The sequence below is a fragment of the Hoplias malabaricus genome, chromosome Y (genome assembly GCF_029633855.1).
Source record: "Hoplias malabaricus isolate fHopMal1 chromosome Y, fHopMal1.hap1, whole genome shotgun sequence".
Classification (NCBI taxonomy): Eukaryota; Metazoa; Chordata; class Actinopteri; order Characiformes; family Erythrinidae; genus Hoplias; species Hoplias malabaricus.
This window is the reverse complement of record NC_089820.1, coordinates 24,229,615-24,301,703: the sequence shown is the minus strand read 5'-3', so window position 1 is coordinate 24,301,703 and position 72,089 is coordinate 24,229,615. Positions and strand designations below refer to the sequence as shown.

The following is a 72,089-nucleotide window of genomic DNA, read 5'->3' as shown; positions in this document are numbered from 1 at the left end:
CTGCACTATAAAGCCGTATGGAGATGGGTAGGAAACACACCTTGCACCCTCCCCCTTCCCACTGAATGTGAATTACACTCTCCAAGTGTAGGGTGAGGCCAGGAGTAAAAATCCTATGTGATGTTACTTTAAAGTGTGCAATTAAAATTGGATATTAGGAATTATGTTCCTTTTTATATACCACCACAGTGAGAGTTACATGTACCACCACGGTGACAGATATTTGAAGAGTGTTGGAAAGATATGACACCTAATTTATGTTCTAGATTTCAGATGAAATGCTGGATGAGCGTCAGGTAAATACCTCTTTTATTTTGGTATGTTCTTATGTTTCAGTTTGGCCCGAGGAATGGTTTTCCAAGAATAACACAACCTTCCAACCAAGTAAAGTTTACTGTGTTTGTGATGCTGACACTTCAAAGTCCTGTGTTGCTGTTTTTGCCTGTGTGTGTGTGTGTGTGTGTCTGTAGAAACTCTGCTTCGGGCCGTAGCCTGGGGCAAGGCCTCACCCTGGGGACGAAACGAGCGAAAGACAACGGGCAGCATCACATTTAATCGCCCCTGACACATCATCACCCTCATTGTGCCTCTCAATCTGAGCGGGGCTGAGGTGGGGAGGGTCAGTTCGCCAGGCTCCAGCCCAGGCCCCGGCGCTGCCGGCCGCTCAGGAACACCAGCTGTCACTCTGGTGTCAAGTGGCTCTAGTCTCCGCTGATTAGCATGGCTGCCTCAGGTGGGCCATGACCAAGGCAGCCATATGGTCGGTGGCTCAGTGTGGTGAGGTGTCCATGTGCCTCTTGTCCTGGCCACATGATGGAGGAAGACACTGGAAGTCACAGAGACGGTAAACTTTCCAGCGTGAGATTGCGCGGACGAGAAGAGTGCTGACAAGGTCGTCTGGAAAGACTGCAGCAGAAAAACACTGATGTCCTACAATATGTCCTTCACCGCAGTTCACTGGGCGCTTGTCACCCATTAAGTCAGTAACAGTATCTGCTCTTTAAGGAAGGCTTTGGAACATTGCTGTGAGGATCTTACTGCATTCAGCCACAACCACAAACACCACTCTCTCACATCCCAAACCTTGACTGTGGCTCCTGGCACTGAGCATGGTGACCTTAGGCTCAAGTGCTGTGCTCTAGAGAGTTCTATTCTATTGGTAATCCATGTCTATGGAGATTATACAAGCTGTTTGTCTGCTGTTGAAGGCCTGTGTGAACAGTGGCTGCATCCAAACTCGTGCTGCCCAGTAGAGGCGAAGTTCACAGGGGAGCTCCCATTGTGCTTGTCGGGTTATAATAAGGGTTATAATGTTGCTGTTTTTAGGATGTGTTGTCTAGTGCTGTTGTCGATTTGTGTTGTGTGGGCTGGGGTGCATGGAGGGATGGGCGGGTGGCGGGGGAGTATCCTCACTCCTTGTAAAGGGTAGGAGGGTGCAGGAGGTTCCATCAGCTCAGGTTAGGGTTCAACACAACTGAAAACCCTGGAGCTTGAATCTCAAATTACCGCTGGTTCCCTTGCTTCCTTTTCCCTTGTGCCCTTTTAAGGGTTCAGTAAAGGTGGCTTAAAACACAGTGATGGCTCAGCTTTGTTACCCCACCTCCAGTGATGTCACAGTATTACACACGACTGTTTATACTACTACTAAAGACCCTAGACTCTTCCGCAAAAGGCTACACCTCCTCAGGCCGCAGCATGTGTTTGTTTGTGCTAATTAAAGTGGACTGATTAGTATCGGCTAATGACCCCAGACACTGTGAACCCTGTTTGTCTTGGCTTAGGTGTTAGGCTGAAAGGCATAATTATTGAAACAACAAGTCTATAATCTCCTGCTGTGAAAATAAATAAGTGACTAAACACAAGTACCTGCGTTTAACACTGACACCTCAGTGGAGTATAAAACTCCACTTAAAGAAACATTTGGTGAGATTTTGTATTTTTGCCCCTGAGCGAGTTGCAGAGTAGCAGAGTTCATTTGAAGAGCTTTGTTTTGAAATTGAGGGGGAGGGTTGGGTGTGGTTTCTGACACTCCTCCTAAAGTTACATAGTGCTGTGTCTGCAGTACTGAGCCCAGAGTAGCAAAGACAGATGCTCTGTTCTCCCTATCACAGCTCAGTGGAGTATCATAATGATTTTAAAGCTGTAATTTTAGGCTAAAATGCTACCTAGTGCTCCGTTAACCCTTCAGTGGAATAAGGAAATTAACCTGTTTTAAAATCATTAAACAACTAACAATAGCTTCAAATTTGTCATCTACAGGTCCTATTGTAGTTGAGGTAGTAGTATATGTTGTATTATAGGTGGTGTATTTTGTAATTGAGGTAGTATACAATGTATTATAGGCTGTGTACATTGTACTTGAGGTAGTATATGTTGTATTATAGGCGGTGTACGTTGTAGTTGAGGTAGTATATGTTGTAATATAGGCGGTGTACTTTGTAGTTGAGGTAGTATATGTTGTATTATAGGCAGTGTACATTGTAGTTGAGGTAGTATATGTTGTAATATAGGCGGTGTATGTTGTAGTTGAGGTATTATACGTTGTAATATAGGCAGTGTACGTTGTAGTTGAGGTAGTATACAGTGTATTATAGGCGGTGTATGTTGTAGTTGAGGTAGTATACGTTGTAATATAGGCAGTGTACGTTGTAGTTGAGGTAGTATACGTTGTAATATAGGCGGTGTACGTTGTAGCTGAGGTAGTATATGTTGTATTATAGGCGGTGTATGTTGTAGTTGAGGTAGTATATGTTGTAATATAGGCGGTGTACGTTGTAGCTGAGGTAGTATATGTTGTATTATAGGCAGTGTACGTTGTAGTTGAGGTAGTATATGTTGTAATATAGGCGGTGTACGTTGTAGCTGAGGTAGTATATGTTGTATTATAGGCAGTGTACGTTGTAGTTGAGGTAGTATATGTTGTAATATAGGCGGTGTATGTTGTAGTTGAGGTATTATACGTTGTAATATAGGCAGTGTACGTTGTAGTTGAGGTAGTATATGTTGTATTATAGGCGGTGTATGTTGTAGTTGAGGTAGTATACGTTGTAATATAGGCAGTGTACGTTGTAGTTGAGGTAGTATACATTGTAATATAGGCGGTGTACGTTGTAGCTGAGGTAGTATATGTTGTATTATAGGCAGTGTACGTTGTGGTTGAGGTAGTATATGTTGTAATATAGGCGGTGTATGTTGTAGTTGAGGTACTATACGTTGTAATATAGGCAGTGTACGTTGTAGTTGAGGTAGTATACGTTGTATTATAGGCGGTGTATGTTGTAGTTGAGGTAGTATACGTTGTAATAAAGGCAGTGTACATTGTAGTTGAGGTAGTATATGTTGTATTATAGGCGGTGTATGTTGTAATTGAGGTAGTATACGTTGTATTATAGGCGTTGTATGTTGTAGTTGAGGTAGTATACGTTGTAATATAGGCAGTGTACGTTGTAGTTGAGGTAGTATACGTTGTATTATAGGCGTTGTACGTTGTAGTTGAGGTAGTATACGTTGTAATATAGGCAGTGTACGTTGTAGTTGAGGTAGTATATGTTGTATTATAGGCGTTGTACGTTGTAGTTGAGGTAGTATATGTTGTATTATAGGCGGTGTATGTTGTAGCTGAGGTAGTATACGTTGTATTATAGGCGGTGTATGTTGTAGTTGAGGTAGTATATGTTGTATTATAGGCGTTGTATGTTGTAGTTGAGGTAGTATACGTTGTAATATAGGCAGTGTACGTTGTAGTTGAGGTAGTATATGTTGTATTATAGGCGTTGTACGTTGTAGTTGAGGTAGCATATGTTGTATTATAGGCGGTGTATGTTGTAGTTGAGGTAGTATATGTTGTATTATAGGCGGTGTATGTTGTAGTTGAGGTAGTATATGTTGTATTATAGGCAGTGTATGTTGGAGCATGTGCAGAAGAAGGCCGACATTTTTAAGCTGAAATAACCATGGGCTTCCCAGCAAAAGACATCACATTGATATCAACATATTCCTCTCTCAAATTCCCAAATTCTCCTCCCCCAGCTGAACCTTCTCAAACACACATGCACTTGATCTTGAACTCAGAAATCTCTTTTTTCTTTTTTAATATTTTGTAACAGTTTTTTAAAACCTTTTGAATATTCACAATATTTAGCACAAGGGCCTGTGCCACATCCCTTTTTTGATCCAAAGACTAAGCTTTTGGTGTGTGGCCCTTGATTCCTTTTATATACATCTGCTTACAGTGGAGCGTTCTATATAGCTTTACCATAGACAATATTAATGCAAGTGTCAATATCTGTATTATTATTACAAAACTGTGATGTGTTATAGTAATCGTTAAAAAAAAACCACATAACAGTGATGCTTACACACAATGCCACTCAGCTTCTACAAATAGTAAAGAATAACAAATAAATAAAATCATTGTTTGGCTAACAGTGATGCACAGTTATTATGAATTGAATGATCAGAGCTGTAAATAAACATCAGAATTCTGGCAAACTCACTGCTGGTCAATTACCTACTGTCATTTTACAGGTAGATTTTTCCAGCGCACAGATTTCCCAGTGTCCCGTAAAATGGGTTTCCAGATATTTTCCACTGTGAACTAATTGAAGGAGGTGGGCTTTTGGCTGGAAGCAGTGCACAGTCCAGCGCTTTTTCACCATCAGGTTCCCGATCAATGATGTGAAAAATGGAGATAGACAGCAGATACAGTACAGAGCAATGAGTCACTGGAGACACTGTCATTCTGATGCAGAAAGCCATCTATTTGAGGCTCTGCGAAATGTGAAGTGCGTGTTTTTTAGCACCGTTCCTTTCGGTTCATGCCAAGCTGTAATCATAATGAGACATTGTTACGGAAAGAGCAAAACTGGCAAGGAGAACTCACAAACACACCCTTTTACACACACACACACACACACACACACACACACACACACAAGCTGCTTAGTGCAAAGAGCTCTCAGGCAGACAGGAGAGCATTAGGGCTACAGAAATGGCAGGCTACGTACACGCACACACACACACAGTCTCAAACGCTGCTCATGCCACTCAACTTAGGGGACTCCTGCTGAGCTGTAAAAACTGCCTGCTGCAGCCGATAGTGGCCTGGGCCTGGAAGCTAACAGCCAGGATTCAGCCGCACATTGAGATCTCAGACCTTCCTCAAATTGGTGGAGAAAGCTCACTCAAGTCGGCCACGGTTCCCGCTCACTTTACACCACTTGCAAATAAAACATACCACCCCAATCGCCTCATTTACGAGCTATGACATGCACGCTAATGCTAAACTGCAGTCAAATGAGCTGCAGAGCAGCAAACGATGAGCCAGCTTCCCTTTTAACTGAGAATTTCATTCAGCGAGTCACTGGCTACACACACTCAAGGACTTTCCTGCATTCTCCTGAACCAGGCCGTAATTCAGCCCTGCGCACATACTGCTCATTTCACCCACATCACAATGAGGACAGCCAGGACTTTTTCAGCAGCTCTGAATGCACGTTATTGAGCAGCCTTACATAAACCTGCGCTGTGTCAATAGCACGCGTCCTTCATATGGGATTCCCATTCCTTTTAACGGCAGCTCCAAATGCAGCCAAGCATCAGCTCCAAAGGCCTGATTAATGGGGGTTAATGAGAGTTCATTACAGGCAATAAAAGAGCTCAGTCATATCTGAAATAGATATTATTTTAATATATAATACAATATTTCGTGACTGATCTATCTACGCATCTGGCTGTCTGTGTGTGTATATATATATTCACCTACATCTCGGTCTCTCTCTGTGAATCATGAAACATACTGTGATTGTAGTTGTAGAGCAGTGCCCTCCTCAAAGCTACTTTCAGCTGTGGATGTTGAGGAAGCAAAAGTGCTATTCCTTCACTCCCTCCACCCCCATGTTCCTGTCCTTTGAGGGGATTGAATGAGCAAACTTTCAGCCCAAAGCCTGCATCGGTAACCTACGTGTATGTATGTATATAATGGTAAGTCACCTAGCTTGATTGGGCTATAGATACCCACAGACTGCTACGAGATTCATAGATTGAGAAGAGGTGGTGCAGTGCAGTGAATGTCTTGTTCGATGTGTGGAAAATGTCTTGAAAAACACAACAACAAAGACGTGAATACATCAATGTGCTGTTTGGAGCATTTTGAGAGTCAGTACTAAGAAACACCTGTTGTTTAATGTCTAGCTTTCTCTAGTCACAGTGTTCATGGTAGAGTTGTAGAAGCCATTTTCTTTCCAGCTTCAGTCTTTTAACAGTTGATTTAACATTGCCTCCAGGATTGGCTTGTCTTTTGTGGAATCAATTCTTTCCGCTTCCTGCACAATATTGTGAGTTTCACTGGCAGAAACTCAACCCCAAATCATGATACATTCACCCCCATGCTTCACAATTAGCAAGGGGTTCTTTCATGAAATTTAATCTCTATTTTTTCATCTCTATTCTATGTTTTGACTCGGCATTCGTCAAAGGCAAGATTTCCTTCTTCTGACTGTTCCATGAAGACAGTGCAGGTCCTTGGCTGTAATTAGGAGGTGCCTATTTGCCTTTCTTACAAGCCACTAGCTCCTGGAGCTTTCTGGGTCTTCCAGTGACATGCCTCAGCCCTGATTTACATATCAACGTCAGAGCACTTGCCAATAAATGAATACAAATCTGAACCTTTGCAATGCTTGGGATGTTCAAACAGCGCCATGATAATAAGTTCTGTCAGGAGCAAAACATATCTTGTGTTTTTTGTTGATGTTCTCGTTTCAGGATCTAGATTTATAATGTGTTTTTGTGGTTTAGGGGATGTTTTGAGTACAAATGCAGTGGTTTAAAGGCTTGTTTGAGTGCCTATTGTCTTCGCACTAATTGTGACCTCGCCTCGGGTTTGTGCGTTTGGACATGCACCGGGTGGGGCATTATCCACAGTCTTAATAAACACTGAGTAAGGCTGTTAAATAAAGAACATTGAAAGGTTCACAACGATTAATTATTTGCTTCCTACTCACCCTCAGCTCCAGCTCCCTACAGTGGATTTGTGACTGGGATCACTGAGAGTTCACAGATATTCGTTCACTGTCATACAAACTCAATCAATCACTCACATTTAGGAAATGCTCAGAGTGACCAACTGACCAATGTTCAGTTGGTCATTCTTTGTTAAATATAAATACATGTGTGTGTGTGTGTATGCATGTGTATATATACAGTGTGGTAGTGTGTGTTAGTGTGTGTAGGCACTGACAGTGTTATTGACATAGTCTTATCTCTGTGGTATTGAGAGAAGCTCCTCCTTTACACTGTCCTCCGCTCATTACCATACAGAGGAATTTGGCTCTAACCCGAGAGAAAAGCTAATTACGCTCTTTGCATTATCCCCAGTGTCTGACCATTGGTTTCAAGTCAGAGGGAAATCTAATGTGAGACGTTCATACTTCTTTAGAACAGATGAATGTCAAATCGGACATCGATTGTCCAACGTGGACGTGTGTTCACGATGTTGTGAACTGTGAAGGAGAAATGCGGGAATCATAAATATGTCTGTGGTTGGAATTTTTAAAATAAAGGTACCAATATAGTGAGGCCATAGAAGAGTCATTTTTGGTTCTCTGAGGAGCTCTACCTTGGGGGTTCTGGAACAAAAAAAGGTCTTAAGGAGCTTTCCGCTGCATGGAACCCAGACTCAGCACGGCTCTACTCTCTCTTTTTTTTGGCTTTTCCAATAGGCGAATTTGGTTCCTGGTAGCTGGAACTATGTACCTTTTTAGCACCTGCTCACCAATGGTCTCAAGAGAGCTGAGTAGGGAGTAAAGCTTGCAGAGTACTGATTGGCCTAAGAGAATTGTTTACATGACAAAATGCAGACGTCCAGCACAAACGCACCATCTGTAAAATGTCCAGCTACAGACACATTTGTTTTTATCCGACTCACAACGGCAGCTCGTACAATTACGCCGTGGTCTTTTGAGGTTCTAGGACATCACCAGCTAACCAGGTTCCATTAATGTGGAAAACACCATCGCTCTAAGAGTGTCATGTGACTGAAAAAGAGGAGAAGAATGACCGGAGGGAGGGACTGGTCTGATTTAACTGAAGGGGCTGTGACTGCCATCTCATGCAGTCAGAAGTATGCATCATTAGACATCTGTTGTTCCTCTAAATGCTATTATGTTGACCACTGTTTTTTAAAATGTCCTGACATGCAGCGATATTTCCACGCAAAGAACAAAGGCATCACTGCAGTTGACTGATGAATGCAGCCAGTGGTCAGCAGCATTTGTAAAGAATTTAATGTAAATCCTGATGGAAATTAATTTATTCATTCATTTTCTGTAACCGCTCTATTCCAAACGACCTGGAGTCCCTCACACATGCATCCAGTAACTCACACACTCTCACCCAGTCATTCACACACTCTCACCCAGTCACTCACACACTCTCACCCAGTCACTCACACACTCTCACCCAGTCATTCACACACTCTCACCCAGTCATTCACACACTCTCACCCAGTCACTCACACACTCTCACCCAGTCACTCACACACTCTCACCCAGTCACTCACACACTCTCACCCAGTCATTCACACACTCTCACCCAGTCACTCAAACACTCTCACCCAGTCACTCAAACACTCTCATACTCTCACCCAGTCACTCACACACTCTCGCCCAGTCACTCACACACTCTCGCCCAGTCACTCACACACTCTCACCCAGTCACTCACACACTCTCACCCAGTCACTCACACACTCTCACCCAGTCACTCAAACACTCACACACTCTCGCCCAGTCACTCACACTCTCACCCAGTCACTCACACACTCTCACCCAGTCACTCACACACTCTCATACTCTCACCCAGTCACTCACACACTCTCATACTCTTGCCCAGTTACTCACACACTCTCACCTGTGGAAAATTTCACACACTCACCCAGTCACTCATTCACTCTTACCCAGTCTCACACACACTCTCGCCCAGTCACACACACACACTCTCACCCAGTCACACACACACACTCTCACCCAGTCACACACACACACACTCTCGCCCCGTCACACACACACACACACTCTCGCCCAGTCACACACACACACACTCTCGCCCAGTCATACACACACACTCTCGCCTGTGGACAATTTCACACCCTCACCCAGTCACTCACTCACTTTCACCCAGTCACACACACACTCTCACACAGTCAATCACACACTCTCACCCAGTCACTCATTCACTCTTACCCAGTCACACACACACTCTCGCCCAGTCACACAAACACTCTCACCTGTGGACAATTACACACACTCACCCAGTCACTCACTCACTCTCATCCAGTCACATACACACTCTCACCCAGCCACTCACACACTCTCATCTGTGGACAATTTCACACATTCACCCAGTCACTCACTCACTCTTACCCAATCTCACACACACTCTCACCCAGTCACACACACACTCTCGCCCAGTAACACACACACTCTCGCCCAGTCACACACACACTCTCACCTGTGGACAATTTCACACACTCACCCAGTCACTCACTCACTCTCACCCAGTCACACACACACACTCTCACGCAGTCAATCACACACTCTCACGCAGTCAATCACACACTCTTACCCAGTCACTCACTCACTCTTACCCAGTCTCACACTCACTCTTATCCAGTCTCACACACACTCTCGCCCAGTCACACACACACTCTCACCTGTGGACAATTTCACACACTCACCCAGTCACTCACTCACTCTCACCCAGTCACACACACACACTCTCATCCAGTCACATACACACTCTCACCCAGTCACTCACACACTCTCATCCAGTCACTCACACACTCTCATCCAGTCACATACACACTCTCACCCAGTCACTCACACACTCTCATCTGTGGACAATTTCACACACTCACCCAGTCACTCACTCACTCTTACCCAATCTCACACACACTCTCACCTGTGGACAATTTCACACACTCACCCAGTCACTCACTCACTCTCACCCAGTCACACACACACTCTCACGCAGTCAATCACACACTCTCACGCAGTCAATCACACACTCTTACCCAGTCTCACACACACTCTCGCCCAGTCACACACACACTCTCGCCCAGTCACACACACACTCTCACCTCTGGACAATTTCACACACTCACCCAGTCACTCACTCACTCTCACCCAGTCACACACACACACACTCATCTGTGGACTATTTCACACACTCACCCAGTCGCTCACACACTCTCACCCAGTCACACACACACACTCTCACCCAATCAATCACACACTCTCATCTGTGGACAATTTCACACACTCACCCACTCTCACCCAGTCACACACACACACACACACTCTCACCCAGTCACTCACACACTCTCACCTGTGAACAATTTCACACTCTCAGCCAGTCACTCACACACACTCACCCAGTCACTCACACACTCTCATCTGTGGACAATTTCACACACTCACCTAGTCACTCACACACTCTCACCCAGTCACACACACACTCTCATCTGTGGACAATTTCACACACTCACACAGTCACACACACACTCTCATCTGTGGACAATTTCACACACTCACACAGTCACACACACACTCTCATCTGTGGACAATTTCACACACTCACCCAGTCACTCACACACTCTCATCTGTGGACAGTTTCACACACTCACCCAGTCACTCACACATTCTCACCCAGTCACACACACACTCTCGCCCAGTCTCACACACACTCTCGCCCAGTCTCACACACACTCTCGCCCAGTCTCACACACACTCTCGCCCAGTCTCACACACACTCTCGCCCAATCTCACACACACTCTCGCCCAGTCTCACACACACTCTCGCCCAGTCTCACACACACTCTCGCCCAATCTCACACACACTCTCTCCCAGTCACTCACACACTCTCGCCCAGTCACTCACACACTCTCGCCCAGTCACTCACACACTCTCGCCCAGTCACTCACACACTCTCGCTCACACTCTCTCACCCAGTCACTCACACACTCTCACCCAGTCTCACACACACACACACACTCTCGCCCAGTCACTCACACACTCTCGCCCAGTCACTCACACACTCTCGCCCAATCTCACACACACTCTCGCCCAGTCTCACACACACTCTCGCCCAGTCTCACACACACTCTCGCCCAGTCTCACACACACTCTCGCCCAGTCACTCACACACTCTCGCCCAGTCACTCACACACTCTCTCACCCAGTCTCACACACACTCTCACCCAGTCTCACACACACACTCTCGCCCAGTCACTCACACACTCTCGCCCAGTCACTCACACACTCTCGCCCAGTCACTCACACACTCTCGCCCAGTCACTCACACACTCTCGCCCAGTCACTCACACACTCTGGCCCAGTCACACACACTCTCTCGCCCAGTCACTCACACACTCTCGCCCAGTCACTCACACACTCTCTCACCCAGTCACTCACACACTCTCTCACCCAGTCACTCACACACTCTCTCACCCAGTCACTCACACACTCTCTCACCCAGTCATACACACACTCTCTCACCCAGTCACTCACACACTCTCACCCAGTCACTCACACACTCTCACCCAGTCTCACACACACTCTCACCCAGTCTCACACACACACACACACACACTCTCACCCAGTCATTTACACACACTCACCCAGTCACTCACACACTCTCGCCCAGTCACTCACACACTTTTCTCTGGAGAAGGAAATAAACCTATTCTCAACTTTGAATAGAATTCAGATTTGGATCAGTTCTGTTGGTCACAAAAAAATATTTAAAAACCTTTTCAAAAGTGGAGATACAAGGTTATGTTTCATCAGTGAAATCAGAGTTTAGAACGTGGCCAATCCCTTTGTGTAAGGTCAGTGCTCACTGATGAATGTCCTTTTCCTCCCTCGACACTCTTCCTTTAGGAAGTCCTAAAGAACCAGCGTGTGTTTGTGAGCGTGAAAAATATTCCCCCAAGCCAGAAATCTTTCCTACCCTGAGGGGTGAATAATTTATACCCTGTGGGCAGTGGCGTGGAAAGCCATCATAAACAAGTTCTCTCCTCCACACGGCACAGGCTTTAAACAGCTGCATAATGCTGCAGCACGGGGTCCACCATCACACACCTAACCCTCTTCTTCTGTAAAGTCAGGTCACCTCTCACATGTGATAATCACACGGGACATACCTTCCTCTGAGAGCCTTTCAGAGGCGCTAAACAACTTCAGACATTCGGTTCCCATCACCGCCGCACTGCTCAGTCTCTCAACAACTGTGTGACGTCACACCAGATCAATCAGGACCATTGATCAGTTCATAAACATTTAGATATGAAGGAATTTCAGAATTTCACTGGATTTGCCCTTCATCACCTGGTTGAGTGGAGAACATCTGTGGAGAGAGGGAAGGAGGCAGGGGCGGAGGGAGAGAGAAATGAAAAAAAGGAAGGAGGGAGGCTTGAAAAATGGCAGGAAGGATGTGTGAAATAAAAATGCAAAGAGAAGGAAGGATGAAGAGATGGAAAGTGGCTGGATGGATGGGCAAATTAAATGAAAGTAAGATGAACGAAGAAATGATGGATGCACAAAGGAAGAAAGGAAAGAAGAATAGATGAAATGATGGAAAAGATAAAGTCATTTCAGAAGAAAGAAAAGAATAAACATAGGAAAGAATTAGGATGGAAGGATGAAAAAAGGGTAATAGGAAAGAAATATGGATGATGGATGGAATAGGGAAAAAAGAAAGGAACGAAGGATGGATAAATGGGTAGAAGTGAAGTGAAGATTGACGGACGGATGGCTGGATTAAAGGAACGTCAGATGGAGAGACGTCCCTGTTCCTGAAAGGTTCTCGCCTGTTCCTCCGATGAGCAGAACCCTTTCATCGAAAACGGTGAGGGCTTTAAAGTCACAGTCCCTGCTTCTGTAGGTGGCTTCTTCTGGAAGATTCTTGGTGAAAAGACTTCTCACTCTAAAGAAGCCCCTTTTTCTTCTGCCTTTTTTTTTCTAGAGCTTCTTTCCTCCAAGATTTGGTGCAAACACAACACGATGAATTAAATATGTACCAAGCGCATGTTTTATTCGTGAGGTCATGTGAGGCTCGTCCTCACAGCTGCAGCAGTAAAACCTGTCCCTCCCTGAGCTCCACGTCCATATGTCCATATCCCCCAGGCCTCGGCTAGCGCTGTCCCTCTGAGCACGGGTGGAGGTGAGAGGACCCGGGCGTCTACAGCAAACACAGACGTTTCACTCAGTCTCCACCGCCACACTTCCTCTGAGCTCCTATGGAATGAAGATAATATAAAATAAGCTGCTCTTCTAAGTGTGCTCCAAATGTTCCAAGATCAAAGGTCATTGTTGTTGTTGAAATACTTATTTTCCGTCCAATTGTTCCAAATGTTACAAATCTGAGTGAATGCAAGGTTCTGACCACTTTAAAAGGACTTCCAGTATTTTTTAATTGAGTGTTTCTTGAAGGCACCAAGATTGAGGCCTTCTTTGTTACGCTGTCATTCATTACTCCACGCCCCCCTCAACTGATGCCACCCCCCACCAACTCCTGATCTTGGCCAAAAGTCTGAAACTGAAGGGGGAAATAAATACAAACATCTGAAAGTAAAAAAAAAATGTCACTGATTTGAAACTGTAAAAAAATTATTTTAGAACATTTATTTATTTATAAATTATTATTTAAATTTAATTGGACAAACCCTGGGCAGTAAACAACATTAAGGAAAAACGGAAATGTAATAGGCTTCAGCAAACTGTCTATTCTACCATCAACCTCCACCTCTAGAGTCCTCCCAAATCAAGTCTTCAGAACAGAACCCAGCGGCAGTGGGCAGTGAATGGGACACCGATCTGAGAGCTGCTGTGGAGCTCTTTGTTTGGAGTCTGGACTCACTGTGCTCATGTGTCAGACACAAGAGGGCGTGTGTGTGTCTCTCAGCTTCAGCTTTTACGGCTTCAACCCCAGTCAGAAGCACGTACACACGCGAGACAGTGAAATAAGTGCGCACACACCAACCAAACAGTAGTGATCAGCACTTACCGGTTCTTCCCCTTTCAGCGGTGTGGGGCGTTTTTGGGGACCACTGGATCCCAAAGAACTGCTTCAACTGCAGGATACGACTCAGGATTAAGACACGACACTGTCACACACAACAGTACGCAGTTAGTGGATTAACACCTACAGTCTCCATTTCAGTCGCGTTGGACAGAGTAAGGGTGTTTCTCAATCACTAATATGCTGCCTCGCTCCCTATTCACTACATAGGCATCTCGTTAAATCTTGTTAAACAGTGTATATCCCCAGCAAACACTAAAAAAAAGACAACAGTCGTTTCCACCTCCTGATAAAATTGTTTATAAAGCAAAAAAGACGGATTTTTAGCTAAGTAAGCTAGTATGCTAATTTACGTAAACAGCAGCCTGATGCAGCAGAGCTAGCATGCTAACACTCAAGATCTACAAAAACAAAAGAATAAAATGACATAAGTACATGGAATAACAAGAAAGAATACATTATTTAGTACATTAAATAACGTTTGCGGACATACTCATCCAACATTACTTCTGAAATCAATACTATATTCCAGCCTTCTGTAGAAGATTTACAGGAGATGCTAGAACATTTCTGTGAGGATTTATATGGCACTGAGAGCATTAGAAAGGAGTTGGGATGGGGTGATTTCTTTTTGAACTCCATTCGCAGTTCCACGGTGCCACTGCCCAATTCTGGTGGACTGTACACCCCTCCAGCAGTGTCCCATTTCACTCCAAGCCTAACTCTGGAGATTATAGGCCTACACACTGTATGTCCACAGTGGATACACCTTAAAGCCTTATTGTAAAGGGTCTTCCAACATTTAGACGTATAGTGTATTTAGAGAGAATCTATCGATATCATCACAGTGTATTCAGGAGGTCATAGCATATCTACAGTGTGGTGGTGTTGTGTTCTGAGTGCAATCTGGCCACTGCCCTGCTCTCTTTTCCAGCTGTGTGTCCACCCTTCACACTGAGATCATTTAACCACGTGGATCGTACACTTCAGAACGGCGGTTATGAGGTTTAATTTCACTTTGGTTTAAAGAGCCATTGTTTAAAATTCACAGTCTTACGTTTATTAAAAATGAACATGCAGTGGATGATACTGAGAAAGATACAGAAACACAGAGGCTTCAGATAGACTACAGAAACTGTCGTTTTAATGGGACCCCACATGGTACAGGGGTTGTGATATTTCAAACCATCACTTCAGCTGTGATTATTGTTCATATATGTTGTTTCTATTTATATGCATTGCTTATAATAAAATTTTAAAATAAATTTTGAATTTTATAAATTCAAGATCTTTTCTTTGGGTTGTGGTTGTGGTTGTGATGTCACACCACAGTTATTTAGCTGCTTCTGACTGGTCTGCAGGCACCAGCTGTGTGTTATTCGGTTCGGTTTCCCAAATTAAAGGAACAATCAGTTATTTGTGCCAGCCACAAATGGAGAACAATATACACAAAAGTGAGTTTTCTTTTTGTTTTCCTTTTTTATGGCCTTGTTTTCACCAGGTATGACTTGGGTGACATGAAGTATCAAACTGCTGTTTTATATCGTGAAGGAGAACCAGTGCAGAAAAGAGAACACTGTTGCTGTAGGCTGTAAAGAAAAATATTTGGATGGTGTTCAATGCCATTTGTTGTTCCATTGCTGTTTAATATATTGTTTATAATGCACTGACCCCATGCACATTGTCCTAGCTCCTTTTTATAAAAAGTAATGCAAGTGCAAACATGCCTCTTCATTCTGATAAAGTTAAAATAGGGCACAATTTACACAATATTTGAAGGTATACAACTAGAGTTTACAGACCATGAGAACACTGTTTGTATCTTGATACGCAAAATATAATATAAAATAATAAAGGCATTTTATCATTTATGTTTCACTATTATTAATATTATTAGCATTGCATTGTTTTTATTATTAACATAATTATTTCAATCAAACTTGAGTAAAATATTGATTTAAAATTAATGTATTGAACGCTAACTGAAGCTAAAACACCGTTTTTATTTTTCCCACACGTTTTCAGCCAAGCCCCGCCCTTCTGCGCTGGGATTGGTTACTGTTTCCACGCAACCTGAACTACTATTGGCTTGAACGTTTCCCACTTCGACGTTCCAAGCCAATCCTATCTCAAGTGGGCGGGGTCTGTCCTGTAAACGAGTGGGTTAATGCCTGAATACGGGTGTGAAATAAGACAACATCAACAACAACCCAGTTTTAACGCTTCCTCCTCGACCAATGAGCGCCTCGCACTGGGGACGCGTCGCCACTCTACGTCAGGACAGAGAGAGAAGGAGTGGAAGCAGATAGAGTTTGAGAGAGAGAGAGGGAGAGTAAGAGAGTTAGAGAAAGAGAGAGAGAGAGAGAGAGAGAGAGAGAGAGAGAGAGCAATGCGGTGACCGAGCAAAGGAGCTCAACACACACACACATACACACTCATACACTCACTCTCTCTCTCACACACACACACACATACACACTAATACACTCACTCACACTCACACTCTCTCTCTCTCTCGCACACACACACACACGCATACACACTCTCTCATACACTTACACACACTCTCACACACACGCACGCGCCGTAATCCTGATTTGTGGACGTCGCGCGACCACCGCGGAGCCTCGCTGCCGGACACTAAGCGCCTTCACCTCGCTGCTAAAGTGGACCTAACACCGCCTTACTTTCTGGACATGGGAGACATGGGGGACCCTCCGAAAAGTAAGTTTAATTTCTCTCTCCCTCTCTCTCTCATCCTCTTGCTCTCTCATTCTTTTCTCTCTTGCTCTCTTTCTCTCTCTCTTTCTTTAGTAGAAGCGTTTTGGAAAAAAAGATGAGAAAATAATCAAGATTTAAAGAAAATTGAAAGGTTTTGTAAATCATTCCCACATTTTAAACCGAATTCTAATGCCTTTAAAAATATAGCCCGGGATTTCCACGTTTTTTTAAGGGATTTCTCGGATTTGAAATGTTTACCACGTTTTACTCACAACGACCCGGGTTTAAAGAGCGGAACGTTGTCGCAGAAACACGAACCGGATCAAAACAAAACGTAATAAAGCAGCAAATTCGACGTTGATTGTCTTTCTTTAAAGCCACGCAGTTCCAGTTCAGCAGTGTGTTATTGCTGTCAATAAGAAAGAGTGGCTATGTTCATTATCCGCTCCAAATATATTTAGTTATGAAGTAATAATAATAATAATAATATCATCCCGAACATCACGAGCATCACGAGCCATTTTAGAGTGGTTCTTTACTAAAGGCTTCTGTGCAGAGCCATGAAAAATAATAAATATGTACAAATCAATGAATAAATAAATAAATCTGAGCGTGTAAATGCTTATATCTCATTCATTTATCTAACTAACCACACACACACACACACATTAACTTCATTTATTAACTGCAGATATTTTATCGGTTCCTAACACGTAAAATCGTTATAAATCTAAATCTAAAAAACTATTCCAAATGACACTTCTGTCGTTGCTAAGATCCTTTATGAAATTATTTAAATATATTTTTAAAGGGGTTTTAATTGGACTGCATTATTTTTACAGTGAGCTCATATCAATTTTTGGAATTAATAATAATAATAATAATAATAATAACGATTGTAAAAATAAGTAGCCACTTCACGTTATTGATCCCTCTCTCCGCTTTTTTCCCAAAGAAATAGCTCAGAAAGTGTGTAAACATGTGTATGTTGTATGTATTAAATGTGACATTCTCCAGCGTGTGACTGCTTTGTTACTGAATGAAGAGCAGGGCACGAGGGCTCTTTCTGGAGCTTTGACATTTTTATTTTACAGCAAATAAATACAGTATCAAAGAGGGTGTGAATATATATATATATATTTTATAAAACAATGCCTTTATTATTGTGTGATTTTATTAATGTTAACTCTTTAATTGTACAATATTATTGTATTATATATTTCATATCATTATTTTTATGTTTATTATGATCACAGCTGTTGATGTTAATATCATAGTATTTCCAATCACTTTAGAGTTCAACTCTGAATAATGTTAAAGGAATGAATTCACAATAAAAGAAACAGGCGTTATTGCGCTATTAAGGTTGTTATAAGACTATTATAAAACTATTATTATCACTAAAACTATAGTGTAACTATAGTATAACTATAACTATTGTATTGACTTATTGGCAACGTTTATCTAAGGCTGATATAAAGCTGTTATAAGGCTTGTGTAAAGCTGTTATAACGATATAAGGCTGTTTTAATGTTGCTGTATCACCATTATTATACTATTATAACACAAAAAAATACAACAGTGTTATAAGAGTAGTATATGGCTTGTATAAATGTGTTATAAAAAGATTATAACATTTTTTATAAGAATGCTATAACACATTTTTTCAGATTGCTATAACACTAAGCCTATTATTACTATGTAATAAGTGTTTTAGTATTAGACTACTATGTTGCAAGTATAAAGCTGTATAATATTGTTATAAGGCTGTTATAGGCTAGTATAAAGGTGTTATAAGGCTAGTGTAATGCCACTGTGACTGCTGCTGTGAGTGACCGCCGCGCGCTCCTGCTCGTGTTGCAGAGAAGCGGCTGATGTCTCTGTGTGTGGGCTGCGGGAATCAGATCCACGATCAGTACATCCTGCGCGTGTCCCCGGACCTGGAGTGGCACGCGGCGTGTCTTAAATGCGCAGAGTGTCATCAGTACCTGGACGAGTCGTGCACGTGCTTCGTGCGGGACGGAAAGACCTACTGCAAGCGGGACTACATCAGGTGAGCGGCGAGAGCCCAGAATCACATATCAGTGAACACGCGAGAGCGGGATGCTGCGGACAGGGGCGCGCGCTGGGTCTCGGAGAGGCAAACCCCTCGTTAATGAACAGCCGGGCACGCGCCACGCGCTGGCATTAAAGCTCGCGCCCTGGTGCACCTATATGCTAATACAGGCCTATTTAAGGTGCGGTGGATTGGGGGCTCGTGCTCAACCCACACGCGAGGGCGCGAGCGGAGAGGCGCTGGATTTTTAAAAATGTTCTATTTTCTTTGGCATTAACTTTAGACCAAACAATGACTGATGATTCAATTATTAATAACCGATGATGTTTAAGAAAGTGATTTTTAAACAAATGCTAATATTTTGTACATCAAATAAGTCTGTTTTTATTGAAGCTGCAAGCAATGACCTTACAATAATAATAATAATAATAATAATAATAATAATAATAATAATAATAATAATAGTACACTATATAATATATAACTATAATAATATACATTGTTATTGTTGTTGTTGTTGTTATTGTACATTTCGTTTTAGTTTAGTGTCCTTATACTAATAGTGTAATAGAGGAAACTTGCACGCGAGGGAAAATGTCAATGAGTCGGATGGCCTTTTAACAAACGGTATATTATTATTTTTTATATATTATTATTATCGCTATTGTTGTTGCTGTTGTTGTTGTTATTGTTTGGCAGTGGTAGTGTAGTAGTAGAGCTAGCATGCACGCGAAGAGAAATTTCGATGTGTAAAGTGGGCTTTTAAGATACAACAAATTGTGTTATTATTATTATTATTATTATTATTATTATTATTATTATTATTATTATTATTATCATTGTTGTTGTTGCTGTTAATATTATAATTATTATGAATAATACTGTTATAATACTGTTATTGTATTTCGCGGGGAAAACCTTAAACAGATCAGATTCTAATAGAAAATATTTGTATTATTTTTAGCATTTTTATTATTATTAATCTTTATAGTGGACCGTCCTGGACCTGTTAAAGAGTACGTTTTGACAACAATGATGATGATGATGATAATAATAATAATAATAATAATAATAATAATAATAATAATAATAATAATAATACAATAACGCAGTAGAAACATCGTTATACGGTTGTACTCTAAATAATGTAAAGTAATAAGTGAATTATTTTAAATATTTTTTTATTAAAAGAAAATGTACACACTGAGAGCACCAGCGGTAATCAGCGCGTGCAGCGGTAATGACCGCAGTAATAACGGACTCACGAGCTGTGGTTGGATGTGGTCATACACTCGCGTGCCCTGACGACCCTGAGCTGATTGTTATCCGCGCGCTACTCACAGTGTACACCTTCACTTCTTTAAAAATCACACGCGCTGATTCCTCTCACGTGACTCTGACCCTGTGTGTGTGTGTGTCTGTGTGTGTTTGTGTGTGTGTATGCGCGCGCTCCGCAGACTTTACGGGATAAAGTGCGCCAAGTGTAAAGTGGGCTTCAGCAAGAACGACTTCGTGATGCGCGCGCGCTCCAAGGTCTACCACCTGGAGTGTTTCCGCTGCGTCGCGTGCAGCCGGCAGCTGATTCCCGGTGACGAGTTCTCCCTGCGCGAGGACGAGCTCTTCTGCCGGGCCGACCATGACGTGCTGGAGCGCGCGAGCGGCGGGAGTGCGGATCCGCTCAGTCCCATACACCCCCCCACCACACTGCACATGGCAGGTATACACACACACACACACACGACCTTACATGGGTTCTATAACAGTCTACAACTTTGTATTGTGAAGATAAATAAAGGGGTCCTATGTGCCAAACCCTTACACACCACTGTATCTAGAACATGACCCTGAGCATGATCCCTCAAGTAAAAGCATGGTTCTAGATAAGAGTGTGGTCCTAAGGCATGTTCTGTTGTTATTTAAGGAAATATTAAAAAATATATTTATATTCCTTAAACAAATTCATCAGTCCAAACACACACACACACACACACACACACACACACACACACACACACACACACACACACTTCAGTAACGTCATAGGTTCTAGATAGGTTGTGCAGAAGTTCTGGCACCCAGGTTTGCTTGAGTGTGCAGGAAACGCTACGCAGGGGGCGTGTCTTTTTCAGGCCGCTAATCTGAATATGTAAATGAGGCTGTGCAGGTGAGTGTGAAGGAAGGGGCAGCAGGGTGGGCTCTCTGTGCAGCGCGTGCCAAGGCTGTACATTCGGAGGTTAACACGTTTTATTTTTTATTTTATTTCAATTTATTTTTTTTTAATTGCTCAGAAAAAAAATCAACAGAATGACCATCTGTAAGGAGGCCTGCTGGAGACATCCTTACACAATAATATAAAGACGCGAGAAAGACTTAATAACGACCGAGATTCCGGATTAATTAATATAATGTGCAAACGAGGTTTTAAATAACGTAATAATGTCAACGAGATGTATTATGACGTCATATTCCATTCAACGATATTTCTTATTACTCAATAAGGAGTAGGAGAAAGAATTTTAATTACGTAACAATACGCATAATTAATGTATTTACCAGCCTTCGTTTTATTATGTTGGGCTGTCAGCAGCAGGGCTCCGTTTGTTGTTGTTTTTGTTTATTGTTGTTGTTGCGATTGTCGGTGAGTTGTGGACCGAAGCGCGGTCCGTTCAGAGCAGGGCAGTGTTTACAGTGAAGGTGCACATGTGTCTCTTGTTGTTGTTGTTGTTGTTTATTTATTCATTATTAGGCCCGTGTTATTATCTCTGAACCCTGGTTCTGAGGCTCCAGCGCTGACTGGACCTGATCAGATAAACAGGCCGTGCGCCTGCCTCCGCGGATTGAAATGTCACTAATAGCACACCCCCCAACACACACACACACACACACCCCAGACTGTTGTCCGGGGGTCTGCCAGCGCCACACGTTTTATTTCCGCTGCAGTTTGTCTGTTATTGAGCTCCTCCATTCAGGCATGAAATTGCTGTTCTCCGCCGCCTCGGAGCCCACCAGCCCACGGGCACGCGCACGGCCTGGACTCGCCTCGCGCATTTTCCGCGGGGGAACGGCCTCAGCTCGGACGCGTGCCAAAGTTTTGGGAACTTATTATTTTTATTATTATTATTTTTTAAAATCAAGAGATCATTAAAGTGTCAGTGAAAATGTAAACATTAAACAGTAAATATTGAATTTATTTAATAACAAAATTATTGAACTAATAACAAATGAGAAAATATTGAACCTATTCGTAACAAAACAAAATTTTACAGTATGTAATAACTATATTTTATTTTAGCACAGGCTATATTATTATTATTATTATTATTATTATTATTATTATTATTGATTCCCCCTCATTTTAATTTTGCTAAGATCACCAAACATTTGCTCACAGATTTTCCAGCTGTGTAGAAATCATTGAAAACATCTGGACCTTCAGGAACAGCTCCTTGTTCTGGAGGGAACCCTGGTCCGTGACGGGGCCTGGTGGTGCTGTGCAGTTTGCTTGTGTTTGTTGGTGTTTGTGTCTCTCGGCTGAGATTTCAAGGACAGTGTTGGGGGAAATGGGTCTGTCTGGGCTGAAGCAGCAGCTCCTGGGGTTGTTACCGAAACACCATGGCATGAATATGAATATGAATATTAGGAGGTTATACTGGCTGTGTTTAATGGAGGTTGGGCAGGGGGATGGACTCCAAATGCTTGGACCCCTAAAATTGCTACTTATGCCTTTTGACAGATTTGAATTATGAGTGATGGTAACTCAGTAACAATAATCCTATTCTTCACGGCACACACCGACCACTGGTGTATATTTATTATACATCACTGTGGGACGAGAGGGGAAACTAATTGTGGCTTAAAAGGTGAGGAAGGAAAAGTAAATGTGTGAAAAGGAACATGTACCCAATCCCGTGTTTCGTACACCATTCCTGACCCGGCACTGCTGTTTCCTTCAGATTTACACAGTCAAATCTCACATAGCTTTATTAGCATTGACTCCAAACAGCAACCATTGCCAAAAATGTAAGTTAAAGTGCACGACACAATAAAGAAATCAAAGAAATCAACACGTAAAGCCAAATAAAATATATAAACATATACAACGTATACAGGAAGTATACACATAACTGATGAAGTATTAAAATTCACATACATCCATCAAATAATATGTATTTTGCTGTCTCAGAGAGAGAGAGAGAGAGAGAGAGAGGGGAGAACCCTCTGTTTATTTCCTCCATCTCTTGAAAGCATTGTTCTGTGGTGGACTGGTATTTTGGGTTTTGGAGGGTGAAGGGGACCTCGTCCTCTCTCTGCAGTGGACCGCAGTGTGGGCAGGTCATGTCTTCTCTCGGTCCCTAGGATCGGCGAAGTCTCCTCTCTCCACCTCCAGCCTGTGTTCTCTAGATCTATTCGTTGCGAGGATTATATTGTTTCTTCCTGTGTTTGCTCTGTGTTGTTGTAAACACAGCAGTGTTGATAAAAATGATGGTAATTAAGATGTAATAACTGTTCCATTAACCAAACCCTGAGTCCAAGCCAGGGCTTCTTTTTAATCTTTGGTTGTGGCTGATCATAACTAAACACAGTAATCTACTCCCGAGAGCGTTACGATGTGATTGACGGCTCAGCTCTGTTTCATATCTGATATCTGCAAATATCTGTAAATAGAAAACGTGCCGTGACTGAGCAGTGAATCACTCCACAGTTTTCACAACAACTCACTGCTTTCACTAGGGTATGGAGTCAGACACCCATTCTCAACAGCAATTCATTTAAATCTATATTTACTTAACTGTAGTTATTTAATATTTCTCTGAGTCAGTGGATCACAGCATCTACAGAGTACATTAGAATACAGTAAATTAATATGTATTTGATGGTGTTTACATAAGAGGAGGGGTCAGTGCATCAATGGGTTGAACTATAATTACAGTATCAATGGAAGCTATAGAAGCAATAGAGCTATAGCTCCAGTGTCTATAGAGTGAAGTAGAGGTGTGTGTTTCTGGTGGTGTTTATATAAGAGGCGGAGTCAGTGGATCCTGTAAGGATTGTGGGCGGAGCTATAGCTTCAGTGTCTATAGAGTGAAGTAGAGGTGTGTGTCTCTGGTGGTGTTTATATAAGAGGCGGAGTCAGTGGATCCTGTAAGGATTGTGGGCGGAGCTATAGCTTCAGTGTAGAGTGAAGTAGAGGTGTGTGTCTGGTGGTGTTTATATAAGAGGCGGAGTCAGTGGATCCTGTAAGGATTGTGGGCGGAGCTATAGCTCCAGTGTAGAGTGAAGTAGAGGTGTGTGTCTCTGGTGGTGTTTTTATAAGAGGCGGAGTCAGTGGATCCTGTAAGGATTGTGGGCGGAGCTATAGCTCCAGTGTAGAGTGAAGTAGAGGTGTGTGTCTCTGGAGGTGTTTATATAAGAGGCGGAGTCAGTGGATCCTTTAAGGATTGTGGGCGGAGCTATAGCTCCAGTGTCTGTAGAGTGAAGTAGAGGTGTGTCTCTCTGGTGATGTTTATATAAGAGGCGGAGTCAGTGGATCCTGTAAGAATTGTGGGCAGAGCTATAGCTCCAGTGTAGAGTGAAGTAGAGGTGTGTCTCTCTGGTGATGTTTATATAAGAGGCGGAGTCAGTGGATAATGTAAGGATTGTGGGCGGAGCTATAGCTTCAGTGTAGTGTGAAGTAGAGGTGTGTGTCTCTGGTGGAAGATGTCCAATGTTCCCCCGATGTTCTAGTGTGAGTCCTCCAGGCCTTTGAGCCTGCTGATCTCTCAAGAACCAATTATAATCAGAATTTAGCAATCAAATCTACCAACCAAACGGAAACTTCCCTGAACACGGGGCTGTGGTGTGTCCTGGGGTCTCTTGCTGCTGGTTGAACCGTCAGCGTGAATCTGAATTCTGTTTTTTATTCTCTATTCTAGAAAGTAAGAGCACGGCTGCTATGTTTCTGACTCGTAAGGCTTTGAGTGTGTGCTGAGTTAGTGGCAGGACCTCAGGGCCGTGCACTACCTCTACACCACTGTGTACACTGGCTCAGGTGAAGCAGAGTAACAGCTGTAGACTGTTCTTCTACATATTACTTCATGCTATGTGTGTTATATAAACACTGCTGGTTTATGTTAGAATTAGACTGTTATTAAAGTGATATGGTATCAGGGAGGAACTATAGGCCTCAGAGCTGAACCCAGTCTGTAAACATATTCCTTAAAGAAACTGTGATAACCAACGGTGGCTCTATTTTAATCTGGCCCTAATAATAATACAGGGGTGATGTAGATGTGCTGTAGCAATGCGGTACACTTCCACATTCACTGCAGCAGCCTCTGCGCTCTGATCTCTCCAGCACAGCCCTGCTTCACTGGCCTTCAGAGAGGACGGGTGGCAGCTGGAACAGAACTAAATAATCTGCGTGTACAGCGACCGTTCGGAGACATACGTCTTCCCCGTCTCACCCTGCACACGCTGGGGCTTTCTGAGACCACTCGGATATTTTTTACTCTCACAAAAACAGTGCTAGTTTTAGGACCTGCCCTCCTCTGCCCGCCGCATCAGAAGGGTTCCCTACTTTGTTTTTCTCTTCCTTTGAAAAATGATTCACACATATCTTGGTTCTTGAGAGACAGTGGAGTTCTAGCCCTTCCTCCTTTCCACCTACAAGCTTTTCACATGTCGCATTAGGAGCTTCCCCATGTGTCTTTATCTGTTTCTTTTAAATAAATGAAATAGATGAAACACATTGAAATAAATGTGTTTATTTATTTATTTATCTGGTTTTAACTGCCACCATTCCCCGATGATGGAGTCCTACTCTTTTCACCCATCCACAAACTGCCTTTAAGGGTTTCTGGTTTGTTTGTTTTCTTGTTTATTTGTTTATCCGTTGGTTTTGTTTGTTTATTTTAGTATTTATCACGACAGGAACATGGCGAGTTTAAGTTTCAGGACCCGTCTTTCTCTCTGTTGGTGTCTGGGAGGCTCTTAGTTTGTTTACCATTCCATTTGTTTATCTGTTTGTTTCAATTGTTTGAAAGGAATTGACATATGCCTTTATTTTGCTACAACAACTTGACGAAGGTGTTTTAGGTTTTTATTCACTCACCCACTGCATGGGGGGGGGGTGTCGCTTGTTTGTTTACCCGTTTGTTTATGTGTTTATTTGTTTTGTTTGAAGATATTTGACACATATCTTGATGATGGAGTTGTAGCCGTCTCGCCCTCTGCATGTGGGAGTGTTCCCCTGTTTGTTTATGATTTAGTTTGTTTATTATTTAAGTTGTTTACATGTTTGTTTACTATTTAGTTTGTTTATTATTTAGTTTATTTGCCATTTAGTTTGTTTGTTTACATGTTTGTTTATTCTTTAGTTTGTTTACTATTTAGGTTGTTTACATGTTTTTTACTATTTAGTTTGTTTGTTTACCTGTTTGTTTATTATTTAGTTTTTTGTTTACGATTTAGTTTGTTTGTTTATATGTTTGTTTATTATTTTGTTTGTTTGCATGTTTGTTTAGTATTTAGTTAGTTTGTTTACCTGTTTGTTTCAGATGTGTGTTGGGATTCCTCCTCCTGTGGAGCCCCAATAATCTTCTCCCTCGTTTGTTTCTGTTTATTTGACGTTTGTTTGTTTGCCTCCCCCCCCCCGCAGCCGAGCCCATCTCCGCGCGGCAGCCGGCGCTGCGGCCGCACGTGCACAAGCAGGCGGAGAAGACGACGCGCGTGCGCACGGTGCTGAACGAGAAGCAGCTGCACACGCTGCGGACGTGCTACAACGCGAACCCGCGGCCGGACGCGCTGATGAAGGAGCAGCTGGTGGAGATGACGGGGCTGAGCCCGCGCGTGATCCGCGTGTGGTTCCAGAACAAGCGCTGCAAGGACAAGAAGCGCAGCATCCTGATGAAGCAGCTGCAGCAGCAGCAGCCCAACGACAAGACGGTGAGCGCTCTCTCTCTCTCTCTCTCTCTCTCTCTCTCTCTCTCTCTCTCTCTCTCACACACACACACACACACACACACCTTAAACTGCACGTGCATTATATATAGATTAAAACCAGTGGCGGCTGGTGAATAATATTCTACACTCTTTCAAATGAAGGTTCTACAAAGGTCCTTTAATAAAGGAAATGGTTCTATATAGAACCCTCAACATTTGAATGATTAAAGGGTTTTTTGCATCGTGAAGGGGTTCTTCATATTGATGGAGAATGTGCTATAGATGGAACCCTCCTTGGTGCCATACAGAGCCCTTCTCTAAAAGGTTCTGTATAAAATCATCTATAGCACATTCATCAATCTGAGGAACCTCTTCACGATGGACACAGCCCTTTAATTATGCTATAGGTTCATAATAAGTCTTCAGGGTTCTATAGGTGGAGTGTAGGTGGCGCTGTTTGTGCCTCAGAGTTTCAACAACCATCCCAATACAATGTAAAACACTTTGCAGGGCAACAAAGATCCATGGCAGTCAGTCATTTTTAATTGAAGTCAGCAGACTAACAGTTATTGTAATAATAATAAATTGCAGGTCTATTGCACTCAGATAAATATATGAAGTGATAGGAGTCATTACAGAACGGTTCTGAGAGATATTTGCAAAGACACTAATAAGACAACATTAGTCATTTCTAGAGTATGAAAAAAAAAGAAAACTGTGCTGTGTGTGTGTGTGTGTGTGTGTGTGTACAGCTTCTTGTCCGTACATGCTTTACCAAAGTTCTCTCAGATAGATTTTGGAGTAGAGAGAGATCTCACTGAATTTGGAAGCTGCTGGAATCCTTTGCCCTGAATAACCAGCAATAGCCATCAGGCCTGTGACAGACTCTGTGTGGGGCGACAGGATAAACACCCCTCAGGCTGCTGATTCAAGGACGCTGATTGGCTAAATTTATATCACTATGGTTTCTGATTGGCTGTGCTTTAAAGGCATTAAAAGGCATTAAAGGACGCCTGAAATATCGCCCACTGCAGCAGCTACATCAAGAAAAGCCCTTTTTCTTGATGTATTTTATATGTTACGTATAATTTTACATTTGTAACATACTCACATCTCAATTAAGTTGTTAGTTATTATATAAAATTGTTTTGTTAATAAAGATAAAAAGTTATATTTCCTCCAGAGAGGCGTAGCGCCCTCTATGGACCATGCAGACTGATTTAGATAGTGTACAACTGAATGTTGGGATGAAGGAATTTAAGAATTTAAGCCGTTAGAACAAACACAAATAAATAAACAAATACAGTAAACATCAGTCAGACGTTTTCGAAATACAACTTCTACACAATGGTGCATGTTCTGCAAGATAGTAGTGAACAGCCGGGTCTGTTCCACAACACAGGATTTCTCCCTTACGTGATAACTAAAGCCCAAGCTGAAGTCAGGCTTAATCAGAAGGACTTCTATTGATTGTGATGAGCTCAGGTCCAGTCCCTGAGTGCTCCTCCGCGGCTCCAGACGACTCACCCGGTGCCGCAGTAGTGTGCCGTATGATGACAGTGTGTGCCGTGCTCTGTGTACAGAACATCCAGGGGATGACGGGGACCCCGATGGTGGCGACCAGTCCTGAGAGGCATGACGGTGGTCTGCAGGCCAGTCAGGTGGAGGTGCAGACCTACCAGCCGCCCTGGAAAGTGCTGAGCGACTTCACACTGCAGAGCGACCTGGAGCAGCCCGCCTTCCAACAACTGGTGGGTGCAGACAACAACGCACATGCCTTTCCATACTTTACACACACACACACACACATACACACACACACACACACACACACACACACACACAATTTTAAATCTCTCTCTCTCTTTGTCTCTCTCTCTCTCTCTCTCTCTCTCTCACACACACACACACACACACACACATATATATTTAAATACCTTAACTACAAACACACAAGCACCTTTAAATTATAATAATAGCACTACTATTAAATGTTTTTTTTTATTAAACATTATTATTATTATTATTATTATTATTATTATTATTATTATTAATAATAACTATAATAATAATAATAATAATAATAACAATAACAACAATAATAGAAATATAATAAACCTACTATTACTGTTTATTACTGTTACTGTTCCCACTTTGATCCACCCAATGTTTATAATAAACATATTGCTTTTTAATAAAAATTATTGTACACCAAGTGTAATGTAATAATTTATAGCCTCTCTTTAATGATACAATTAATTTACTCTAGTGCTAGGACTTAAAGACCTACTGCTAATAAACATGATCATTAATATTGTTAAAATAATAAAAATCATTTTCATCATGACACTAATATTATGATCACAGCTATCACTAATGATCACTAACGACGTCTAATGACGAGTGACAGTAGTGATGTCATTACTAACCTGAGCTAAGGCCAGACACATCTTCACACCTGGAACACAACAGTCTCTTATTCTGTTTCAATTGTATTTAATTGTGTTTAGTGACAATTTAATGACAATAATGTCCCTCTACTGCACCTTTTTTCCTGAGAGTGTACCATCTGTTCCCTGATTAACGCCGTACGTGTCCCAGGGCCAGAGCTGGGTGTGTAACGCTCTGTCTGTGTTTGTCTCGCAGGTGAATTTTTCCGAAGGAGGCCCAGGCTCCAACTCGACGGGGAGTGAGGTGGCGTCCATGTCGTCCCAGCTGCCGGACACTCCCAACAGCATGGTGGCCAGTCCTATAGAGGCCTAGGCCAGGGTGGATTACATTGTGTTCCAGCAGCTGAAGGACAAGAGGAGTGGAGATAGGGGGGCTGGGGGTTTGATGTCGGTGTGTGCTGGGGTGTGCGGAGGGGTCCCTACTCTCCCCCCCACCCAGCTACGGCCTCTCTCTCTCTCACTCTCTCTTTCCACACAAGCCCTCGGCTGTGTCTTCATACACTGTGATGACAATCATGGGAACTGGACGCTGCTGGAGGGGACCGGCCGCTCGGCCCACTTTGGCCCGCTCTCCTGGAGCAGGACTTTGACGTCGTGGAGGAAATAGCTGGACGAAACTCATCACTGCGCTGGACATGTTTTTTTTTTTGTTTGTTTTTTTGCCAAAACACCCTGTTTTTTTTTGGACAAATCTGTGACACTCTCAGAAAATGACCCTTAAGAGGACCCCCCCAGAGGTGGTGATAATATAAACAAACGGCGCAGTCCGAGCAGCCCGTAAACAAACTGACAAACCAAGGACCGCTGGGTTGCTCTGAAACTGTGATCTGAGACCCGAGGACTACTGCTTTCACGGCTTGCTTTCTATTATTTTATTTTACGTTTTGCTGTTCTATGGTCGTTATCTCTCTCTTTCTCTCTCTCTCTCACTCACACTCTCTCTCTATTTTTGAAAGCCCGAGTACTAAAGCATCGCAACAAGGTATACCTCTATTTTACCACGAAGCTGCGTGGGAACTTCGTGTTTTCGTGTATGTCCAAGAAGATCTCTCTCTCTCTCTCTCTCTCTCTCTCTCTCTCTCTCTCTCTCTCTCTCTTCTTTCCCAAAGATGTGTATAGTTTTAAGTTAACACGGCTAGCAGTGGAGAAGGCTTCTCTCTTTATTTTGTTTCGTTTTGTTTGTTTGTTCCTGTATTACAGAATAATTTATTATTTATTGTCGAAAGACCTGCCACTTTTTTGTGTATCTTTAATTGCTGAACTATAAAAAAGAAAAAAGAAAAAAAAAGAGAAACACACACACACACACACACACACACACACACACACAAAAAGAGGAAGAGTATCGTGGACTAGGGATGATCTATCAGAATTTACGTGTCCTGTCGTTTGACTTCAAAATGATGTAAGAGCAACGCCATATGTGGTTATATCTTCAGGAATTATTTGAACAATAATAAAAGTTTGACGTACTGTACGTAAAAGCATGGGACACATTTTGGACGCCTTTCTTAAATCTGTCTGTGGCTGGGTGTGCTCTGCCTCTGCAGACTGTAGCGTCGAGCTGGGAGTTATATCTGATGCGGGCCGGAATATCAATAGAGATACAGCTTCAGAACTCGAGACGCTGTGTTTGGAGTGAGTATAATTGTGGGAATTATGGGCCAATCTGTAGCCTATTCTCTACAGACGGCTGGTGCTGATACACACACACACACACATGAATTACTAATCAGGAATATCTGGATTAGCATTAAAGAAAAAGAAAAATATAGGTAACACTACACCGAGGTCATTATTCAGTGGGTTACATGAGCTCTGAGTCTTTCATAACAACGGACATTACCTCCATAAACATCTGTAGAGGCCGATTCCAGCATCAGCTCCCACTACACAGTCCCACGGACCACAGCAGCCTTCAGAAATATTACCGTAGCAATTCATAACATTTCCTCAGTGACATTTCCTTTGAGTATTTTCTAATCCTTTTGATTTTTTATCTGTTCACGTTTAGTCCCTAATACTTTTGTGACGGTGTGTTTTTCGCTGTTCTGCTTTCTGATTGGCTCACTCAGGGTGGTACATACACACTTCGCATCCTGTGCTGAGAGATGCTGGAGGTTTCCCTGAGCACAGCACACTCACTCAGGACTCTTTGAATACTACACCTACACACACACGAGCATTTATATTCAAGCAAACGTCAGCCAACACCAATGTGATTCCAACAGCGTGGTGCATCTTTATTCGGGAAAAATAACAGCTGCCATGTTTGAAAAACATTTCATTCATTGTACGTCAGTGAAGGAGCTGGGTCTGTGGAGCCTTTATTTGGCCTGGTCTTAAGGTGGTATGGATGAAAGGGCTGAGAGACTATCCGTGCTCTCGGAGTTTATATGGGACTACATACTGCCGCTGTGAAATATTTAAAAAAAAAAGAGGTGACTTTCGGTTTCTGGGTTTGTCAGAGATTATATTAAGACCTTTCCGACGTTCTGGGAATAATCAGGTCAAGCTTTAAAGCAATTTGAAGGTGGGGTGGTTTCAGGACAGAAACAATGGAGGATTCCTCCTCCTCCTGTAAATGTGTAGGAGGTGGAGGTGGTGATTTTGATGACACTGGACACTGTTTAAGGCCCCAGATGAATTCTCTATTAGGTTTTTAAATGTAGGGTTGTTCACTTTGGGTGTCCTCTGTTCATAACACATCACACTAGAATTTATAAGGTGACACATGGCAGACGTTACATCTGGACTGAGTCTGTGTGACTGAGTCTAAGTTGTAACTACCTGCACACATTCATTCATTCACTCCTGTTCAGGGTTGTGGTGGATTTGACAATTTCACACATTCACTCAGTTCCATACACTCATCCAATCACTGTGGAAGGAAATTGGTACACCCGGAGGAAACCCACGCAGACACAGAGAGAACACACCACACTCCCCACAGACAGTCACCCGGAGGAAACCCACGCAGACACAGAGAGAACACACCACACTCCCCACAGACAGTCACCCGGAGGAAACCCACGCAGACACAGAGAGAACACACCACACTCCCCACAGACAGTCACCCGGAGGAAACCCATGCAGACACAGAGAGAACACACCACACTCCTCACAGACAGTCACCCGGAGGAAACCCACACAGACACAGAGAGAACACACCACACTCCTCACAGACAGTCACCCGGAGGAAACCCACGCAGACACAGGGAGAACACACCACACTCCTCACAGACAGTCACCCAAGACAGGGTTTGACCCCAGAACCCTGGAGCTCTGTGACAGTAACACTCCAGTCAAATCGGTTTAAAATGAAATGCTGCTTTATGTGGATTTGTTTTTGGCCTGTTTTAATTTTTTTTAACTCTTTCTTGAGCCCTGTTCATCCAGCTTTCTGTAATGATCTGCTTTAAACAGCGTGTAGCATTCTTCTGGGAAAAGGTGGTGCACTGTGCATGACTAAGTCAATTATTTGAGGGTTTGTCCCTCTATTAGACGATGGTACTCCAGATGTTGGGACATTTCTGTGAGGATTTCATGGCATCAGGTCATGAGAACATTACGGAGGTCCGGTTCTGTATTTGGTTGATTAGTTTTCAATCCCAAATACCACTGCAACTCATCCCTAAAGTATGGCATGGAGAGCATATGAGACTCCACAGTCGAGTGCTGATGGGGTACAAAAGGAAGTATGGTGACCTTAGGCTCATGTGCAGTTGCTCCAGAGTCCCACTGAACGCATAATTCCCCAAATGACTCACCTTAAAAGACACTTCTCTGATTAATTAGTGTCCTACTGGACATTTAATGTATAAAGCAAGGAATTAAGACCCATTTATGAATGTATAGATGTTTAATTCATGGAGGACATGGAGGTATTTGGCGGTACGTTTCTTGCTGCACAAAATAAACATCATCTTTCCCAAACATCCCCGTTCATAAAGCAGAAAGCAAAGCCCAGGAGGGTGTCTGGCCTCCTGCTGTGGCGCTTTGTTGAGCCACCCACTGAGTGATGCTGAACGTCTGGGGGTCTCCTGTTTAAAATGCCTGCTGTATTCTCCAGAGCTCCTCAGGGCAGAAGAGGGGCACCACAAAGCCCCCTGGTAGAATAGTCTCGTCCAGCACCCCCCCCCCGGCTACCCCCTACCCCACCCCCCTATGTCTTTCAGCTCACAGACTTGTCCGAACAAAAGCTCCACTGTACCTGGACGGGGCTGGGCCGAACAATCACACTCTCCTGGATGAGACCTGATTACATTGTGAGCCAGGCAAGCAATCCCTCCCCAAGGCCCAGCTCCTGACCACAGAGTCACAACACCAGGGCGGCCGGCAAGGTCCAGCCCACAGCGCTTCATCACTCCGGGCTAACGAGAGCTCACAGCACTGGGGGGACGTCCCGGGTATTATTTTTCAGAGTATGGCTCCACAACAGGAGGCCTGGTGTTTAAATGGAGGTCAGCAGAACAGTAATTGGTCCTGTGTTCTCTGGCCATACGTCACAGCTGGACTTCACGTCCCGGTTAGTCTTCTTTATTCCCCAGACTCATGCACGGTACAGGTACATTTTTGTGCATTAAAGTCACAATCAGTAAAATCGTACATTCAATGTACAACAGTCTTTTTAAAGTGGGACTGTGTACGCTGAAAGGGACCTTAGAAATATGTCATATTCAATAATGTTACTGTTTTATATAAAAAAATAATCCAAAAGCTTGGAGTCACAAAAAACAATTTTATGAAATGAAGGCAACTTTAATATGTGCTTTTTAAAAAAAAAATATAATATGTTACAGTTCCCCCCCCCCAAACAAAAGGTATAAAAGACTCAAGAGTACACCACTGTGACAGCGGACCACAGAGGAGATCCTCTCAAAGCTACACCCACTGAACTGGTTCTTTCTTTTTGTTTGTTTTAATTAAAGGTACATTCAGTGAAAACCTCTCTATTTCTTTTCAAAATGTACAACAGTGATCTCAAAGACTGATCCTGGTAGACTAAAGGGAACATGAATATTAATGTTCAAAAAACCTACTGTAACAAAGCACTTGTGACTGATATTCATTCATTCATTCATTCATTATCTGAAACCCTTATCCACTTCAGGGTCGCGGTGGGTCCAGAGCCTACCTGGAAACATTGGGTGCAAGGCGGGAATACATCCTGGAGGGGGCGCCAGTCCTTCACAGGGCAACACAGACACACTCACACATTCACACATACAGACACTTTTGAGTCACCAATCCACCTACCAACATATGTTTTTGGACTGTAGGAGGAAACCGGAGCACCTGGAGGAAACCCACGCAGACACAGGGAGAACACACCACACTCCTCACAGACAGTCACCCGGAGGAAACCCACAAAGACACAAGGAGAACACACCACACTCCTCACAGTCAGTCACCCGGAGCGGGAATCGAACCCACAACTTCCAGGTTCCTGGAGCTGTGTGACTGCGACACTAACCTGCTGCCCCCTTGTGACTGATATGAATATGTAAATTCATGAGTGTGAACGATCAGATTTAACCCCGCCCCCCTCCCCCTTTACCCTACCATCAGCTGTAAACCTAACTGCAAACTCCAAAAGATTAGAAACATCAGTGTTATGTGTTGCATGAAGCTCTTACAGCAGTTTACAGTGCTGTGTCTGTAGCTCTTCTTTGGGTACCTAACAGAGTTTTTAGTGGATTTAGTACAAACAGTGCTACCGGTGGACAGGAGACCACATTGTGGTTATAAAATATATATGAATTTTAAACTCTTTAATTGTATACACCTGGTGTGCACTTGTTGTAACAGATGTAATACCTTTTGCAGATCTTGTTGGTTCAGTGAGGATGCGTGAAATGGTGGAGGGCTACAGCTGGGTTCAGTGCTGTGCTCGGCACACCGCAGGTTCAGGCACTGCTTTCTGGAACTTTCCACAGTTAGTTTTTAAATGTATTTCTGATCCACACTTGTTTGAAGGTGTTTTTAAATGGATGTGGGGCAGCTGGACTAAAATCAGTGAGGCATTTATGCATTATTTACGTTTTGAAGGCCATTTGACTATTGGAAATACTAATCAATCCTTTATTTTTCCCACATAACTGTTGTCACGGTCTTATATATATATATTACATAATATTTATCCTTTATTGCTATTATTAATTGATTATGTTTTATTCTTATAGTTGCATAACTACAGCCTTCAAGGTCCGATCTGAGAGGTGTTTAACTCAAAGTTCTCCCAGCAGTTTTTCAGTCACCCACCTCCTTTTGGTATCGCCATATGAAACAGTGACCGTTCTACACTCCCGATCTTTACTGAAAGTGTGTGGAGGGCTGGGAGCTGTGTGCGGGCTGCCTGTGAAAGCTGGCTCTCGTGGAGGCTTTTTCCGTCTGTCAGCAGATGGAGGGAGAGAGAGAGAGAGAGAGAGAGAGAGAGAGAGAGAGAGAGAGAGAGAGAGAGAGAGAGAGAGAGAGGCAGAGAGGGACAGAGGCGGTGGTTAAGCCTCAGACTCTTTGGAATGTGTCAATGAAGAGGACACTCCAAGTGTTACTTGTCAGCAGAGCGTGTGGTGTGGGAAAGAGAGGGAGAGAGAGAGAGAGAGAGAGAGAGAAAGAGAGAGAGAATGCTGCAAGCCATGCCAGAGCTTTGAACCCAGTCGAGCTGATCTTGTGGGAATGAAAAGTGCGCACTGCGAATTTTCCCTGGACTTACAAGGACCCGGAAGAACATGGGATGTTCATACAGTGTCCAGTATTGGGGTCACTTTCCTGATGTCAAGATTGGAGGAAGGGGCATGGTTTCCTACCCTCCTCCAAAAGTTACATAGTGCAGTTTCTGTAGTGCTGATCCCCGAGTAACACTGACAGACGCTCCATTCTCCCCATTACAGCTCAGTGGAGAATCATAATGATTTTGAAGGTTCAATTTTAAGGTAAAAACACTACCTACTGATGCTTTGAACTTTTGTTTCTTTGATAGACTACAAAAAAAATCTGTATGCATGAACTGGAGTGTTTGAAAGCATTTTTGAGTTGTCCTTCATGTTAAGAAACAGCTGTTATACTGACATCTACAGGCTTGGATGTGTCAGAGAATAAAACTAAACTTATTTTAAAGCAAAACCAAGTAGTCGTTTTACCTTAAACTTACAGTTTCATAATCACTGTGAGATTTACTGAGCTGTAAAAGTGAGAATAAGCTCCTATCATTGTTAATCCATGCTTAGCACTGAAGAAACTGGACTATGTAACTTTTCGAGGAGGTTAGGAAACCACCCACCTCTCCTTAACCCCTCCCAAAATACCAAATCTTACCCAGTGTTCCTTTAAACCTATTTTAAACGTAAACCTACTTTAATCATGGCTGCCCCTATTATGGGGACCCACTCTATGGAGCATACACTCATTCATTCAGGGAGAATTCAGGGAGATGCTTCATCTGATGTGAGTTTCACTTTATGGAAAACACTTTATGGATACTAACTCATAAATACTGTTTTCTTATCTCCAGCTGCAATGGGGCGTGTCCTAATTCCTCACCAGGAGCTGGTGCCTGCTAGAAGAAGGGTGCTAGTGCATAGCGTCGAGATTCTACAGTTGGAGATGTTACACTAGCAGTAGCCTTGCTGAGCACCGAGAGTTTGCTGGAAGGCTCTGGACGTGCCAGTGGCCTCAGAGTGAGAAAGCACCGGCAGAAGAACAGACTTTAAATTTCACCTTCAGAGTGTATTTTTAAAATTTTATGTTTTATTTTTTGACAAAGGCGTGGGATTTAAGGTTTCCAAATGCCATGCTGCGCATTGTTTGGGAGCTCAGCGTTTACTCATGAGATGTCAGGGTTTTTTTATGCAGCAGAACAACCTCCAGCTGTTTAAGGAGGTTGGGTCATCGTCATGGCAACCACATCAAAACAGGAACTGCGCTGGACAGTACACGGCGCTGAGTCATAACTCCGAGGCTATGTTTAGGATGTGTTTGGATGACTCTGGACGCTGGAGGTTAGGGTCCATTAGGGTTTTAAAAAGAAGTGTGTCAAAAAGGGTGCTGATCAAACAAGGTGTGGTTCCGCTAAGAACCAAACGACACAAGTTCTAGATTCATGTTCTCAAGAGATGCTTAGACTCTACTCATTGCGGGAAGACTTTACACTAGACATTGGACCATTTCTGTGAGGATTTGATTGCATTTAGCCACTGGAATATTAGCTAGAAGCCTAGTTCTGAATCACAGACTACACTCCAGCTCCTCCCAGAGCTGTCTGATGGTACTCAGTCTCTCCAGAGAACATACTTCCACTGGGTCAAAGCCCAATTCTGGGGGGAGTCTATGCCTGTCTAATCCATGCTTCATGTGCAGCTGCTCCAGAACATGTAATTTCATGTTTTTCTTTGGAGAGTGCACCATCTGTGCTCAACTGAAACCCTGTGTCAGCAATGGGTGCATCTTAAAATGGCAGAAAAGTATTGGGGAATTGGTGTTCTCCTCCAAGCGTGTTAAACTCTTCAGTGTGAGCAATGCTGGTGGCAGCAAAAAAACAAAACAAAACAACAGCAGTGGTGCCTCAGAAATGTCTCTAAAATAGCAGCTTGTGTTTTATAGCTGTTTTCTCTGGAAATAAAAGAACTAAAGAGTGGTCACTGGGTTATTCAACATGCTCTATATTGCATTTGAACTTTGTACAGTACTAAATTGTCCACTCAGTTTACTCTCATGTCCATTAGACACTCTTATAATGCAGCGTTGACCAGTTTTAAAACCGATTCTCTGAGATAAATATTGCTATAATATTACAGTTTAAAAGCAATGCTGAAAACACACATAAAGCCCTGCAGGTTTGAGAGTAATCAGAGTAAATAATAACACTGCACTGCTTTTCAGAGGAGAGATCACAGATCACACACTCAGAACTCACCTGCTTCTATCCATCACTCCAAAAACACACAGCTGATGAAAGCGCCTGTGTTGAGCTCAAGGCCACCGTCTCCAGCCAATGAAAATGCACATGTAATCCTTGTTATGGAAACGGTGCGGTTGATTGCACGCTGCCAACTTCACTTGTTTTATTATATGAGAGCCAGCGATGATACCATCTCAGAAACCACGGCAACACAAATCCTCCGCAGGCTTTAACTAAACCATCAAAACACATGCACCTCTAACACACACTTCACATAAAAAAGATAAACTAATGCACACTGGAGCGCTCAGGCAGCAGGACTGAGGAGTAAATCAGGAAGGGATGGTCAGGGAGTGAGAAACTGTAAATTTACAGAAGGTTCACACAGTCTTTATAGATTTATAATGAAACTAATGCAGCAAAAGCCATTCAGGACCGCTCCTATTGGCCCATTCATCATAAACCATACTGACATCATATACAGGGCACCTGGTGCTTACATAATACACAACAACAACAACAAACAGCACTGGAAATATTCAGAAGTGTGTCATATTGCATCTAAATTTAGCATTACTTTTGACCATATGATCTCATCAAATAACATTTAATTAAACCATATGATGCTTTCATAAAATGAATGATGTGAAAACATTATGCCACAGAATCTCACTACGATGTCACAAAATGGTGAACTACATCATGATGACATCAAAAAATTTTGAATTACACCTATCATCACAACAGCATCACATGCTGAATTACATAACAATGACAACATTACAAAATGCTGAATTACATCATAATGACATCATCACATGCTGACTTACATAACAATGACAACATTACAAAATGCTGAATTACATCATAATGACATCATCACATGCTGACTTACATAACAATGACAACATCACAAACAGCTGAATTACATCCTAATAACATCATCACATGCTGACTTACAAAACAATGAAAACAGCAAAAACTGCTGAATTACATCATCACGTGCTGAATTACGCAACAATGACAACATCACAAACTGCTGAATTACATCATAATGACATCATCCCATGCTGACTTACGTAACAATGACAACATCACAAACTGCTGAATTACATCAAAATGACATCATCACAAAATGTCTCACACTCATTTAATGATCATTAAACTGAAGTCAGTCCGACACTGCAGTGAGCAGCAGAACAGTACACTCCTCCTGATCGGTCACCAGCTGAATATAACAGTGGACAGACGTGGACAGGGACGATGTCCATCTTCATTAAACATATGAATTAGAGCAGCGTTCGAGCCACTGACTCCGGCCTCAGAAATCTGACATCTGGAGCCAACTGGGAGAAACCTTGATAAAAATGGCTCGGGCTCCCGAGGCCCAACAGGTGGCAGGGCAAAGCCCTTCACGTCCAGGGGAAGATGCAGATAAAGGCCACAATGACAGGAGTCACGTTGCTCCAGCGTCAGTGCCTTTATTAAGCTGTGGACAAAGAGACAAAACGCAGTCCCTTAGAAAGAGGAGGGGACAGTCTTATGGGGGCAGAGAAGAGGGAAAAAAACACAATCACGTGTAATGGAAGGCCTACGACTCTTTAGTGTATAACGTCTGTTTTTAAAGCAGTGGAAAGACCCAATTCTGCACGGAGCGGCTTGGCTGATGTCCAGCAGAGATAGCTCTTATAAAAAATTAAGCGAGGGTACACCTTAATCATTTGTTCCTGGACGCAGTGGACTGGGACAGCCATGCCCTAATGCTTTGGGACTCAACAGTCTCCCTTTTATTCCTCACAGCCAATTTGGGGCTGATAATGATGCTTATAAAAAGAGAGGAAGAGTGGGAGGGGGTCCCTCCAAAGCAGACAAAGGGGCCTCCAAGGGCCAAACAGGTAAAAACGCCTGAAAACACACAGACACTGTGTGATGACTTCGGCTCTGTCTCTTCAGTGGATAGCGATCCAGTTTCAGCCGTCTGTGAATAATCAGAATATGATTCAGGACAGACACTGTTACATCGCAGATGGCATTGAATGTACACGCCGCTGTTCCACTGTTACTTATTGATACGTGTTATAAACTGAAATAAGGCCCAGCTCTATCCTCCTCTCCCTCTCCAGTGACAGCATCATTCGTATGCTGCAGTGACGCAATGTTACTTTAATGCCTCATTTCCTTATAAACGCAGTACTGTGCAGGAGCGGCAGCTCACCAGAGCCCAAGAAGAAACAGGACGTAACCAACAGTAAAGGGCTAACACCCTAGGAAACTTGGATTATATGTATAACAATAAAAAAAGACATACATTTAAGTACCAAAACTAAAACAGTATATGAAAAATAAAATATTAAAACGTATAAATAATAAACATTAAATACAATGAATGAAAAAAGTTAGAATTAACAGAAACTTAATTCACAATGATTAGATGAATATCATTTCCATGAAACAAAAATCTAGGAAGATCATTAACATTAGCGCAATGCCTTAAATAAAAAAAACATGGTGATTTTGTGTGTTGTTGTGTTTATATTACCATCCTCACTGGGTTGTGGAGCCGTGGAACTGTGTCCTCTGAAGTGAGAATAACTTTAAAAAATGAATACGTTCACAGAACAGTGTTTTAGTTGTGAAGCATTTCAAACATCCTTCTCTCCAGGCGACAAACGCTTTCCTCCGCAACACAGAGGTCAGATTAACAGAGCAACGGTTCAGGGAAGAGTTTTCTCCTGTTTGACTGCGGGGGGTTGTAGGAACTGTCTGAGGCTGTGGTTGAAGGACACTATTTGTTGTTGTAGTCGTGTACAAAAGATTTTCAATGCACTTCAACAATCCAACACTGCACTAGAATAAGTAGTGTACAACTAATGTAGTCCAGTTTGTAGAGACTCCAGTTTCTCCACACTCCACACACTCCAGACTCTCCACACTCCACACACTCCAGACTCTCCACACTCCACACACTCCAGACTCTCCACACACTCCAGTTTCTCCAAACTCCACACACTCCACACTCTTCACACTCCAGACTCTCCACACTCCACACACTCCAGACTCTCCACACTCCACACACTCCAGACTCTCCACACTCCACACACTCCAGACTCTCCACACTCCACACACTCCAGACTCTCCACACTCCACACACTCCAGACTCTCCACACTCCACACACTCCAGACTCTCCACACTCCACACACTCCAGACTCTCCACACACTCCAGTTTCTCCAAACTCCACACACTCCACACTCTTCACACTCCAGACTCTCCACACTCCACACACTCCAGACTCTCCACACTCCACACACTCCAGTTTCTCCACACTCCACACACTCCAGACTCTCCACACTCCACACACTCCAGACTCTCCACACTCCACACACTCCAGACTCTCCACACACTCCAGTTTCTCCAAACTCCACACACTCCACACTCTTCACACTCCAGACTCTCCACACTCCACACACTCCAGACTCTCCACACTCCACACACTCCAGACTCTCCACACTCCACACACTCCAGACTCTCCACACTCCACACACTCCAGACTCTCCACACTCCACACACTCCAGACTCTCCACACTCCACACACTCCAGACTCTCCACACACTCCAGTTTCTCCAAACTCCACACACTCCACACTCTTCACACTCCAGACTCTCCACACTCCACAAACTCCAGACTCTCCACACTCCACACACTCCAGACTCTCCACACACTCCAATATCTCCACACTCCACACACTCCAGACTCTCCACACACTCCAGATTCTCCACACTCCACACACTCCAGACTCTCCACACTCCACACACTCCAGACTCTCCACACTGCAGACTCTCCACACTCCACACACTCCAGTTTCTCCACACTCCACACACTCCAGACTCTCCACACACTCCAGTTTCTCCACACTCCACACACTCCAGACTCTCCACACTCCACACACTCCAGACTCTCCACACTCCACACACTCCAGACTCTCCACACTCCACACACTCCAGACTCTCCACACTCCACACACTCCAGACTCTCCACACTCCACACACTCCAGACTCTCCACACACTCCAGTTTCTCCACACTCCACACACTCCAGACTCTCCACACACTCCAGACTCTCCACACTCCACACACTCCAGACTCTCCACACACTCCAGACTCTCCACACTCCACACACTCCAGACTCTCCACACACTCCAATATCTCCACACTCCACACACTCCAGACTCTCCACACACTCCAGATTCTCCACACTCCACACACTCCAGTTTCTCCACACTCCACACACTCCAGACTCTCCACACACTCCAGACTCTCCACACTCCACACACTCCAGACTCTCCACACTCCAGACTCTCCACACTCCACACACTCCAGACTCTCCACACTCCACACACTCCAGACTCTCCACACTCCACACACTCCAGACTCTCCACACACTCCAGTTTCTCCACACTGTAAACACTCCAGACTCTCCACACCCCACACACTCCAGACTCTCCAGACTCCACACTCTCCAGACTCTCCACACTCCACACACTCCAGACTCTCCACACTCTACACACTCCAGACTCTCCACACTCCACACACTCCAGACTCTCCACACTCCACACACTCCAGACTCTCCACACACTCCAGTTTCTCCACACTCCACACACTCCAGACTCTCCACACTCCACACACTCCAGACTCTCCACACTCCACACACTCCAGACTCTCCACACTCCACACACTCCAGACTTTCCACACACTCCAGTTTCTCCACACTCCACACACTCCAGACTCTCCACACTCCACACACTCCAGACACTCCACACTCCACACACTCCAGACTCTCCACACACTCCAGTTTCTCCAAACTCCACACACTCCACACTCTTCACACTCCAGACTCTCCACACTCCACACACTCCAGACTCTCCACACTCCACACACTCCAGACTCTCCACACACTCCAGACTCTCCACACTCCACACACTCCAGACTCTCCACACTCCACACACTCCAGACACTCCACACTCCACACACTCCAGACTCTCCACACACTCCAGTTTCTCCACACTCCACACACTCCAGACTCTCCACACTCCAGACTCTCCACACTCCACACACTCCAGACTCTCCACACTCCACACACTCCAGACTCTCCACACTCCACACACTCCAGACTCTCCACACTCCACACACTCCAGACTCTCCACACACTCCAGTTTCTCCACACTCCACACACTCCAGACTCTCCACACACTCCAGACTCTCCACACTCCACACACTCCAGACTCTCCACACACTCCAGACTCTCCACACTCCACACACTCCAGACTCTCCACACACTCCAATATCTCCACACTCCACACACTCCAGACTCTCCACACACTCCAGATTCTCCACACTCCACACACTCCAGACTCTCCACACTCCACACACTCCAGACTCTCCACACTGCAGACTCTCCACACTCTACACACTCCAGTTTCTCCACACTCCACACACTCCAGACTCTCCACACACTCCAGTTTCTCCACACTCCACACACTCCAGACTCTCCACACTCCACACACTCCAGACTCTCCACACTCCACACACTCCAGACTCTACACACTCCACACACTCCAGACTCTCCACACTCCACACACTCCAGACTCTCCACACACTCCAGTTTCTCCACACTCCACACACTCCAGACTCTCCACACACTCCAGACTCTCCACACTCCACACACTCCAGACTCTCCACACACTCCAGACTCTCCACACTCCACACACTCCAGACTCTCCACACACTCCAATATCTCCACACTCCACACACTCCAGACTCTCCACACACTCCAGATTCTCCACACTCCACACACTCCAGACTCTCCACACTCCACACACTCCAGACTCTCCACACTGCAGACTCTCCACACTCCACACACTCCAGTTTCTCCACACTCCACACACTCCAGACTCTCCACACACTCCAGTTTCTCCACACTCCACACACTCCAGACTCTCCACACTCCACACACTCCAGACTCTCCACACTCCACACACTCCACACTCTTCACACTCCAGACTCTCCACACTCCACACACTCCAGACTCTCCACACTCCACACACTCCAGACTCTCCACACACTCCAGACTCTCCACACTCCACACACTCCAGACTCTCCACACTCCACACACTCCAGACTCTCCACACACTCCAGTTTCTCCACACTCCACACACTCCAGACTCTCCACACACTCCAGACTCTCCACACTCCACACACTCCAGACTCTCCACACACTCCAGACTCTCCACACTCCACACACTCCAGACTCTCCACACACTCCAATATCTCCACACTCCACACACTCCAGATTCTCCACACTCCACACACTCCAGACTCTCCACACTCCACACACTCCAGACTCTCCACACTGCAGACTCTCCACACTCCACACACTCCAGACTCTCCACACACTCCAGTTTCTCCACACTCTACACACTCCAGACTCTCCACACTCCACACACTCCAGACTCTCCAGACTCCACACACTCCAGACTCTCCACACTCCACACACTCCAGACTCTCCACACTCCACACACTCCAGACTCTCCACACTCCACACACTCCAGACTCTCCACACACTCCAGTTTCTCCACACTCCACACACTCCAGACTCTCCACACTCCACACACTCCAGACTCCCCACACTCCACACACTCCAGACTCTCCACACTCCAGACTCTCCACACTCCACACACTCCAGACTCTCCACACTCAAGACTCTCCACACTCCACACACTCCAGACTCTCCACACTCCACACACTCCAGACACTCCACACTCCACACACTCCAGACTCTCCACACACTCCAGTTTCTCCACACTCCACACACTCCAGACTCTCCACACTCCAGACTCTCCACACTCCACACACTCCAGACTCTCCACACTCCACACACTCCAGACTCTCCACACTCCACACACTCCAGACTCTCCACACTCCACACACTCCAGACTCTCCACACTCCACACACTCCAGACTCTCCACACACTCCAGTTTCTCCACACTCCACACACTCCAGACTCTCCACACACTCCAGACTCTCCACACTCCACACACTCCAGACTCTCCACACTCCACACACTCCAGACTCTCCACACACTCCAATATCTCCACACTCCACACACTCCAGACTCTCCACACACTCCAGATTCTCCACACTCCACACACTCCAGACTCTCCACACCCCACACACTCCAGAATCTCCACACTGCAGACTCTCCACACTCCACACACTCCAGTTTCTCCACACTCCACACACTCCAGACTCTCCACACACTCCAGTTTCTCCTTTCTCCACACACTCCAGACTCTCCACACTCCACACACTCCAGACTCTCCACACTCCACACACTCCAGACTCTACACACTCCACACACTCCAGACTCTCCACACTCCACACACTCCAGACTCTCCACACACTCCAGTTTCTCCACACTCCACACACTCCAGACTCTCCACACACTCCAGACTCTCCACACTCCACACACTCCAGACTCTCCACACACTCCAGACTCTCCACACTCCACACACTCCAGACTCTCCACACACTCCAATATCTCCACACTCCACACACTCCAGACTCTCCACACACTCCAGATTCTCCACACTCCACACACTCCAGACTCTCCACACTCCACACACTCCAGACTCTCCACACTGCAGACTCTCCACACTCCACACACTCCAGTTTCTCCACACTCCACACACTCCAGACTCTCCACACACTCCAGTTTCTCCACACTCCACACACTCCAGACTCTCCACACTCCACACACTCCAGACTCTCCACACTCCACACACTCCACACTCTTCACACTCCAGACTCTCCACACTCCACACACTCCAGACTCTCCACACTCCACACACTCCAGACTCTCCACACACTCCAGACTCTCCACACTCCACACACTCCAGACTCTCCACACTCCACACACTCCAGACTCTCCACACACTCCAGTTTCTCCACACTCCACACACTCCAGACTCTCCACACACTCCAGACTCTCCACACTCCACACACTCCAGACTCTCCACACACTCCAGACTCTCCACACTCCACACACTCCAGACTCTCCACACACTCCAATATCTCCACACTCCACACACTCCAGACTCTCCACACACTCCAGATTCTCCACACTCCACACACTCCAGACTCTCCACACTCCACACACTCCAGACTCTCCACACTGCAGACTCTCCACACTCCACACACTCCAGACTCTCCACACACTCCAGTTTCTCCACACTCTACACACTCCAGACTCTCCACACTCCACACACTCCAGACTCTCCAGACTCCACACACTCCAGACTCTCCACACTCCACACACTCCAGACTCTCCACACTCCACACACTCCAGACTCTCCACACTCCACACACTCCAGACTCTCCACACACTCCAGTTTCTCCACACTCCACACACTCCAGACTCTCCACACTCCACACACTCCAGACTCTCCACACTCCACACACTCCAGACTCTCCACACTCCAGACTCTCCACACTCCACACACTCCAGACTCTCCACACTCAAGACTCTCCACACTCCACACACTCCAGACTCTCCACACTCCACACACTCCAGACTCTCCACACACTCCAGTTTCTCCACACTCTACACACTCCAGACTCTCCACACTCCACACACTCCAGACTCTCCACACATTCTACACACTCCAGACTCTCCACACTCCACACACTCCAGACTCTCCACACACTCCAGTTTCTCCACACTCCACACACTCCAGACTCTCCACACACTCCAGTTTCTTCACACTTCACACACTCCAGACTCTCCACACTCCACACACTCCAGACTCTCCACACTCCACACACTCCAGACTCTCCACACTCCACACACTCCAGACTCTCCACACACTCCAGTTTCTCCACACTCTACACACTCCAGACTCTCCACACCCCACACACTCCAGACTCTCCAGACTCCACACACTCCAGACTCTCCACACTCCACACACTCCAGACTCTCCACACTCTACACACTCCAGACTCTCCACACTCCACACACTCCAGACTCTCCACACTCCACACACTCCAGACTCTCCACACACTCCAGTTTCTCCACACTCCACACACTCCAGACTCTCCACACTCCACACACTCCAGACTCTCCACACTCCACACACTCCAGACTCTCCACACTCCACACACTCCAGACTCTCCACACTCCACACACTCCAGACTTTCCACACACTCCAGTTTCTCCACACTCCACACACTCCAGACTCTCCACACACTCCAGACTCTCCACACACTCCAGTTTCTCCACACTCCACACACTCCAGACTCTCCACACACTCCAGTTTCTCCACACTCCACACACTCCAGACTCTCCACACTCCAGACTCTCCACACTCCACACACTCCAGTTTCTCCACACTCCACACACTCCAGACTCTCCACACACTCCAGACTCTCCACACACTCCAGTTTCTCCACACTCCACACACTCCAGACTCTCCACACACTCCAGTTTCTCCACACTCCACACACTCCAGACTCTCCACACACTCCAGTTTCTCCACACTCCACACACTCCACACTCTACACACTCCAGACTCTCCACACTCCACACACTCCAGACTCTCCACACTCCACACACTCCAGTTTCTCCACACTCTACACACTCCAGACTCTCCACACTCCACACACTCCAGACTCTCCACACTCCACACACTCCAGACTCTCCACACTCCACACACTCCAGACTCTCCACCCTCCACACACTCCAGACTCTCCACACTCTACACACTCCAGACTCTCCACACTCCACACACTCCAGACTCTCCACACTCCACACACTCCAGACTCTCCACACTCCACACACTCCAGACTCTCCACACTCCACACACTCCAGTTTCTCCACACTCTACACACTCCAGACTCTCCACACACTCCAGACTCTCCAGACTCCACACACTCCAGACTCTCCACACTCCACACACTCCAGACTCTCCACACTCCACACACTCCAGACTCTCCACACACTCCAGTTTCTCCACACTCCACACACTCCAGACTCTCCACACACTCCAGTTTCTCCACACTCCACACACTCCAGACTCTCCACACTCCACACACTCCAGACTCTCCACACTCCACACACTCCAGACTCTCCAAACTCCACACACGCCAGACTTTCCACACACTCCAGTTTCTCCACACTCCACACACTCCAGACTCTCCACACACTCCAGTTTCTCCACACTCCACACACTCCAGACTCTCCACACACTCCAGTTTCTCCACACTCCACACACTCCAGACTCTCCACACTCCAGACTCTCCACACTCCAGACTCTCCACACTCCACACACTCCAGACTCTCCACACTCCACACACTCCAGACTCTCCACACACTCTACACACTCCAGACTCTCCACACTCCACACACTCCAGACTCTCCACCCTCCACACACTCCAGACTCTCCACACTCTACACACTCCAGACTCTCCACACTCCACACACTCCAGACTCTCCACACTCCACACACTCCAGACTCTCCACACTCCACACACTCCAGACTCTCCACACTCCACACACTCCAGACTCTCCACACACTCCAGTTTCTCCACACTCCACACACTTAGTTGTGAAGCATTTCAAACATCCTTCTCTCCAGGTGACAAACGCTTTCCTCCGCAACACAGAGGTCAGATTAACAGAGCAACGGTTCAGGGAAGAGTTTTCTCCTGTTTGACTGCGGGGGGTTGTAGGAACTGTCTGAGGCTGTGGTTGAAGGACACTATTTGTTGTTGTAGTCGTGTACAAAAGATTTTCAGTGCACTTCAACAATCCAACACTGCACTAGAATAAGTAGTGTACATCTAATGTAGTCCAGTTTGTAGAGACTCCAGTTTCTCCACACTCCACACACTCCAGACTCTCCACACTCCACACACTCCAGACTCTCCACACACTCCAGTTTCTCCACACTCTACACATTCCAGACTCTCCACACTCCACACACTCCAGACTCTCCACACTCCACACACTCCAGACTCTCCACACTCCACATACTCCAGACTCTCCACACTCAAAACACTCCAGACTCTCCACACACTCCAGTTTCTCCACACTCCACACACTCCAGACTCTCCACACTCCACACACTCCAGACTCTCCACACACTCAAGTTTCTCCACACTCCACACACTCCAGACTCTCCACACTCCACACACTCCAGACTCTCCATACTCCACACTCCAGACTCTCCACACACTCCAGTTTCTCCACACTCCACACACTCCAGACTCTCCACACTCCACACACTCCAGACTCTCCACACTCCACACACTCCAGACTCTCCACACTCCACACACTGCAGACTTTCCACACTCCACACACTCCAGACTCTCCACACTCTACACACTCCAGACTCTCCACACTCCACACACTCCAGACTCTCCACACTCCACACACTCCAGTTTCTCCACACTCCACACACTCCAGACTCTCCACACTCCACACACTCCAGACTCTCCACACACTCCAGTTTCTCCACACTCTACACACTCCAGACTCTCCACACTCCACACACTCCAGACTCTCCACACTCCAGACTCTCCACACACTCCAGTTTCTCCACACTCCACACACTCCAGACTCTCCACGCTCCACACACTCCAGACTCTCCACACTCCACACACTCCAGACTATCCACACTCCACACACTCCAGACTCTCCACACACTCCAGTTTCTCCACACTCCACACACTCCAGTTTCTCTACACTCCACACACTCCAGACTCTCCACAATCCACACACTCCAGACTCTCCACACACTCCAGTTTCTCCACACTCCACACACTTCAGACTCCACACACTCCAGACTCTCCACACTCCACACACTCCAGACACTCCACACTCCACATACTCCAGTTTCTCCACACTCTACACACTCCAGACTCTCCACACTCCACACACTTCAGACTCTCCACACTCCACACACTCCAGACTCTCCACACTCCACACACTCCAGTTTCTCCACACTCCACACACTCCAGTTTGTCCACACTCCACACACTCCAGACTCTCCACACTCCAGAGTAGAATAAAGTTAGGAATGGACATGTTGAACTGCATGAACACAGGTGGTTTTTGGTTGATCACAGGTGTTGATTTTTAGTTTGAGTGATTGTAAATTACCACAACATGCTGATAATTTTAATAATAAATAATGTGCAGTTATTTGTCATTGTACAACATACAACAAAGTTTGTCTTCTGCATTTAACCCATCTTTGGGAGTGAACACACACACACACACACTAGTGCCCTAGGGGCTGAGGACACACACCCAGAGCGGCGTCGCTCAAGGGCACCTCAGGCATAAATTGAGGGAGGAGGAAAATGCTGTTCTTCACTCCCACCGGTCTTTTCTTTCTGGTTGTGGGAATCAAACCAACAACTTTTAGTGCTAAGCCCTCGTCTCTAACCATTAGTACATTCTTATGATTACATCTGAAAAAGGCCTAGTTTAGAGGAGAATGTAAAACAGAATAAACCTGTCAGAGTGGAAACGATAGAAAGACACTTCTGAAAGTTTTAAAAACCTCCAGGTACAGAGTTTTCTCCTGAGCTCAGGTTCGTAACGCAATGTTTGTAATGCTCCTGAGTTCAGGTTCGTAATGCAATGTTAGTGTGGTTGTGTAGTTGTGTAGTGTTTTTGTGTAGTTGTGTAGTGTGGTTGTGTATTGAGTGATTTTGTAGTGTGGTTGTGTGGTGTGTTTGTGTAGTTGTGTAGTGTTTTTGTGTAGTTGTGTAGTGTGGTTGTGTATTGAGTGGTTTTGTAGTGTGTTTGTGTAGTTGTTTAGTGTGGTTGTGTGGTTGTGTATTGAGTGGTTTTGTAGTGTAATTGTGTGGTGTGTTTGTGTAGTTGTGTAGGGTGGTTGAGTGGTTTTGTAGTGTGTTTGTGTGGTGTGTTTATGTAGTTGTGTAGTGTGGTTGTGTGGTGTATTTGTGTAGTTGTGTAGTGTGGTTAAGTGGTTTTGTAGTGTGGTTGTGTGGTGTGTTTGTGTAGTTGTGTAGTGTGGTGTGTTTGTGTAATTGTGTAGTGTGGTTGAGTGGTTTTGTAGTGTAGTTGTGTGGTGTGTTTGTGTAGTTGTGTAGTGTGGTTGTGTGGTGTGTTTGTGTAGTTGTGTAGTGTGGTTGAGTGGTTTTGTAGTGTGGTTGTGTGGTGTGTTTGTGTAGTTGTGTAGTGTGGTTGTATGGTGTCGTTGTGTAGTGTGGTTGTGTATTGAATGGTTTTGTAGTGTAGTTGTGTAGTGTGTTTGTGTAGTTGTGTAGTGTGGTTGTGTATTGAGTGGTTTTGTAGTGTAGTTGTGTAGTTGTGTAGTGTGTTTGTGTAGTGTAGATGTGTAGTTTGTTTGTGTTGTGTAATTGTGTGGTGTGTTTGTGTAGTTGTGTAGTGTGTTTGTGTGGTGTGTTTGTGTAGTTGTGTAGTGTGTTTGTGTAGTTGTGTAGTGTGGTTGTGTATTGAGTGGTTTTGTAGTGTAGTTGTGTGGTGTGTTTGTGTAGTTGTGTAGTGTGGTTGAGTGGTTTTGTAGTGTGGTTGTGTGGTGTGTTTGTGTGCTGTGTTTGTGTAGTTGTGTAGTGTGGTGTGTTTGTGTAATTGTGTAGTGTGGTTGAGTGGTTTTGTAGTGTGGTTGTGTGGTGTGTTTGTGTAGTTGTGTAGTGTGGTTGTGTGGTTTTGTAGTGTGGTTGTGTGGTGTGTTTGTGTAGTGTTTGTGTGGTGTAGTTGTGTAGTTGTGTATTGAGTGGTTTTGCAGTGTGGTTGTGTGGTGTGTTTGTGTGGTTGTGTAGTGTGTTTGTGTGGTGTGTTTGTGTAGTTGTGTAGTGTGTTTGTGTAGTTGTGTAGTGTGTAGTGTGGTTGTGTGGTGTAGTTGTGTAGTATGCTTGTGTGGTGTGTTTGTGTAGTTGTGTGATAAATTGTTGTACAGTGTCTCTGCTCAGGCTCGGAAGTGCACTAATGTAAACAGGTGAGGGTTTGTTTGTATTTAGCTCAGTGTTGATTCATAAACAGCTGGATTTGTGTAGAAAGCTCTGGCTTCTCTGGCTTCTGGGGGGGGGCGTTACAGCTGTGAAGGTCTCAAGCTCTCACTATGTTGTAATTCATATTCAGGGAAGCATTTCTGAGGGTGTGGGTCTCTCTCTCTCTCTCTCTCTCTCTCTCTCTCTCTCTCTCTCTCTCTGCATGTGTGTGTGTGTGTGAGTATGAGGAGCTGGGGTGTTTTCACTGACATTACCCCCAGATTACAGCAGTAATCACAGCCACCGTCACTGTCTCTATCCGCAGCTAACCCCATTACGGCTGTTTGTATTCAATTTAATGCCAATCTCTGCGCTCTGGAAAGTGCGGGGAAATTTTTGCAAGACGAGCGCACTGAGACCCTTAGTGTGTGAATGAAGGATAATTGTGCAGTAATGTCCAGAACATGGCTCAGCGCTTGAATTCAGAGCCAGACCTGTCGGGAACGCACAAATCACGACTAATCATTATATCACTCTTCCCCTCCACCCACAGCAGCACAGGCCTGAGATCAGAGGATGTGCCGGATGTGCCAGATGTGCCGGACGTTCACAACCTTTGCCGAAATGTTTGGGTCAATAACTAACTCTAGGTTCACTCTTAGCTGAATCTGGCAGAAAAAGCTCTGACTGCTCCACACTCATAAAAACAGTCTTTTCAAACTAACTCCATCAAGCAGCTGTCAGAACGGCTATTAAACTCGTCATTTTCATTCTTCAGATCCTCCTGAGACGACTGCGTAAGAGCTAATGTCCGAGTAGAACAAAGGGAGATGTCAACGCAAAAGTTAATAGAAAAAAAAAAGTTATTGAAGTTCAGAAATTATTAGAGGTTAGTGAGAAAGTGGGAGTCCTAACAACCGTGCAACCACAGGGATGCCCCCACCATCAGATAAAGTACACTCAAAACTCATCTTCAAGAGACAAGCTCCACTCACACTCCACACTGCAGTCTCTCTCTCTCTCTCTCTCTCTCTCTCTCTCACTCTTTCTAAATGTGTGTGTGTCCTTCTACTAGGAGATGAACATCTCAACCCTGAAAGAATGCGGAATAATCAAGACTCTGCTTTTTGGTAAATTTGGAACTGTTCTCTCGTGGTTCAGAGCGAGTCGAGTAGGGACTAAACCGTGGCGTCTAAACCTTGCAGAGCGCTGATTGTCCAGAAAGAGTCGTCACTCTACGCCACGCAACGCAGACGAGCAGCACCAACTCTCCATCTGTAAAATCTCCAGCTGCAGCAGAGATCACGTTTGTTTTTATCCGACTCACGACGGCAGCTCGTAAAATGACACCGTGGTCTTTTGAAGAGGTTCAAACGCTCCTTGGATCGGTGGCCGATGAAAGAATCCAGCGAGAGCTGGACGCTGCAACAAGGAAGGAACAAACTCTACTGATCTGTCTGAACTGATGACGGAGCTGTGTTCAGTCCCAAACAACAACAACAAAAACAACAACACTCATGGGCCAATACACCATGAGTAAAGAATGCTTGACGTTATCGCCGCCATTGTTGTGGTTTACAAAGCTCAGGGCTCCCATTAAGAGACAGCATTTTGTACTGTACTATAGTAGCAGTCCAACATTAGAAGGGCACCATAAGTGGGCGGGGACAGGGGGTGGGAACACTGGCTCACTATTCGGCATACTTCATTACAGGAACACGTCTTTCCTATTTATTGCTATTTATGAGTTCCTCCTGAGGGCCGCTGCAGAGGCGTAACTGACCACAGTAACAATGCCTGTGTTGACCATTTGAAAGTTTGTTTTGAATTGCAAGGGTATATTTTATTATTTTATTCTCATATGGTATGTGTTCTCACAGTCTTTGGCTGTAGATACTCTTTAAAGAAAGACCTCACTGTGTGGGCTCAGACTTGAAGGCCCTGGGGCTGTGGGCGGAGCCTGGTGAGGTTAATTAAGTCCTAATGTTGCTGTGTGTTTTCTTTATGGCGTGATTACATGCTTCGTGCTCTGACAGATACGTGAGGGCTTTTGGAGCTCCTTTGTGGAGAACCAGCGTATCACTAATCCCAACATTTAACCCGTCCGCCGATAAGCTGCTGCACCTTGACTCCATCACTCTGGCACTTTCACGAGTGAGAATGAAAGAGATTAACGACCAGCGGCAGGACGGCGTCGTCAGTGCAGATGATTCACCTCCGTATCCCCTCGGTGCAGTGTTGCTATGCGACAGATTACAAGGCGTTATTTATTTGGACACCAGCTTAAGGCTGCAAAGAGCTCCACATATAGCACTTTAGTCCTGCACACACGACACCTCCTGCTATTCGTTCAGCCCTTCAGTGGAGTGGTTTGGAGTGGAGTGGACAACAGTGCTGCGCTGTGTGAGCCTGACAAGGGAGTCGACACCCAGCTTGAGCAGGAACATCACAGTAAGAGACCCTAAACAAGACTCCGAATACTGACAAAACTGTACATCGCAAATGAAAATATACGTCCTCTTGGTGGTCATCCCCTTGGGAGCAGGTGGTCAGTGAGTGTGACTGGACCGTCAGTGGACGCCAAACGACTAATAACACATTCTTTATAATCTTTTTCAGACTCATTGACTGGACACCTCATGGAACTGGCTCATAACTCACTAACTATAACTCGCTCACTAACTCACTCATTCATCCACGCACTAATTCACTCACTTAACCTTTACACACTCACTCACACACCCATCTACATACCCGCTCATGACTTAATACTCACGCATTCACTCATATATTTACTCAATCACTCATTCACTCACTTACTCACATACTCACTTGCTCAAACACTAATTCACTCACTCACTTGTTTACATACATTGCTCTGTGACTCACTCACTCATTTCCTCAATCACTCACATACCCACTCATGGACTCACTCCCTCACTCAGTCAGTCAGTCAGTCACTCACTCACTCACTCACTCACTCGGTCTGTCACTCAATCACTCCCTTAATCAAATATTCTTTTGCTCACAGATTAATTCACTCACTCATACACATATTCCTTCAGTCACTTACTCACTCACTCACTCACTCACTAATATTCACCCATTCACTCACATAATTACTCACTTGCTTACTTATATACATTTGGTGTGTCCCAATTTGATATTTCTACAGAGTGGAAGAAAAGCAAGGACAAAAGCATTAGTTTGTATTTTCCGTTCTGGTTTTGGGCGAAACCAAACAGAGCACAGCGTATGCAGTGGCGGCTTTCTGCAATGACGTTTGTTGGCATAGCAACACTTCATCTGTTCCTGTGCGAAACGGAGTAGTATGTTTATATGTATGTGTTTACTTACCTGCTCAACACCTACACTGTGTATTCCTTACAGCACTAGCATATTTAGTTTACTGAATCATATTAACACAGCGGCTGACCTTTCATGATGAATGGACCAATAGAAATACTCCAACGTTATTTGGAATAAAAACGTTTTACATTCACTTCCACTGAAAATTGAGGGTTTTTTTCCTTCTAAAAAGTATGTTTTTCTTTGGACAGCGATAATATATTGGAACAACCCCCTACTTACGTTGAGGAACTCCTTCACAAGTGGGTGCTATTCACTGCTTTGCATCAAAAACACTATATACTTCCTTTTGCTTTGAAGAAAAGGTTTAGCTTTGTCTTCACATCTACAACACCTTTTTTTCCATTTGAAATCCCAATTAAAACACACAAACACGTCCAGGTTGGGAAACAGATGCAACTCCCTGGATTATTGAAGCCAAGCACCGTGCAGATGTGAGAACATCATTTCTGACTGGTTAACACTACCCTGCATCACTGCTCATCTGCATACAGCCAAGAAGAGCTTTATGTGTTGGATTAAACAGGGTCTATAGCTTTCTCTCACTCAAAATGAAAGTCTTGTCACTTTCTTTATGGAAGGTGTGTTCAAGAGCTTCTCCTCAGGGGGTTTGGACTTGAAAGGGCTCTGAAAAAGATTAAGCCCCCATTCAAGGAGGGCTAATTACCAACAGAAAACGTACATGTCACAGGACTGGCCAGGGGAGTGCTGCAGGAATTAGCAGCAAATGAGCTTCAGGAACGACGTGGCCAAGACCGGAGTGAGATTACAGCGAGTAGGATGCAGATGGAATATGTGCAGCATTGATTAATCCCTTTATAATATTAATAACATACCTTTTACATACCATAAACGCCCCCAACATACCACCCTCACCTCATCCACAAGGAAAAAGAGCGGACAGGTTTCCAACTTTGGAGATTTGAAGGGGACTGACGAGGAACTCTTAACAACCAAGCATCTATGGCACAAGAACAGTCTCCTTCAGGTAAACACAAGGTCCACACTGGCTTACAAACTCTGCTGTTTGTGTCCATCTTTCCAGTGTGAGAAGAAGGACATGGAGCAGTCATTGTTATTAATAAATCCCTCTAATTATTAATAATAATATTAGCAACGTTTCTACCAAGCTGTTCTGTGCTGTATGCTGTTGTATGGCACTTTAATCCTCCATCCCCCCGCAGCGTCCCACCCTCAGCTCGCCCACGGATTCAACCTCTGATTTACGTGCGACTATCATAGCAGCTCTCAAACTCGGCCGAATAAAAACATACTTGGCCCCGTCTCTCTTCAGCTCGTAGAAACCCCCCGAGAGTGCTGACCTTTGTTATCTGCGATCCGGCAGTTTTCGGTCAGGGGGGCGGCCGCCAAAACAGCGGACCACCGCGGCAAAACAAAAACAAGCTTGACTGAAAGCCATTGAATGAGCACTTGAGCGATTATGCATATTGTACTGGGAAATTGATTCCTTCCCGCTTCAGCGTGTGTGACGGGCAGAGGGCGATCAGCTCTCTGAAAAGCCTGCCGCAGCAAAGCAGCGCTTAGCACTTTCTCTTTCCCCCACATTCAGAATAGAAGCACTTGTTTTAAATTCATCCGACATCTACAGCATTTCTACAGCTGGGAAATGGCTGAGGTTAGGAACTTCATCACTGTCCCAAAAACACACAGATCCGATTTGGACCCAACCTGAAAACCCCACTGCTCAATCATGTGGGTCTGATAGAACGTGGACCGGTCAAGAAGACCACAGCAAGGGCAGGAAATAGACAAAAGAGAGAGAGAAAAAAAGCAGTCTCTTAGAGCAATGGACTTACTGCCCAAGAGCCCGGACCTCAACATCACACAAAGTTCTTTGCCAATAACATGGAACCTTCGGATCCTGTCCCTGAACCCAATTCAAACCGTCAGGTGTGTTTCTGTCAACATAAATAGTTTCCTGAAACATAAAGGCTGGTTCCCAGCTGGAACCAATAAAGATACAGTGTGTGGGTCAAGATAAAGAAGCTCCAGAAAGAGCACAGAGCCTCAAATAAAGTGTTATCATGCAGCAGAGCTGGATGGGGTCATTTATAATGTGTTATATTTCCTCAGGGTGGCCCAAGTGTCACTGTCGCATAGCTCAAGGGTATTGGGGTTGTGGGTTTGAGCCCCGCTCCCGGTGACAATATATGAGGAGTTTGGTGTGTTCTCCCTGTGTCTGCATGGGTTTCCTCCCACGATTGTGAATGCCAGTGTGAGTGTGTGTCGCTCTAGGATGTTTTCCTGCCTTACGCTTAATGATTCCGGGTAGTCTCCGGACCCCTTGGACCCTGAGTTAGATAACTGCTTACAGACAGTGAATAAATGAATATCTCACTTTGATCTGACCCGACTGTAAACAGTGGATAAACAATGACTCTGTCCTGACTTTAGCCATTTATCTCTAAACTGTCATATCAAAACTGATGGAAACATGGGTCTGGAAACAGTTCCTGGAATCCTGGAAACAGTTCAAGAACCAGCATTCTTTTGGTAGGAAAAGGCTATGGCTGTTTTCCTTGGTATTGCTTGGAAGTCCTGACACAGAAACTGCAACCAACTAGAAAAATATCTCCTGAAGATTCCTGGAAAAACTGGAAACGGGAATACACACACACACACACACACACACACACACACACACACACACACACACACACACACACACACAGACACGGTGTAAGTGGTCCATCCCACATTATTTCCCCAGCAAGAAAAGCAAGAAGATGTTTCTCTCTCATTCTCTCTCATTCTCTCTCTCTCTCTCTCTCTCTCTCTCTCTCTCTCTCTCTCTCTCTCTCTCTTTCTCTCTCTCCCTCTCTCCTCGCCCGGCCATGCTGCTGCTGAGCGCTAGGTGCTTGTTTGTCAAGGAGGCTGAGAGCCTTGTCCATTTTGACATTCACATTCTCACAGTAATGATCCTAAAAGCTGCAATTAAGCTGACTGTCACATCGCAGGGAGAAGCAAGAGGCGCGAGGGGAGAGAGAGAGGGAGAGAGAGAGAGAGAGAGAGAGAGAGAGAGAGAGAGAGAGAGAGAGAGAGAGAGAGAGAGAGAGAAGCCATTACTGCAGCCCAGGATTATTCCCACAAGACCACATCATCCCCCCATCCTTTTCTCCATCCCTGTCTCTCTACCTCTCTTTTCCATCAACATCTCTGTCTCTGAATCCCATCTTCGGTGTTCTGTGTTTGTTCGGGGTACTAAAGCCAGTGTGAGGGTCTTATTGAAGAGACAGTGTTTATAAACAGATGCTAAATGCGTGTGAGGTCGTGTCCAGTTGTGGATCACATCAGCCCCTTTCGGTCAGAGCCAGCGTTAACTCTTTCAGCAGTGTGTGCTGCAGTAGCCCTTCTCTGGGATTGGACCAGACGGGCTCACCTTCAGTGCCCTTCATTCTGACCAGTTCCCTGTTGGTTCTTCCTTGGACCACTTTTGGCAGGTACTGACCACTGCGTACCGAGAACACCCCACACGACCTGCCGCTCTGGAGAAGCTCTGACCAAAACATTATGAACACCACAACGAGACACTTGTGAAAGAGGCTCAAATCCTTACACTCGCCCATTTCTCTTGCTTCCAACATCTCACTGTTCACTCACTGTTTGGTATATCCCTCCCATCCTATAGGGGGCACTGTAGCCAGATCACTTTAATGGTTAGTGGCTGAATGAAAATGCATTTATTAGAAACTAACAGCGTATGTGTGTCTTCAGAAGCGCTCATTCATATTATTTGAAATTAAAATTAATTAAATTTTAGCCTTTATTTGTGTGAAAATGTGTGAAAAGAAAAAGTCATTTAGATGCTAATAGGCTAGCCTGCTGATTGGCTCGTGCTAGTTGGTGTACATATAAAACTTAAAGTGTTTCCTGTGTAATATATAATTGTAATTTGAAATAAAAACATTTCTTAAAGTTCTCTTTGTTGTGTAGTATTCAAAGGGACAATGGTTATTTTATTCAACAAAAAATAACCTGGCGTTCTCTAACACCGAAATCACTGTTGTTAAATCGACTAAACAAAACCTCAAAGGTATTTTGGATACAATATTATCCCATGCAAACACAGGGAGAACACACCAATTCCTCACAGACAGTCACACGGAGGAAACCCATGCAGACACAGGGAGAACACACCAACTCCTCACAGACAGTCACCCGGAGAAAACCCACACAGACACAGGGAGAACACACCACACTCCTTACAGACAGTCACCCGGAGGAAACCCACGCAAACACAGGGAGAACACACCACACTCCTCACAGAGAGTCACCCGGAGGAAACCCACGCAGACACAGGGAGAACACACCAACTCCTCACAGACAGTCACCCGGAGGAAACCCACGCAAACACAGGGAGAACACACCACACTCCTCACAGACAGTCACCCGGAGGAAACCCACGCAGACACAGGGAGAACACACCACACTCCTCACAGAGAGTCACCCGGAGGAAACCCACACAGACACAGGGAGAACACACCAACTCCTCACAGACAGTCACCCGGAGCAGGAATCGAACCCACAACCTCCAGGCCCCTGTAGACCAATAATTTATTTTTCCATTTTCAAATTACTTCATGTTTTAGGCTATTTTTGTTGTCATTTTTAATACTACACAACAGTTACCATAAAAGGACAACATTTCACCTGTAAATTACAGTTATACACCACAGAAAAATGCATTAACGCTTATCTGTAAAACTAATATTTATGTCTATATATATAAAAAAAACCCAAACTAAACTAAAACAACAAAGAACACAGTACACGAAGCACACGACCAGAACGTGTTACACCCTAGGACCACCTTTACATCTGTTTTCTGCAGCCCACACCATCATGTGAAGCTGGGGACAGTGTCCCCTGTTAAAGACCCCTGACCAGAGGTTGGCTGGTGCTGTGAGTGATTTGGGGGTGATTTGTATTCCGTGGCTGAAGAAAAAAAGGGAGCTAAGCAACACCAGGTGGGCACATCTATCAAGCCCTTAAAGCACACGCACACAGCAAAGGGGGCAAAATGATTTTAATTAGCTGAGTGAGTGTGATTTGCTGAAGGGGGTAAGGTGGAGATGGGGGTGGGGAGTGGGGAGTGGGGAGTGGGGAGGGTGTCGGGGGGTTGGATGGGGAGGGGGGCAGACATTAAAATTGGTCTAATTTTCAGCGGAAAAAGTCCCGTGCGAGCCGAGCCCTGGCCATAGTCAATCAAGTTAAAAGCTACGGGTGCTTAATTTGATTTACCAATATAAAATGCAAATGAGGTGATTAAGTGGAGTGGGGAGGCAGAGCAGGAGCCTCTTTTAAACCATCAACTTGAATGTGAGCAGACAGTGGACCGGCGGCAGCAGGAATCTTTTAGCATATTCGTTTGATTAGAGCTACGAAAATTTAATTAGTGCGGCTAATTGCTCGACAAATTGCTCCACATTACTGAAAAGGCACATTTTCCCCCCCCACCAGACCCCCCCTCTACCCCCCAAGCCCCCAAATGCGGATTTTCAGTCCAAATGGTCCCTGCCAATATGTGAAAAGCATAATTAAATAAATGGAAGATGGCACAACAGTGTCTTACAATAGCAAATGAGATAATGCCTGTAATTAGGCCGCACACAAGTCTCGGTCCATATGTGCCCCGCTCTCAGAGCTGCTCCAGCAGGACAAACCCAATCAGCTGCACATCCTTCACTAAGGTGAGGTTCCCCTGGGATGCGGCGGGTGATGGAGGGTGGAGGGTGGATTGTGGAGGGTTGGGGGGTGGGGGTATGAGTGAAGGTGTGACTAAAAAGACGAGCAAAAACAGACCACCAGTGCTTCCTCTTCCACTGAGGCCAATGTTAGCATTTGAGTTCCAACTACATACTATTGGCAAACGTTTGTGGCTACTATGCAGCCTCTGAAGCAGCTGCACATGAGTCCTCCCCATGCACAATATAAAGCCCCCAGCATTGTGAACTGAGTTTCATGGAGCAATCCAAATCAGTCCTGAAGCTTTGGCACGAGCTGGTCACAAAGTCCCAAAAGTATTCAAAATTATATTTTATAATTTTAAGAAAACAAGGCCATGTGAACTCCCGAAAAAAAACTTTATCTTTATAATGGAATCCTGCCAAAGCAGAGACCATCACGCTACGTTTAACTGTTCAAAGAAACGCAGCCCCTACATGAAGTGACTAATTCGGAGTATTTCTGATCGGCTAATTGCCCTGTGAACAACGTAATGTAGACTTACAACCTGATCTCATGGTCAATTCATGTATATTTTATTAAATGCTGTTCCTAGGAACAGGCAGCACACAGGAAACTGACTGTCACAGTGTGAAATTAATCCTCAAATTAAAGTGCATACAGTGAACATGTCCCTCCATAGCACAGACCCGCTAAAGCACTGCTACCTTAAATCCATCAAACGTATCCCCGGTGTAGGTAGAGTCGTTTCGTCCATTTTTAAATCTGAAAACAAAAACAAGTCCCAAATCTGGACTCATAAACACACTGTACACCAACAGCCTACAGCTGGCTCCTCCTACAACCACTCGAGCTTCAGTTAGGGGCTTCTGTCTTTGTCTGTTTCACAAAACAAGGAAAGACAGACATGTCCAGACATGTAAGGCCCAGTCAGTGTAGAGTTTGTGTTTTGTATCGTGTACATCTCCAGTTTACAGTGTGCAACAATGAACAATTAAAACCAATCAATGGATAAGGAAGAATAATAAGGTGATAATTAATAGTTTTTAGGGTGAGCTTATGGCTGATTTAAGACAAAACCTTTAACATAAGAGATGGTAACAGAAAGCTGACACAGGAGGAAGGTTAAAGAACTTCTGGCACGTTCTGGGCAACATTTCTGGTGTAAAACTAGTGAACCCCTATCGTTCTAATGCACACTGGCTTTCACACTTGTTTTAATTTGGTTGAAGTGTTGTTCAGCCGCTCGTCTTTGGGCTCCATGTGCTCCGTGAATGGTTTAAAAAGGTGCTGTGGCCTGTGGATTAGCATTTTGAAGTAGTTTGCTTAAACCGTGTAATTATTTGCGTGAGGAGGGTTGGGGCTGTTGTTTTTATGCAGAGTACGGCGCAGATCGCTCGGCCAATTCAGACTCCCCTGCTCGTGAACTCTCCATGAGATAAAGACGAGCCAACGGCAGGGAAACCCAGTAGCTCTGTAAACAAAGGTGCGGCGGGTCAACAGTTTCATTTTTATTTATCCAACAATTATTTTATCTCCAAAAGGAGATGAGGTGGGAGAGGTTAAGGGCTCTGACATGAAAGTAAGTGTAGTGATCCATCAATTAGACTCCACTGAACCCTCCGCTGTGTCCTTACACAGGATTACAGTCTGTTCAAAGGGAAATCTACGATCTGAACAAATAAACGAGCATTATGACAATTCACTCTTTAATGGAAGAGTTGTTCATTTTAATCCTGCGGACAGACACACATAGGTTCATTCATTCATCACTGTCCACATCTGTGGACAGTTTCACACACTCACCCAGTCACTCACACACTCACACCTGTGGACAGTTTCACACACTCACCCAGTCACTCACACACTCACACCTGTGGACAGTTTCACACACTCACCCAGTCACTCACACACTCACATCTGTGGACAGTTTCACACACTCACCCAGTCACTCACACACTCACCCAGTCACTCACACACTCACACCTGTGGACAGTTTCACACACTCACCCAGTCACTCACACACTCACCCAGTCACTCAAACACTCACACCTGTGGACAGTTTCACACACTCACCCAGTCACTCACACACTCATATCTGTGGACAGTTTCACATACTCACCCAGTAACTCACACACTCACACCTGTGGACAGTTTCACACAATCACCCAGTCACTCACTCACTCATATCTGTGGACAGTTTCACATACTCACCCAGTAACTCACACACTCACACCTGTGGACAGTTTCACACAATCACCCAGTCACTCACTCACTCACACTTGTGGACAGTTTCACACACTCACCCAGTCACTCACACACTCACACCTGTGGACAGTTTCACACACTCACCCAGTCATTTACACACACCTGTGGACAGTTTCACACACTCACCCAGTCACTCACACACTCACACCTGTGGACAGTTTCACACACTCACCCAGTCACTCACACACTCACAGCTGTGGACAGTTTTACACACTCACCCAGTCACTCACACACTCACACCTGTGGACAGTTTCACACACTCACCCAGTCACTCACACACTCACACCTGTGGACAGTTTCACACACTCACCCAGTCACTCACACACTCATATCTGTGAACAGTTTCACACACTCACCCAGTCACTCACACAGTCTCACACATGTGGACAGTTTCACACACTCACCCAGTCACTGACACACTCACACCTGTGGACAGTTTCACACACTCACCCAGTCACTCACACACTCACACCTGTGGACAGTTTCACACATTCACCCAGTCACTTACACACTCACACCTGTGGACAGTTTCACACACTCACCCAGTCATTTACACACACCTGTGGACAGTTTCACACAATCACCCAGTCACTCAAACACTCACATCTGTGGACAGATTCACACACTCACCCAGTCACTCACACACTCACCCAGTCACTCACACACTCACACCTGTGGACAGTTTCACACACTCACCCAGTCACTTACACACTCACATCTGTGGACAGTTTCACACACTCACCCAGTAACTCACACACTCACACCTGTGGACAGTTTCACACAATCACCCAGTCACTCACTCACTCACACCTGTGGACAGTTTCACACACTCACCCAGTCACTCACACACCTGTGGACAGTTTCACACACTCACACAGTCATTTACACACACACCTGTGGACAGTTTCACACACTCACCCAGTCACTCACACACTCACACCTGTGGACAGTTTCACACACTCACCCAGTCACTCACACACTCACAGCTGTGGACAGTTTCACACACTCACCCAGTCACTCACACACTCACACCTGTGGACAGTTTCACACACTCACCCAGTCACTCACACACTCATATCTGTGGACAGTTTCACACACTCACCCAGTCACTCACACACTCACACCTGTGGACAGTTTCACACACTCACCCAGTCACTCACACACTCATATCTGTGAGCAGTTTCACACACTCACCCAATCACTGACACACTCACATCTGTGGACAGTTTCACACACTCACCCAGTCACTCACACACTCACACCTGTGGACAGTTTCACACATTCACCCAGTCACTTACACACTCACACCTGTGGACAGTTTCACACACTCACCCAGTCATTTACACACACACCAGTGGACAGTTTCACACACTCACCCAGTCACTCAAACACTCACACCTGTGGACAGTTTCACACACTCACCCAGTCACTCACACACTCACACCTGTGGACAGTTTCACACACTCACCCAGTCACTCACACACTCACACCTGTGGACAGTTTCACACACTCACCCAGTCACTCACACACTCACACCTGTGGACAGTTTCACACACTCACCCAGTCACTCACACACTCATATCTGTGGACAGTTTCACACACTCACCCAGTCACTTATACACTCACACCTGTGGACAGTTTCACACATTCACCCAGTCACTTACACACTCACACCTGTGGAAAGTTTCACACACTCACCCAGTCAGTCACACACACACACACACACTTGTGGACAGTTTCACACACTCACCCAGTCACTCTCTCACACACTCACACCTGTGGACAGTTTCACACACTCACTCGGTCACTCACACACCCACACCTGTGGACAGTTTCACACACTCACCCAGTCACTCTCTCACACACTCACATCTGTGGACAGTTTCACACACTCACCCAGTCACTCACACACTCACACCTGTGGACAGTTTCACACACTCACCCAGTCACTCTCTCACACACTCACATCTGTGGACAGTTTCACACACTCACCCAGTCACTCACACAATCACACCTGTGGACAGTTTCACACACTCACCCAGTCACTCACACCTGTGGACAGTTTCACACACTCACCCAGTCACTCACACACTCATATCTGTGGACAGTTTCACACACTCACCCAGTCACTCACACACTCATATCTGTGAACAGTTTCACACACTCACCCAGTCACTCACACAGTCTCACACATGTGGACAGTTTCACACACTCACCCAGTCACTGACACACTGACACCTGTGGACAGTTTCACACACTCACCCAGTCACTCACACACTCACACCTGTGGACAGTTTCACACATTCACCCAGTCACTTACACAATCACACCTGTGGACAGTTTCACACACTCACCCAGTCACTCACACACTCACACCTGTGGACAGTTTCACACACTCACCCAGTCATTTACACACACCAGTGGACAGTTTCACACACTCACCCAGTCACTCACACCTGTGGACAGTTTCACACACTCACCAAGTCACTCACACAGTCTCACACCTGTGGACAGATTCACACACTCACCCAGTCACTCACACACTCACACCTGTGGACAGTTTCACACACTCACCCAGTCATTCACACACTCACACCTGTGGACAGTTTCACACACTCACTCAGTCACTCACACACTCATATCTGTGGACAGTTTCACACACTCACCCAGTCACTCACACACTCACACCTGTGGACAGTTTCACACACTCACCCAGTCACTCACACACTCATATCTGTGAACAGTTTCACAGACTCACCCAGTCACTCACACAGTCTCACACATGTGGACAGTTTCACACACTCACCCAGTCACTGACACACTCACCCAGTCACTTACACACTCACACCTGTGGACAGTTTCACACATTCACCCAGTCACTTACACACTCACACCTGTGGACAGTTTCACACACTCACACAGTCAGTCACACACACACACACTTGTGGACAGTTTCACACACTCACCCAGTCACTCTCTCACACACTCACACCTGTGGACAGTTTCACACACTCACTCAGTCACTCACACACCCACGCCTGTGGACAGTTTCACACATTCACCCAGTCACTCTCTCACACACTCACATCTGTGGACAGTTTCACACACTCACCCAGTCACTCACACACACACCTGTGGACAGTTTCACACACTCACCCAGTCACTCACACACTCACACCTGTGGACATTTTCACACACTCACCCAGTCACTCAAACACTCACAGCTGTGGACAGTTTTACACACTCACCCAGTCATTCACATATTCATATCTGTGGACAGTTTCACACACTCACCCACTCACTCACACCTGTGGACAGTTTCACACACTCACTCAGTCACTCACACACCCACGCCTGTGGACAGTTTCACACACTCACCCAGTCACTCTCTCACACACTCACATCTGTGGACAGTTTCACACACTCACCCAGTCACTCACACACTCACACCTGTGGACAGTTTCACACACTCACCCAGTCACTCACACACTCACACCTGTGGACAGTTTCATACACTCACCAAGTCACTCACACACTCACAGTTGTGGACAGTTTTACACACTCACCCAGTCATTCACACACTCACACCTGTGGACAGTTTCACACACTCACCCAGTCACTCACACAGTCTCACACATGTGGACAGTTTCACACACTCACCCAGTCACTGACACACTCACACCTGTGGACACTTTCACACACTCACTCAGTCACTCACACACTCACACCTGTGTACAGTTTCACACACTCACCCAGTCACTCACACACTCACACCTGTGGACAGTTTCACACACTCACCCAGTCATTTACACACACCAGTGGACAGTTTCACACACTCACCCAGTCACTCACACACTCACACCTGTGGACAGTTTCACACACTCACCCAGTCACTCACACACTCACACCTGTGGACAGTTTCACACACTCACCCAGTCAGTCACACACACACACACACACACACACTTGTGGAAAGTTTCACACACTCACCCAGTCACTCTCTCACACACTCACATCTGTGGACAGTTTCACACACTCACCCAGTCACTCTCTCACACACTCACATCTGTGGACAGTTTCACACACTCACCCAGTCACTCACACACTCACACCTGTGGACAGTTTCACACACTCACCCAGTCACTCTCTCACACACTCACATCTGTGGACAGTTTCACACATTCACCCAGTCACTCACACACTCATATCTGTGGACAGTTTCACACACTCACTCACACACTCACACACACACACACACACACACACACACACACACACACACACACACACACACACACACACACACCTTTGTATAGTTTCACACACTCACCCATTCACACACACACTCTGTCTCTCTACAGAACCCAGTTCAGCTCCCCCACAGTCCAGTTCTGGAGGGCTGTTTACCCCACTTTCAGACACTTTGTGTTAAAGTTGGTGATGTAAGGCTCACGTGCAGCTGCTCCAGCAGAGCTGAACATCTGTATCCACAGCTGGAGCATGCTACAGCAGCTGAATCCAGAGATTATCACGAGTTTGTGGAGTGTAGTTAGGGGAAGGTGGGGACTTTTAGGGAACCACCGTGATCATCTAGAATCTAACAGTCCTGAGTATAGTTTATATTCATAGAATATTATATGATGAGCTTTATGAGCAGATATGAAGGCAGCTGGGCTATTTCTGTCTATAAAGTGTTGGAGTCTGCCGTATCCAGCAGCTGTATTTGAAATAAGTGTGAGGAACAGTAGATGACCCTAGATGTGAAAACACTGCTTGATGCTCTGAAGCGCATCTGCTGTGATAATAAACCCCCCTGCAATTTCTCCATTGTTCCACATCTGTATTTATGCCACCGCTCCTTCAGAGTAATGCTCCACTCCCTTCACACGTTTCTGCCAACGCCAGCTCCGCTCACAGCTCCACGACTTGTTTTATTAACATACAAGTTATTCATGAAAACAGCCCTAACACGGTGCCCCCTGGGAGCAGAGCCATGCTCATCACCGTAACCATCAATTACTCTCCTCCTGCTCCACAGCTCAACTCCAGCTCCTCAATGGAAACAGATAGCGGCTTTTATTGAGGCGACAATTTCCTGCTGCAGCGCTGATGAATAGAGAACGAGTTCAACTTAGTTCTGACACGAGAACACCCGAGGCATGTTCAGAAACGGTGTTATCTCCGCGGGAAACGGTTTGGGATGTGGCTTTATCTCTGTCTCTGTTTCTGTGGAGAAGGTATATCCAGGTGGTTTAATGTGAGCAGGGCATCAACAGGGAGCTGGGATTCATTCTCTCCTTCATCCACTGTCTGTGAAACTGTCCACAGGTGTGAGTGTGTGAATGACTGGGTGAGGGTATGTAAATGTCCACAGGTGTGAGTGTGTGAGTGACTGGGTGAGTATGTGAAACTGTCTACAGGTGTGTGTGAGTGACTGGGTGAGTGTGTGTAACTGTCCACAGGTGAGAGTGTGTGAGTGACTGGGGGTGTGTGATTTATTGGGTGAGTGTGTGAAACTGTCCACAGGTGAGTGTGTCTGTGAGTGACTGTGGGAGTGACAGGGAGAATGTGTGGAATTGTCCACAGGTGTGAGTGTGTGAGAGATTGGGTGAGTTTGTGAGTGACAGGGTGAGTGTGTGATTGATTGGGTCAGTGTGTGAATGACTGAATGAGTGTGTGACATCGTCCACAGGTGTGAGTGTGTAAGTGATTGGGTGACTTTGTGAGTGACAGGGTGAGTGTGTGGTTGATTGGGTGAATGTGTGAGTAACTGAGTGTATGACATTGTCCACAGGTGTGTGTGTGTGTGTGTGTGTGTGAGTGACAGGGTGAGTGTTTGAGTGACTGAGTGAATGTGTGACATTATCCACAGGTATGAGTGTGTGAGTGACTGGGTGAGTGTATGAGTGACTGAGTGAATGTGTGACATCGTCCACAGGTGTGAGTGTGTGAGTGACAGGGTGAGTGTGAATGCCTGAGCTCTGCGGTGGCCTATCCATTGTCTCAAGAACATCAACAGAGTTTTGGATTGATTTAAAGATGTTTTTCTTTTGTGTTTATTTTCTCTCATGTTTTCAGACTTCTCGACAGCTCCACATCCTTTCAGACCCATAATATTAAGCTGAATCTTCTCACAATGGAAGGTTGGACACAAACACTGCTAATTGCTATCTGATGAGGACAGTTTTAGTGCAACATTTAGGCACTGCGTGATTATTAGGGGTCCCAGGTTCATCTTTAACTCATTTTTAATTAATTAATTAATTTATTTATTTATTTGTATTTGTTTTGAAAGTTCTCTTTCCTAAAGGAACCCTAGATAAGATTTGATATTTTTACTCCTGAGCTCCCCCTACAAACTTAAAAATTATGTTTCTTCAAGGGTTCTTTGGTAAAAAAAAAAGATGAATCTGACGTATTGATCATATTTAAACCCATAACACAGCCTCAGAAATATCTCTGTGTACCTAATGGTCAGTTTGACTGGAAATGTAATGTCTTTTACTCAGTGCTGAATGTGATATCTATTCAGGACAACTCAATTCTACATAATCTTAACTCCCGGTCTCTAGGCAAACAGATTAAAACCCCTGTTTACACAAAATATCATTGCATTGTCTCAGAAAATAAGAGAAAACTGAAAGAAGAAACAAAGCCTGTGTGTTCTGAACCGAGCTATTATTAATTCATGTTGCAACTATCCTCTTAAAAGGTGCTGTTTGTTGATATTTATCGCGGTGTAAGGATCCATTTCAATAATGGCTCACGCAAAAATGAAGATTTTCTGTCAGAGCCTCTCTGGAACATGAGCCGATATCACATATCCCCCTGAGATGAAAGGCAAGAGATAAAAGGCAATTACACCTGGCACAACAAAGTCTCCTCAGGCAACGGCAACACGGTTTAGGTCAGGAGAGATAGTGTCCATAATGATATTCGGGTAGAACTTATATTTTAGAAAGTACAATAATAAAATGAGATTAATATGAGGTATCGTAGGTATAGGAATTATATTACCACCTGATCTGTTCCTCCTGGCTCTTCCTCAGTTTTTATAGTACACGATGGATAGAGCAGTGGATAACAATGCTTCTCTCCATGTGGTAAAGCGTCATGGTATATGAGTCCTTGGACAAGACTCCAAACACTACATACACCTACATCATAACCCTGGAAAAGTAAAAATCTTAAGTAATAACTTGTAATAGTAAAAATGAGTATAATATATATATTCACAATTTTCAATCACTCCAGTATAAACAGGGGAATATAAAATGTATAAAACGAGCATCCACCAAAAGCTCAGTCTTCACAGCAATGGTGGAGGGGAGGTCAAGTCACATTTTTCAATGCAAGATTGCAATGAATCTCTTACTGTACATAATACTGTAAAAGACTTAGGAACTCCAGAGAAATCTCAGTCCATACTGGACACCACTGTTAAACCTGCCTGAGCTTTGAGCCCTCAGATGGCATTGCATTAGAAACCATCATACTTATGTGATTAACAAAAATATACTTCAGAAAACTACTGTCCTTAACACTGTCCACTGCCGCATCAAGAAATGCAACCTGAAAGAGAAGTGAGACATGCTCTGGTCAGATGTGTCCAGGGTTCAGCTTGGTTTTGGGTAAAAATGGATGTCGATAGGAAATGGATCATCCAGACTGTCCGTATCTGTCATGGTGTGGGTGAGCATCAGTGCCTATAGCATGGCTGACTTGAATATGCATGAAGGTACTGTTGAATTGCACATGTATTGGGATGTTAGGGACACATATGCTTCTGTCAAGGGAGTCCATGGTTATTTCAGCAAGACAATGCCAGACCTCATTCCCTACTTGCTACAACAGTGTGGCTTTATACACCCTGAGTGAGTGTGCTTGACTAGATCTGTCTTACATGGCACATCATAAAGCAGAGAATCATCTTCATTCAATCAGAAGAGTATTGTATCAACCAGGAATTTGTGAGAAGTCCACAAACAAACTGGCAACAATTAGTATCCTCAGTTCCCAAATGATTAAACAGTGTCATTAAAGGAAAGGTGATGTGACTCAGTAGGAAAAATGCTTTGTCTGTTCTTTGAAGTGTGTTAAAGGTGTCATATTTTCTGTGAATAAATTAAATCTATGTACAAGGGAATTAACGAATCAGATTCCAGTTTTATATCTTTTTTTTCATCTTTCTGGTAATAAGACTTGTAAGTAAATCTGTTTTGAAATCCTAGCTCTGGGGTGGCCACCAGTCTATTCTTGGGAAACACCAAAACTATGACTGATTTGCAAATTCTCATGTCTATTTCCTTTTCTCAGCTCCACATCCTTTCACACCCATAGTGCTGAGCTGTCTTCTCGCAGTGTGAGAGACTGCAGAGTTAAGCTAAAACACGTGTCCCCGCTCTCTTGGGTCTCTTTAACGTCGTCTTATGTTGGGTTATCAGTTCAGTTCACATAGCCTTAGCATGTGGAAGAGCAGAGTGATGGGTCTTAATGATTCTCTGACGCACAGGAAAAGATAAAAGAAAGAGATACGTTCAGGAGCCGAAATGAGACACACAAGCCGGGACACGTGGGATCGGCTTCTAGA

The 72,089-nt window shown here is 45.0% G+C and overlaps 1 protein-coding gene across 1 annotated transcript; it reads left to right on the top strand.

Annotated features, from left to right (window-relative positions):
- The first annotated feature begins 16,683 nt into the window (after nucleotides 1–16,683).
- On the top strand, nucleotides 16,684–29,872 carry LOC136679418 (insulin gene enhancer protein isl-1). Its single transcript, XM_066657926.1, has 6 exons — nucleotides 16,684–16,799; nucleotides 18,660–18,849; nucleotides 20,310–20,569; nucleotides 26,489–26,775; nucleotides 28,356–28,523; nucleotides 29,419–29,872. Exons 1-6 carry the CDS (start codon nucleotides 16,772–16,774, stop codon nucleotides 29,533–29,535), a joined length of 1,050 nt encoding a protein of 349 aa, XP_066514023.1. The 5' UTR covers nucleotides 16,684–16,771; the 3' UTR covers nucleotides 29,536–29,872.
- Nucleotides 29,873–72,089: the final 42,217 nt, after the last annotated feature.

Coding starts and splice junctions, on each gene's coding strand:
- LOC136679418 (XM_066657926.1), top strand. CDS start 16,772: ATGGGAGACATGGGGGACCCTCCGAAAA. Junction 18,850..20,309: donor TGCAAGCGGGACTACATCAG/GTGAGCGGCGAG, acceptor CGCGCTCCGCAG/ACTTTACGGGATAAAGTGCG. Junction 20,570..26,488: donor CACCACACTGCACATGGCAG/GTATACACACAC, acceptor CCCCCCCCGCAG/CCGAGCCCATCTCCGCGCGG.